General features: G+C 42.0%; 1 long non-coding RNA gene across 1 annotated transcript; it reads left to right on the top strand.

Annotated features, from left to right (window-relative positions):
- The first annotated feature begins 30,671 nt into the window (after window positions 1-30,671).
- On the top strand, window positions 30,672-60,567 carry LOC311233117. The gene is made up of 3 exons (XR_014620005.1): window positions 30,672-30,775; window positions 55,505-55,572; window positions 59,028-60,567. It is a non-coding gene; the product is annotated as an uncharacterized lncRNA (long non-coding RNA).
- Window positions 60,568-72,089: the final 11,522 nt, after the last annotated feature.

Consider the following 72,089-nt stretch of genomic DNA (forward strand, 5'->3'; position numbering starts at 1 on the left):
TGGCGTTCTTACCTTTAATGCCGATTTTAGATTGGTTAAGTTGACGCACACACACGCTCACACACCCTCATTGCCCCATTCGCACCGAAGATAGCAAGCGTGCAGGTCCTCTTTTAACATCACTGAAGCAACAATTAAACAATGGCCCAGTAAACTGTTAATTTTAGTTTAATACACGAGGCGATGTCTAATGTTATCTAGCTGGCTAGCTACTGATAGCTCATAACATAATTGAAATTTGTTTTGCAGCTGTGGCTAACGTTAGCTAGCTACCGTTATTCAGGTGGCTAACGGTAGCTACCTAGCAACTGTAGCTTGCTAATACGGGCTGTGCTGGCTGGCTAGTGGCTACCTTTTAATTCGCAATGGAGTGGAGTTAACTAACTGTAGAAATCGATGTGATTGGCTGAGACTGTATTTTGTACGGTTGGCTGCCTGGCTGTTGTGGATTCGGGTAGCCAGCTAGCAGCTAACATCAACTCAACATCAACACTCTGTTGACACTGAGCTTGTTTGCCGACAGCAATGTAACAAACAATGTGATCCGTGCGGAACCCTTATCACCAACACATAGTTCCGTGTGTGAATTATGTTGAGCCACCACAAAAGATGAATCCAAAGTTTAATCCATTCCAGTAAGAATAGTACTAGGCTATATAACACATCTTTGCAATTAGATTACATTAGCAAAATGCCCTTTTGACATGTAGCCTACATATTCATAATCATGAAAGTTTATTTGGAAGTATACTTAGTTTTAAAGTGGTCAGACAGTTCCCTCTGTGTGTAATACAGGTAGCACAGGAGATACGATATACATATAAATTTTTTAATCAACATCTTCCCTTTGAATAAAATGGGCTCAGGAATCACGATTGTTAAAGCGAGAGAAAGGGAGAATAGCTTATAGCAGACTTAATGATTTTACTATATTTATTATATAATTTATTATTAACTATCCAGTTTGATTTTATAGTGCAACATTTGGTTACTTTATTGAATGAAGAGAGAGAGGGAGAGAGAGAGAGAGAGACAGACTCAGCCCCCCGCCCCCTCCCCTTTCCTCACTATTGAAATAATTTCTCCTGTGTCTGTGAGCTATTATCTTAGCTTAGTTAGCAGCTAATGTTTTAAGGTTTTTACCGCAACGTTGGCATACAGGAATGGAATGGCAAGGATGTAAAGCATGTTGGACGTATTTATTGGACCCGTTGCTCGCGGAGTTGACATAGAAACAGTGCGACTCGCAGGAGGAGTTGTCACAGGCTGTCATAGCTTTTAAGATTAGAACATTACATAGAAGATTACATAGAAACTAAATCACCAATTATCGTTCTCTCCTTCCTCTGACACTCTTCTCAATCACTATCTCCCTCCAGATAGCTGTCCTGTCAGGCCTGGGAAGAAAACAAGAGTTAATTAAGCATTACACCACGCGCAGGAGTGTGTTATAAGAATTATATCATGCCTAGGGGTGGTCGTTAGGCCTGAGGCGCAGCCGATGGTCGTTAGACCCCCTAGGCATGATCTAATTCTTATAACACACGACTACAAGTGGTGTAATGTCTTTTATACAATGGCCGAATTGATCCAACCTTATTGCTATACAATAAGCACACAGTAATTGAAGCATAATGGAGATTTATTCACAAAACCATCCGCAGAAAAAGTAGGTCCAACATTTTTTTAAAGAAGTTTCCTCCGTGTCTAGAAGCAGCTGGGAGGTGCGGTGCTTCAAAGCATGCCATCTATCGGTTGTTGATTGATTGAACATTTTATTACCAGATTGCAGAATGGGTACAGTATGGCTCAATACACACAATTGTTAACACTTTCAGTGCCATTCACGTAGAACTACGTTTCTGTCGTCCGATCGTTGAGTGCCGGAAACATAGATCTACGTTTGTCACGGTATTTATTTTAATATCTATATCCATTCATAATTCAGCGGGGCACCTTGTGCATACTGTTCTGAGTGTCTGAGCTGGCAGACTGTATTATACCGCCCTCTAACGCCTTCGGCCAGTAATGCACCCGGTTAGAAACGGGTTCGTTTATTTTCTATACCGAGCTGCGGCGTGGGGGTGGGTCCTAAACACTCCGGCAAAACACACGCTTATAGGGATGGCTTGGACAACTGACCCCGCCCGCCCGTTGAAGAGCAATGCCCAATAACGTCGGAGGCACGCTTGCTGTGGATAACTGGAATGGCGATGAGATTATTGGATTCTTTTTTTTCCATTACTTCAGAGACCAGGTAAGGACACTATATATGAAAGCTTGCGTTGATCTGATATTTATTTCTACTGCGATTGAAGCTATATGTGTTTGTGTCTGGCTGTTCTGCCGTTGGGATGCAGGAGGGGGGGGGGGCGCCGGTCTAAACCACATTGCATGCGTGCACCACAAAAGATAATAGTGATGATCTAGCGTTGATTTCAGGAAGATCCGATAATCAGGTGAAAAATGACGACGTGTTTATTGAATTACACAAAAACGCTGTTTTCGTGTCTTTTCCCTGGAATTGCTCAGAAGCGGCCGGACTATGTTCATATTCAAAACGGTATCAAACGGAAATGTACGGATGAAAAAATAATCTGTTTTTTGCACGTTGACCAGAAGTAGCTCAAATACGACTCGGGGGAGCGTTATTAGACCCATAGCGATACTATAAAATAGGTTTAGTTCTACAAACTACAACTACAACTACGTTTACATGGGGTTAATGGGCGGCACGGAAGTGGTCACTTACCGGAAGGGGCGTGGCGCTAGAGCTGCCGCGGTATTGATGTTTTCCTTACCGCACAAATTTGCGAAATATTTCCTACCGCTGCGGTTATTACACACACACACACACACAAAAATGTGAATGCATTTTATTATTTTTTTGTAGTCTACTCTTTATAGCATATAGCCTGCCTGACTTTGCAGCATGAATATTGTTTGGGATTCGGCAAGCACGCATTCGTTATTGAAAGTGAAACACGGATTCGAAGTCTCCCCTCTGGTCGTGCGCCGTTCACTCTGTGTCGCGGGCAGGGGTGGTAGCGGCGCACTCGGCGGTTACCCCCCCGACCCTTTCTTCTTATTATTATTATTATTATTATTATTATTATTATTATTATAACGTTACTACTTATGATTACAAAGGCATTTGTTTTGTGGCATTAATGTTATATAGTTACACGTTCAATAACATCAGCGTATTTACCGGACCATAGCAAGGCAAGCATTACTCAATTCATATCTCAGTTCCTTTCTTTGCTCGGAGCGTGCCGAATTGTGCCCATTCTGCGGTCTGTTAATAAAGTTTTCAATCAGACAAGTGTATAGAACGAAGGGCTTTTATTATAACATTCGTTGCAGTAAAATCATTATGCCTCGTTTAGTACTCCTGAGGAGCGACGGTAATCCACACCGGCGGGAGCTAACGTATTAGCCGTGTTGTGAGCTCTGATCAATGGCTGACATTCAGGAAGTAAAAACCTAATACGCGCTTGCCGATTGGTGGTAACACACTGCAGGATGCTCCAACGTGTGACGCGTCTCTCTTCTGACCAATCAGTGGTCTGCAGTGTTTCACGTGACTTTTCTGGTACCCAATAGGGTCGCTTGGAACCTCGACAGAGGAGTAGGGAATATCTGCAGAGCCGCAAGCCCAACGAGAGCAGGGTACTTTATTATTATTATAAAAAACAGCAGTGATGCGGTATTCAGCCTAACTCTGCGGTGGGCGTGATGTAACAGCGATACCGTGGCAGCTCTATGTGGCACTCAATGTGTTAACACTTTGAGTGCCGGCCTCCGTGTCCTATTTACCCTGTTGAATGCCACCACCCACTTCAATGACAGAGCTCTCATATTTGCGAACGCATAAACTTTATCTTAAATTATGTGTCTAATATGGCCGTCGCTTATCAATGACTTGTTTGCAGTCAACATTGTCGAAACTGAAATTTGTTTTTTAATCGGTTCATTTCCGTTTTATACCATTTTGAAAAACGCTCGTTTTTTTGAAAGTTTCAGAAAAAAATTAAGATTCTGTGATAAACGCCCCTTTACTGGAATGCACAAAACACGTTGTCATTTTTCGGCCTATTTATGAATCGTTTTCAAATAAACGCTAGATTATCGATAGTATATGTGTACTTATGCACGCTATAGGAGCGGGCTGAAAAATCTATCTTATTTCCTGATTGCACACACACACACATACACACATATGGCACACGCTGATATATAGGTGAAAATAGCTCTGATTATCCCAAGACTGGTCAAATAGATTCCTTACCTCAGATCAGATGTTCTCCAAAAAGATTATTCCAATTCCTGATCGCCATTCCAAATATCGATCGCGTTTATTGATCCAACGCTGGGTACTGGAAACACACATTCTCCGCTGTTCTGGTGGTGGGCAATGACTTCGATCGTCTCCGGTTACTTGTCTGACAAGTAAAATGTGGAAGCAGGACTTTTTTTTCTCCATGCGTTCCATTCAATCCAATCCAAAGGGGTGCAGTACCATCCGGAGAGACGATCGGGGGCGGTATTTTCCCTGTTCGAGTTTAGACAGATCCCCACTGGTAAAGTGAGGCTAGATTGATGAAATATGAATGGAAATCGCTAATAAAAAAAATAACTATTAAAAAAAACTGCATATCTTGTTCCTGGCACTGAACGGTTGGCATGAAATAACGAATTATGCCGTGGCTGGCACTCAAAGTGTTAAGGGGATGCAGACCAGAGAAAGACTTGTTTACATCAGGGTCCCCCATTTTCAATGCATCATAACATAATGACATACAGATAGACAGTGCTACATCTATACATAGGTTGCTACAAAGCATGTCATCTAACAGTGAAGTTAGCGGTTGTTATTTGATTGATTGATTGAACATTTTATTAACAGTGAAATGACTGTCCTTTTGAAGGAGAGGGAGGTTCTACAACGAATGGCATCTAACAACACACTTCCCGCGATTTATATTTAGTTTCACAATGAGTCATGACCAACCAATTACATAATCCAACATTGTGTAAGCAACTAACACATTCCACGTGACTTTGTCGTTTTTGAATGAGTCGTTATGCCACTATCAATACATCCATTCATAAAGATTATTGTCCGCCATCTTGGTTTCATTCCTAAAAACACGAACGGCGGAGTGATTCGGAAACAAAGTAATTCGGTTGTGGGCGGGTTCTGGGATCACGTGGAGTGTGTTATGAGAAATAACAACGTCTGAAAGAAGTGTTTCAGCCAATCGGAATCAAGAAATTTGCATTCCATTGTATAATGTACTATAGGCTACTCTTTTTACATGGATTAGGCTAATTAGCTTTAACGATCCTGATTCCTGAGCCTATTTAATTCAAAAGGAAGATTTTATTGATTTAAATATGTTTATAGCTTATATATAAAAAATGTATCGTATCTCCTGTGCTGGCACTACCATAGCGTGGAGTGGAGAGATGACGCACAATACATATAATAACTCATGGAGATAGTAAAAAGCTATTTATAATTTTTGGCCGGTAAAAATATCTCTGGCTGGTAATTTTTTTTATCTAAAGCTAAAAAGTTTATTTTGTTCCTTGAATGAAAAACAGCATTTAGCTACATTATGTATGTAATGATAAATAATGTCATAGTAATGGGCGGTTGTTATATTATTTCAAAATAATAAAGTAGCTATAATGAGTCAATAGATAAAAAGCAGTAATGGCATGTTTCAAGTTTCTTTATTACTTGTCATACAAAAATACAGAATACTTTTATATGAAATGCTTTTTCCTGTTCTGCTCCTGAGAGTGTGCTAGATAAAAATAATATAGATAAGTAAAAAAATAGACGTCAAAAGTACGTAGTGTGTTCAAAGTGTTCAAAACAAAGTGTAGGTTACTCACCCTACTCATGTACAGTAGGAATTAGGGTTGGGTACCGTTCACATTTGAACCGGTACCTGGGAATCGATATCGGTACCATACTGTACTTTTTTTAGGTACTTTCATTATAACTAAATGTTATTTCTGTTGTATAAATGGTAAATTGCTGCATTTATATAGCGCTTTATCCAAAGAGCTTTACAATTTGTTCCTCACATTTTTACCCATTCACTCACACATTCACACACCGATGGCAGAGGCAACCATGCAAGGTGCCATCCTGCTCATCGGGAGCAATTAGGGGTTAAGTGTCTTGCTCAAGGATACTTCGACAAGTTGCCCGGGAGGAGTGGGAATCGAACCAGGAACCTCTGGATTGCCAGACGACTGCTCTACCTACTAAAGTCTAAACTTCTCAATTTCAACATTGTTATCACGCGCACACACACAGAAAGGGAGAATGGCTTATAGCAGACTTAATGATTTTAGAATATTTCAGCTAATGAAATTAAATGTTTATCATCAACTATCCAGTTCGTTTTTATATTTTTATTTTTGTTAGACACATTGGACCCGTTGCTCGCGGTGGTCTGTGTCTGTCTATTATGAAATGACAATTGAGCGTCATTGAAGGTCAGTGCTGGTCTGTGTCTATTATGAAATAAGAATTGTGAGTTATTGAAGATCCACGCTGGTCTGGTCTATTAGGAAATGACAATTGAGCATCATTGAAGGTCCGTGCTGGTCTGTGGCTATTATGAAATGACAATTGAGCGTCATTGAAGGTCGGTGCTGGTCTGTTTATTATGAAATGACAATTGCGCATCATTGGAATTCAGATTATTTTCTAAATGGGCGGGTCTTTGATTGATCTAACGTGAATTGGTACTCGTTAGTACCGACGTAATTTGGTCTGTACCCTTAAAAGTACGGGGTTCGGTACCCATCCCTAGTAGGAATCCACACTACACAGCATTTACAGCCATAAATAAACTTCATGGCTCATCTCCTACTCTGGGTATTCAGTAGGTGGGTGGTGTCAAAGAGGCAACTACCCATGTGACCTGAGGATACTAGTAAATCATTTTGAAATATTAAATTGCAAATAGAATCGATTGTTGTTGTTTTTCTGGTAAAATAATCGTTTAGATTAATCTATAACAAAATAATCTTTAGTTGCATCCCTAGTGTTGGTGCCATGTACAAGAGTTCAGTCGTAGGTGAAGAGGTATTCAGCATATGGTTCTGACATACGTTGCTTCCAAATAAAAGGAAAAATTTTTATAAAAAGATTTACACTCAGGATTATTAAAAAGTAGTCATGGATTATGTGGTTATATTGTAGACTAATGTTTCATCCAATTTACAGAAATTGTACTATTATCGTGATATATATTGTTACTGAGATATTAAATTTCCTATAGCTTGATATAAGGTTTGATCCATAAATTGACACTTAAATCTGTCATAACCTGAGACTAAATGGGCTTTAGTCCCAGACTAACCACTCCTGCTCCAGAAACTGTTGACTAACTGGTGCTTGAAACAAAGTGGTTTAAGTCTAGAACTGTAGACCACTCTGGACTACACTGTGTTCTTAAACTATAAAACAGAACTACATACCATTATAAACCTCTTGCATTGAAATGAAAGCTGAATAAAATCACCAAATCTCTCCTTCATCTGACACTTTTCTCCATCACTATCTCCATCCAGATAGCTGTCCTGTCAGGCCTGGGAAGAAACCAAGAGGCTTTGATGGAAGAAAAGGTCTCTGCTGTGACCAGTGTGGAAAAAGCTTCAGTTCAAAGATGAATCTCAATAAACACCAACGCATTCACACAGGAGAGAAGCCCTACTCATGTGACCAGTGTGAGAAGAGCTTTAGTAAACCGAGTACTCTGCAAACACACCAGAGAATTCACACAGGAGAGAAGCCCTACTCCTGTGACCAGTGTAAGAAGAGCTTTAGTCAACCGAGTTCTCTGCAAACACACCAGAGAATTCACACAGGAGAGAAGCCCTACTCCTGTGACCAGTGTGAGAAGAGCTTTAGTCAACGGAGTAATCTGAAAACACACCAGAAAAGTCACACAGGATGGAAGCCCTACTTTTGTGACCAGTGTGGACAGGGCTTTACTCTGAAACATATTCTGAAAATGCACCAGAGAATTCACACAGGAGAGAAGCCCTACTCCTGTGACCAGTGTGAGAAGAGCTTTAGTCGACTCGATGGTCTGCAAACACACCAGAGAATTCACACAGGAGAGATGCCCTACTCCTGTGACCAGTGTGAGAAGAGCTTTAGTCGACTCGATAGTCTGCAATCACACCAGAAAATTCACACAGGAGAGAAGCCCTACTCCTGTGACCAGTGTGAGAAGAGCTTTAGTCAACTGAGTAATCTGAAAACACACCAGAAAATTCACACAGGATGGAAGCCCTACTTTTGTGACCAGTGTGAGAAGAGCTTTAGTCGACTCGATAGTCTGCAATCACACCAGATAATTCACACAGGAGAGAAGCCACATCATTGTGGTTTGTGTGATAAGAGATTCAGCACATTAGCATATTTCAGAAAACATGAGAAAGTTCACTTGTGAGAGAAGATTCAGGGAAATGTCAACCCTGTCAATTCACCTGTACATTAGAGGAGAGAACCCCTACTGCTGTAACCAGTGTTGGAAGAGTTCCTCTCATAATGAATGTGTGGCCCAGTGTTAAACGCTTCAGTACGTCATTACAGCTATCAGTCCATCAACAATCATAAGAATAATAGTGGTAGTAATATTTGAAATAAGTAGTAGAACACGCTCACCTCACTAGACTTGACACTGGGTGCTGTAACCTCTAATATCATACATAAAAATAGGGAAACAATGTCCAGACACTCACTCCAGGTTTTTCCAAATTTATTGGCAGCCTGTAATCATGACGTTTCGGTGTGAACACACCTTCAGAATGGCTTGCATCAAAGTAATATTTGAAATGAAATGAAAAACTACTACCAAGTAGTGTTGTCAAAAATATAAATATATAAAAAATACATATCAATACTGAATAATTAAAACGGCTTCAATACTCATTTCCCGAAGTACCGATACTTTCTGCAGTATCGGTACCAGCTGGCTTGCTCCCGCAAGTTGTTGACAGACAGACGCGCTGCCAGAGCCTTGCCCTTCCGCCTCCTCCTCCTCCTCCTCCTCCTCCTCGCTCAGAGCAACAGACACAAGCTGCTGCTGCAGCCTCCTCCCCTCACAGCCGGGCAGCGCAGCCCTGTCTTCAGTTTGTAAACAACGCTATTATTAGCTAACGTTAGCTGTCGTTCCTCCGTTAGCTTAATGCTAGCTAGCTGGCCACCTATTACTTCATGGAAACGGAGTAACGTCAAGCCGAGCCCACTACACCAGTACACGGTACGCATGAACTCGACACAACTACCCCGTTTCCAACGTTAGGTCTAGCGGAGCCGGAGCCCATCCTACACCAGTACACACATGAACCCGACACAACGTTACCCCGCCTCCATGAAGTGTCTAATTAGCAGCAATGTTGTTGAAAATGTAACGTTAATAAATGCTCCGAGCATAGCTCCGGAGAACTCTCTCTCTCTCTCTCTCTCTCGTACCCTTGTTTTCCGGTCATAACTAGAAAGGTGCGCTCAGTAGACCTAAAATCTCCAGCAGCCACTCTCTCTTTCTCTCTCTGATCTAAAGATAAACAAAGGGTTTTAAAAGTGTATTTATCTTCTCGTATAGTACCAGAGAGAAGCTGAGGAGAATCAACCAGCAACAAAAGCAAAATTTGTAAAAAAAATATATATATATATTATAAAAAAAAAATTATTATAATATTTTTTTTTTTTGGTATTGAAAGTATCGATACTTTTCAAGGTATCGTATCGAAGTCGAAATTCCAGTATCGTGACAACACTACTACCAAGAACTACTACTTTTGACCTGCACAGAAGCCTCTGTGAGAGAGTAGCAGTACTAGCATAGACACAGTTTTCATTGACGACAACAGTTGTTTCTGTCGCTCTGAGGACTGAGACAGATGGTGTGGATGTTCCTGGGACAACATGTCATTGGTATAAGAGTGAACACGCATTGTTCTAGTGTTTTAAATACTGGGATCATAGGAACTTTCTGACCTCAGTATGGGGTGACCAGCCAAAAGCCAAGCTAGTTAACAAACATGTGGTGTACTGTACACTGGAGGGGAAAACTGCTTCTGGTATGGACTTTTTTTTTTTTGATTTTTTTTTTTTTAAGTGTTTATCGCTTTTCTGGTCAAGCATGACCGACAGATACAGGGTGAAACGGGATATAGATCAGGGGAAGACATTCTGGTAAATGACGGCGGGTCCGGGAATCGAACTCGGAGTCCACCAGATCCGTGACGCAGCACGGTTTTCCCCGACGCAGAAATAGCGCCGAGATATGCGGTGAGCTACTGGAGCTCTCCCTCTGGTATGGACTTTTATGTGAACACTAGTGATGTATTGAACTAATGTCACACATATTGTCAACATTCCTAGTAGTTTTTTTTATATAGAGTAATGTTCCGTGTATTGTCTTTTTCTAGATGTTTTTTCTACCATAACTGCTTGTGGGTTTATGGGAATTGCAGAGCAACCTGTTGCTAACTAACTATTCTGTCATCATTGTGTGTATATTGACTAGAGTAATGGCTGTAGTATTGATGAAACTATAAAACATTATAGGGTTGGAATCAATTCACTTTCAATTCAATCAATTAACATCTAAACAAATAGTCTACTTTCTGATAATAGAACATCCATTCATATTTACCTGTCATTCGGTTGGATAGTAAAAACCTTTTCATGACAGAACTAGGGGTGGGAATCACCAGTTTCATCATGATACGATACGATATCGATTCTTTGGACAACGATACGATATTTGCCGATATCACAAAGTCTCTCACGATACGATACGATTAGATTCAGGTGCCTGCGATCGATACGAGATGATATCATATGCCCATTTAACACAATCAGTAACATTTAGATCAACAAAAAAAAGGTAATGAAAATATCATTTGACATTTGTATTTTTGAGCTCTTCCAGACATTTAAAGGAAAATCAATCTATTGTTTTTAATACAAATAGACCTCCTGTTCACTGTAAAGTGCCACGTTTTTATATATTGAGCTTTAAACTTTAAGCTACATTTTTTGGAACTCAAAACTCACAACCTCCCTCTCGCAAACCGTTCCTACAACAATTAGTTGATGTTGCATGATCATGTATAGGCCTACATTTATTATGTATTATATTGTTTATGTTTAAATAACATTTAAACATCAAACTCCTCTGACCTCATCTGGTCTTTCCAAAGACGCGCGCACACACACACACAGAAAGGGAGAATGCTATGCTGTAACGTCTACACACACGGAGCTACTGCTGTTGTTCTTGGGCGGATATGAGACTCACCACAGGATTTTCAAAATAAGAGTATCGATATGAATCGATCTTATTACATCGCATCGATCCGATTCGATTGTTGATAATTACATCGATGTATCGATCTGGATCGATGTATCGTCCCACCCCTAGACAGAACGTGTACAATATTTAAAATAAAATCTACATATTCAATTAAAAAGTGAATTGATCCCAACTTTGAAACATTCTCATTAGAATGTATGATTAGCTAATAATATGAATGAATTGTAACCGTCAAGATAAGTGGGAAGGTGTGAATTGATGTCTTAGAAGAAGTAACTAACTCAGAAGTATGAAAATTAAATATTACATTTGAACCTACTTTGCATGAAAAGGCTTCATCTTCTGAGTGCAACAATGATACTTTTTAGAAAATGTTCTGCCGTTGACTAGAAACACATCTTTAAACAATATCTGAAATAAAGAAATAAAATCTTATACTACTACCCATCTTGCTAATATGTCTATATTACTATGCACTTGATGAACAATGTCACTGACCCTTAGCTGCCACAGATGTACCTCCTGGTCACATGCTGTTCACACAATCTAACTCGTTTTGGATAAAAGCCTCAGCTAAATCACTAAATTGTAAAATGTGAGAATTCAAAACTCCATTGTCATTGTTTATTTATCCTGATGAGTCACTGAGAAATAAATCGAATTCCTTCCTGCCCTTACAAGGTCAAATGTTTTTGGATGTCTTTTTATGTATTATTATTATTGTGTTGTGAGATGTTTTGTTTCATGTTTGAAAAACTAAATAAAAAATATTTGATAAAAAAAAACATTATATTGTTTTGTCAATCTGAAGAAGCAATTAAAAAACTAAAAATCTTTAGTCTATTAATAATGTGAGAGTGGTCTGGGACCCCCATGCCAACCCTAAATGCCTTCCAGCGCGACACCTAAACATACGCAGTATCACTCCTAAAAGTGAACAGATTACACAACTACTCTTAGCATCAAATTTGGATTATTTATTTTTCTATAACTCCCCAGATGCTGCTATGACTGTACCTGGCTATAATATATTTAGAGCCACCTGAAGGGAGATGGGGAGGTGTGATGTTTTATGTTAAAGATAACATCCACTGTACCCAGATCCACTTTTCAGATAAGGAATTAGAGTGTCTCCCCAAATGTCCTTTACCCTCCTAGGGCTGTACCGACCACCAGACTCCAAAGCTATATTTTCTGATCAGCTGAACAATATACCTAGAGAGTGCAACTTTTAAAAAGAAGTACTTTTGATGGGAGATTTCAACATAAACTGGGAAGATTAAGGTAGAAAAGTCCTCAAACTATTTACAACGAAATTAGATTTTGTTCAGATGATTAAAGGGACAACTAGGATACGACCCAAATGGACCTAGTGTTTAGTAACAAGCCAGAGAGGATTACTAAATCATTACATTTAGTCACTGGCCTATCTGACCTTAACGCTTGTATCTAGAAAACTGTCTTAAGAATTGATTTAATCTGACTACCACCAAAAAGCAGACCTACCTCAGAATCCCTAAGGCTGACCAAGGTCACTTTGAAGCAAGTCAAGTCAAGAGTTTTAATTGTCACGGCATACAGGTATACAATGAAATGCGGCTGGTCTTGCCCGCGACGATGTGCAATACAGTGGTACAACATATAATAGAATCCAATAAAAATACAGTGGTACAACATATTAATAGAATCCAATAAAAACAACAGTGCAATAAACAGGTACATGGTGTGCCATCTCGGTATCTGTACATAGTATTTACAGAGCATATAGGACATGCTAGGTAGCTTTAGTAGTGCAATACACTGTTCCTGATGTTATACTAATTTAAAGTGGCCTTTCCTCTGGCCATAAGTGTGCGTGTGTGCGGCATGAGTGTTAAAGTGGCTGCTAGTGTGTGTGCGTGCTCAGCGTGCGTGTCGTGTATGTGCTTGTGTGTGCTTGTGTGTGGATAGTTCAGTTTCTGTGTCTCTCAATGTTCATTGTTCAAGGCTCTGATGGCCTGGGGGAAGAAGCTTAGCCTAAGCCTCTCCGTCCTAGTGGCTGGGGTTCGCAGGCATCTGCCTGACCTCAGCAGCTGGAACAGGCTGTTATTGGGGTGGTGGGGGTCTTTCATTATCCTGCAGGCTCTGGATTTGCACCTCTTGTTATATAGAGCCTGCAGGGGAGGTAGCGCAATACCCGTGGTACGCTCGGCTGAGCGCACCACTCTCTGTAGGGCCTTCTTGTCCTGTGCCGTGCTGTTCCCATACCAGGCAGTGATGTTTCCGGTCAAGATGCTCTCTACAGCTCCTGAGTAGAAGGACTGGAGTATCTTCCCCGATACTCTGAACTTCCTTAACTGTCTCAGGTGGTAGAGGCGCTGCTTCGCTTTCTTTACTACTGTGTCTATGTGTGTTGACCATGTCAGATCCTCTGAGATGTGGACCCCCAGGTACTTGAAGCTGCTCACCCTGTCCACGGTAGCCCCGTTAATCATCAGTGGTGTGTGTGTCTCCTGCTGTCCTCTCCTATAATCCACGATCAGCTCCTTGGTTTTACCAATGTTCAGGAGCAGGCTGTTGTCCTGGCACCAACGTTCCAGTACCTCAACCTCCTCTCGGTAGGCCTTCTCGTCGTTGTCCGAGATCAGCCCCACCACCACCGTGTCGTCGGCGAACTTCACTATGGAGTTGGAGCTGAACTTGGCCACACAATCGTGTGTGTAGAGTGAGTACAGCAGGGGGCTTAGAACACAGCCCTGGGGGGACCCGATGCTCAGGGTGATGGTGTTGGAGGTCTGACCCCCCACCCTGACCGCCTGGGGTCTTTCACTCAGAAAGTCCAGTACCCAGGCGCTCAGGGCGGAGCTCAGACCTAGCTCGATCAGCTTGTCCACCAGTCTGGTGGGGACTATGGTGTTGAACGCTGAGCTGTAGTCAATGAACAACAGTCTCACATAGCCCCCCTTCTGACGATCAAGGTGGGAGAGAGTGCTGTGCAGTACCTGGGAGACCGCGTCGTCAGTGGACCTGTTTGTCCTGTATGCAAATTGCATAGGGTCCATATCACTGGGGAGAGAGGCACAAATGTGGTCCTTGACCAGCCTCTCGAAACATTTCATGACCACAGAGGTGAGTGCCACAGAGGTGAGTGCCACCACAAGCAGCAATACATGGAGTGACTGGAGTGATATACTATCAGGGACTGATGTCGAAACTGACAGTCACCTGTTCCTCTCCACTATCAAATCTACATTGGACAGCTTTCTTAGAGAAATAAAATCCAAATGTGTCCAAAAGAGCACCCTGCCTTGGATAAACGAAAATATAAGAAAGTCAATGAAAGAAAGAGATCATGCCCTAAAAGTAGCCCAACATGGAACACAACAAACGTAGGTTTACAACCTCTAAGAAATAAGGTGACCAAAGAACTGAGACAGGCAAAGGCATCTGTTTTTATTGGTATAATCAATGAGGCAAATGGAAACGGTAAGCTGATTTGGGATAATATTGTAATAAAAAGTGACTAGAAACTGCTAGTTAGCAGGGGAAGCTGCCGTTTGTCAAAGCTCTTAAATAATCAAATGCACAACCGGGGTACAAAAGGTAACAATCTTTATTGGATGAACATTTTAACTTTACGTTTGGGGTTAGACCAGTGACACTACAGAACATTTAAACTTCACGTTTGGGGTTAGACCAGTGATACTACAGAACATTTAAACTTCACGTTTGAACTGCTGCGGTCAGGCAAGCGATACCGGAGTCTCAAGGCGAGCACAGAAAGACTCAGAAGAAGCTTCTATCCCCAGGCCATCAGGCTGCTAAACGAACAATGAACACTACACAACAACAACCATCAAACGCACATAGCACACACATCCACACGCACACACTCACTTTAAACAAACACACTGTAGCACCCACTCCACACACTTTATAGCACACACCCACTTTAAACAAACACACTGTAGCACCCACTCCCCACACTTTATATTTATTGATGAAGGATTGCACTACAACTCGTACACCTTACTGTAAATTGTACCTCATCCCATTTCTGCTTTGCACTATATAGTACTGTACATTAGTACACTGCATAGTATTGTATATTATATGGTAACTCAGTTACGTCTATTCTGCATCGAACATTGTACATATGTCTATACTGAACACTGTGACCTCATTTCTACTTCTAAATTACATGCTATACTATGTTATTTGATACTATCTTGTCTAGCACAGTCTCTGGAGCGTAACAGTAAGAAGCATTTTGTATGAAAGTATTCTGTACTTCTGTATGACAACTATTAAAGAAACTTGAAACTTGAACTTGGAGTTAGACCAGTGACACTACAGAACATTTAAACTTCACGGTTGGAGTTAGACCAGTGACTACAGAACATTTAAACTTCACGTTTGGGGTTAGACCAGTGACTACAGAACATTTAAACTTCACGTTTGAGGTTAGACCAGTGACACTACAGAACATTTAAACTTCACGTTTGGAGTTAGACCAGTGATCACTACAGAACATTTAAACTCATTCACAATACTATTCACACCAAAGATACAATATACTGTGCATTTATCATTGATTGAAATATTTTTTTTTTTCAAAGTATCCAGCATAATCAGAATAAACAGTATAATCCGAGTACGCCTCATAAACAACCCAGGGGAGGACAAATTATAACTTTTTTTAAAGACATACAGTAGGATAAGAAATGAAAAAATAAATTGATTTTTTTTAACAAAACAATTTATTTTTACAAAAATAAAAAGAGGGAGGGAGGAGGGTCAGACTCATGTTAGTGTGTATCCAGGTACAAGGTTACAAGTGACCATCTCTGCATAAATATATCTTTTTTCAGTTGCAATTGTGCAGTCATTTCTTCCATTGTATACGTCTCAATCTCTTGGTCCATTGTTTGATTGTCGGTGGTTGATTTTGTAACCATGCCATAGTTATAATTTTCCTTGCTATTAACAGTATCACTCTCAAGATGTATAACGTATCTCCATAGTATGTGCCTTTCGGTATACATCCCAAGATATAGTACGATGGATTCAGAGGTAAGTCAAGATCTAGAATGGTTTTAATCTCATTTTTGATATTCACCCAAAATGTCTGCACTTTTGGACAGTCCCAGAAAATATGTGTATGATCTCCGATCATTCCACATCCTCTCCAACATAGTGGTGAGGGCCCACCAGCAAATCCGGAGAGAACTTGAGGAGTCCTAAAGTACCTGACCTTGACCTTCCAGTCAAACTCCTTCCACATTGGGCTATTTGTGATTTTATGATTGCTTGAATGGCTGTCCTCCCATTCTTCATTTTCTATGATCACATTAGCTTCCAACTCCCATTTTTCTTTAATATAGGTGGTGTCTCCTGGATCATCTAGTTGTAACATGTTGTAAATATTGGATATCTGCTTTCTTTCCATCAAGTTTTTTTCTATTGTGTTAATAAAATACCGCTCCACGTTTGTTGGCGGTCTCTTAATTGCTTCCCACTCACTGTGAGTCATTACATAGTGTCTTATTTGAAAGTATCTAAACATGTCTTTCGAAGGTAGATCAAAACATTGCTGTAGCTGTGCAAACGATTTCAAACAGTCTCCTTCCATTAATTGATTGATAGTAACCACGCCCAAATCCGCACACTTTTTAAAACCTCCATCCTCCATAGCTGGCCGGAACTCTGTATTGTCTGCTATTGGCATGGCCCTAGATATTGATCGTGGACCTCCCCCCTTTTTCCTTACACTTTCCCACACCTTTAATGTATTTGTAATCCATTTGTTACCAATCTTAATTTTTTTCCAGTATGCTTTCCCCAGGAATATTATGGATCTGGAATTGAGTTTTGTCAATCTGTACCCATCCGGAATCTAGGTCCTTTTGTATCCAATGCACAAGTATGCGTAATTGAGCTGCCCAGTAGTAGTTTCTTAGGTTTGAAAACAAATTGAATAAGATGGAAGAGCCTGAGTAACAAATGTCATTGACTATGTGAATCAAGTATATACTGTATGATCAATGCAACGTGATGTTCAGTATGACACAAAATAAAAGAAAGTTCAAAAAAAATATATATATATACATTTTTAATGAGTTAGTAGCTTACTTACCCTTAAAGAAAATGCTTCTGATAAAATAGGCCTACTTCACATTAATTTAATTAAGTAGGATGGTTGCTTCTTGCTTGACATCATCACAATGCGTCACCTGTAGCTGGCCTTCTTATCCAGCTCTGCAAGGTTGCAGTCCCTTTTGCTGCCTTGAGGTCTTGACATGGACCACACACATAGACAATGTAGTAGTAAAGAACTTCTACTCATGCACAATAGAGAGCATTCTGACTGGTAACATCACCTCCTGGTTTAGGAAAAGCACCGCACAAGACCACAGCAGACTGCAGAGAGTGGCCCGATCAGCCAAACTCACAATTATTGGAGGTTGGCTTCCCACTCTCCAGCACATTTACAACAGGCGTTGCAAGGACAAGGCTAAGAGAATAGTCAAAGACTAGCCACCCAAACAACTGCCTCTTTGCACTGCTGCGGTCAGGCAAGTGCTACCGGAGTCTCATGGCCAGTACAGAGAGACTCAAAAGGAGCTTCTATCCCCAAGCCGTCATGATGCTCAATGACTCTATGCAACACTAACCCATCTAGTCAGTGGGGTTGAGGTTCTGGCTTATTCACCTAAATCCTTGGGCCTAAGGGGTCAAGGATCAATGAGCCAGTCTTGTTGTGAATTTTTTGTTTTGCTGTTTTTAGTGTGTGCCAGTTATGTGTCTGTTTGTCCTGTCTCTGTGTGCTCTTGTGTTTTATAACCTTCTATGGATCTGTTTTACTCTACTATATCTGGTCAGGTTTGAAGATTATTCATTTGAATATCAGAAGCCTTTGTCTCAAAATGACTCTACTTCGTGCATGGGTTGAACTTGAACTGTATAAACCTATATAACTTTGTCTGAAACTTTGCTCTCCAATAGAATATGTCATAATGAAATTAAACTCACAAATGATGTGTTATATAGAACTGACAGGGGAACTAAGGGAGGTGGTTTAGCCACTTTTGTGTCGTCCAATCTGGCTTCTGAACTAATTACACCTGATGTTGAGCTGTCTCACTCTTGCCCCTTTTCCACTGCATGGTACCTACTCGACTCTGCTCTACTCTACTCGGCCTTTTCGGTTTTCCATTGCCAAAATTTGCGGATAGTACCTGGTACCGGGTACTTTTTTAGTACCTGCTTTGTCGAGGTTCCAAGCGAGTAGAAGCGATGCCAGAAAAGTGACGTGAAACACTGCAGACCACTGATTGGTCAGAAGAGAGAATCATCACTACGTTATCATTGCGCTACAAGGAAGACGTCCTGCACAAAACACAACACCGCCATCTTTATATAGCCTCGCGTAGCATTCATTATTTGTTTGCAGCAGGAACAAAGTGCAATAAACAAAAAAAATTACATTCACTGTGTATTCTGCCTCATTTATTGATGAAACAAAGCCAACATCAACACAATTTACCACCAAGAGCGGAGAGTTTAGTCTCACAAAAAGATCGCTGATTTTGTTAGCTTACGTGCTAATGTGATTGGGTTTTAACATTATAATAGTTAGCATTGCGGCTAGCGTACATAGCGTGCAAAGATCAATATCGCTCACTATTGATTGTACTAGTAACTTTAATGCTAGTAGAATAGACACAACGTGAGGTAATCATCATCCATTTTAAACCGGTTATTACCTAACGTTAACGCTAGTAGAATAGACACGAGAGGTAACGTTAACGTTAGCAGAATAGACACAACGAGAGTCTGGTTAACGTTGTTATTGATTGATTGAAAACTGTGTTTACTCTGGCTTGCTCCAAGCCCTCACGGACATAGCTATGCTCACGGAGCTCTCATGCTGTACGCCAGTGGCTCCGCCTCCCCACACAGAGACAAACGGAGTACTACCTGCAGTGGAAAACGAACGAAGTACCAGGTACCTAAAGCGAGTAGAGTAGAGTAGAGTCGAGTAGGTAGTACTATGCAATGGAAAAGAGGCATCTGAGAGTATCTTTGTAAAGGTAACTCTTCATGATGTTGAGTCGTCTCACTCTGAGAGGATCTTTGTGAAGGTAACTCTTCATGATGTTGAGCCGTCTCACTCTGAGAGGATCTTTGTAAAGGTAACTCTTCATGATGTTGAGCCGTCTCACTCTGAGAGGATCTTTGTAAAGGTAACTCTTCATGATGTTGAGCCGTCTCACTCTGAGAGGATCTTTGTAAAGGTAACTCTTCATGATGTTGAGCCGTCTCACTCTGAGAGGATCTTTGTAAAGGTAACTTTCATGATGTTGAGCCGTCTCACTCTGAGAGGATCTTTGTAAAGGTAACTCTTCATGATGTTGAGCCGTCTCACTCTGAGAGGATCTTTGTAAAGGTAACTCTTCATGATGTTGAGCCGTCTCACTCTGAGAGGATCTTTGTAAAGGTAACTCTTCATGATGTTGAGCCGTCTCACTCTGAGAGGATCTTTGTAAAGGTAACTCTTCATGATGTTGAGCCGTCTCACTCTGAGAGGATCTTTGTAAAGGTAACTCTTCATGATGTTGAGCCGTCTCACTCTGAGAGGATCTTTGTGAAGGTAACTTCATGATGTTGAGCCGTCTCACTCTGAGAGGATCTTTGTAAAGGTAACTCTTCATGATGTTGAGCCGTCTCACTCTGAGAGGATCTTTGTAAAGGTAACTCTTCATGATGTTGAGCCGTCTCACTCTGAGAGGATCTTTGTAAAGGTAACTTCATGATGTTGAGCCGTCTCACTCTGAGAGGATCTTTGTGAAGGTAACTCTTCATGATGTTGAGTCGTCTCACTCTGAGAGGATCTTTGTAAAGGTAACTCTTCATGATGTTGAGCCGTCTCACTCTGAGAGGATCTTTGTAAAGGTAACTTCATGATGTTGAGCCGTCTCACTCTGAGAGGATCTTTGTGAAGGTAACTTCATGATGTTGAGCCGTCTCACTTTGAGAGGATCTTTGTAAAGGTAACTCTTCATGATGTTGAGCCGTCTCACTCTGAGAGGATCTTTGTAAAGGTAACTCTTCATGATGTTGAGCCGTCTCACTCTGAGAGGATCTTTGTAAAGGTAACTCTTCATGATGTTGAGCCGTCTCACTCTGAGAGGATCTTTGTAAAGGTAACTCTTCATGATGTTGAGCCGTCTCACTCTGAGAGGATCTTTGTAAAGGTAACTCTTCATGATGTTGAGCCGTCTCACTCTGAGAGGATCTTTGTAAAGGTAACTTCATGATGTTGAGTCGTCTCACTCTGAGAGGATCTTTGTGAAGGTAACTCTTCATGATGTTGAGCCGTCTCACTCTGAGAGGATCTTTGTAAAGGTAACTTCATGATGTTGAGCCGTCTCACTCTGAGAGGATCTTTGTGAAGGTAACTCTTCATGATGTTGAGCCGTCTCACTCTGAGAGGATCTTTGTAAAGGTAACTCTTCATGATGTTGAGCCGTCTCACTCTGAGAGGATCTTTGTAAAGGTAACTCTTCATGAAAACAAGTATATTACTATAGGAAATATTTATAGACCTCCTTCATCACCTGCTGTATCTGTTAATTGTATAGCCTCTACCATAAACTCTATCAGAAATAAAAACAAACATATTATTCTGGGAGACTTTAATAAAAATTGGACTGATAAATCATCTAACAAACAAAAAAGCATATTTGGTCATCTGAATTTAAGTCAGCTAATTAATGAGCCCACTCATGTGACACCTACATCTACTCAATCTCTAATTGACTGGATACTGGTCTCACATCCAGATAGTTTTAAAATCAGGGGTAATGTCTGATTGTTTCAGTCACCACTTGTGTATTTGGAAAATTAAACGTCCTAAATTACCACCCAAACTGATTAAAATCAGGCAATATTAAAAAATTAACATTGGCCAATTTATTAATGCCCTGATTTCTATCAACTGGGATAGGTATCAATTAATACCAAATGTTCACTGCGCTTGGGACTTCGTTCTCTCTGAATTTACTAAAACTATTGACAAGCATGCTCCTTATAAAAATATTAACCCTTTAATAGTCTGCTCGACCATTTGGAATAGCACATTTTGAGTCACTATCTCTCATTGAAAAATGTGTTGAATTTAACTCTGCCTTATTGAGCCATCTCTACCATTCGGTTCGGATATGCTATGCTAGATAAATCCACTAGAGGTCACTTTGCTTTTTGACAGTACAGCCTTCTCACTCAGTCTGCTACCAGCAAGTTAGAAACTGAAAGATCTCTCCTGACATGTGAACTATTTTTGGCTGTATTTTCAAAGGTAAGCTTAGTTTTTTCAACATATTATAGTCGACTCTAACACATTACTTAACATAATTATGTAACTTGATGCAACACAAAAACATCTTATAAGGGTAAAACAAATTATAATTTAAAGATGCTTTACCAGACGGCTGAGTGGACACTTTATGGTAAAACTTAGCATGGAGTAACAACTCAACTGTTTGGTAACAGTTTGGTGAAGTTATGCTAATCTCATTAAAATTGACTATTTTATATGGAATAAACACACTTCTGTGCATTATTGGTAATATGTTACATTTATATTGTTATTATACTGAATATGTATGATTTTTTTTAACAAAAATGCTGACATATACGTATATATAATTCTGTTTCTGTGTTTTACAAATAATATATTATTATAAATTATTTTATGGTTCAAGGCCACAGGATTTTCTGGCCCTTTTACCAGAACATCCTCAAGACTCTGGAAGCATGTCGATTTTGAGGAATTCCAGGTTCCTAACCCCTGATGCCGTCAAGACACCCTTCCCGTACTTCAACACGCTCTTCACTGATGAGATGATTCATCATATTGCTCACCACACCAATCTGTACTTTGCCCAGGAGTTGGGGGATCCAGTCAAGACTAAACCTGGTGAGATTGAAGATTTCCTGGCTATGCTACTTTTGATGGGTGTGTTCCACTTCCCGGCCATGGAGGACTACTGGCATCCCCAATCACGTATCAATGTGATAGCTGATATCATGCCGAAGAGGCGATTCTGGCTGTTACACCGCTACATTCACTTCAATGATAATCAGCAGTATGATGGCAGAACTGACTGATTTGACAAAATCCTGCCCCTTTTTGAGAGGCTTGGTAAGCAGTGTCTCCTCATCCCATCCACTCTTCAATGTTGATCTGAGTGAGGAAGAGCAGGAGCTCCTCTAGGGAGCAAAGTGGTGACGACGTTATGCAAATCCATAACACAGCCACAGCTTTCAGTTGTCTTCTGTGATTGATTGAAAACTTTATTAACAGATTGCAGAATGGGTACAATACAGTACGGCTCAATACACACAATTGTTAAGGGGATAATGATAATGCAGGACCTGTTCAAAGGTCTTTAATTGGCATGCAATTATCCTCAATGTTAGCGGTTAGCACACACACACACACCGGAACACACACGCATGCATTGTTTTTTGTAGGATCGTTGATGCGATTCGTCTCTGCGCTTAACCCATCCTGTCGTCCTTCCCCCCAAGGGCAGCCGGGAGCAGACAGGCGTCGGCGAGGGCCGCACCCGGGGACCAATCCAAGTGCTCCTGCCCGTCTTCGTCAAGGACGCCACAGCGTTAGCGATCTGTTGTTGTGCATGTTTTTCCATTGGGTTTATCTTATCGGGGGGGAAACCCTTGCGAGCACGGGGAGAACATGCAAACTCCACACAGAAAGGCCTGGGAGATACCCCACCTGGGTAACTGGAATCGCGGAAACCTGGTCCCCAAGCGGGAATCGAACCCTGGACCTTCTTGCTGTGAGGCGACAGTGTTAACCACTACACCACCGTGCCGTGTTTTCAGGCAGAGAGACAAAGCTTGGGCAGCATCTCGTAAGTCCAGGATCCTGCAGACCAGAGAAAGACTTTCGTCTTGTTTACATCAGGGTCCCCCATTTTCAATTCATAATGACATTAATGACATACGCAACATACAGATATTATCATGACATTTCTGACATACATGACATACAGGTATACAGTACTGTTACATTTGTGACATACAAGATATGCAAATATATTGTACTGTGACAACTACTTCACTAGTTCTGGGTATCAAGTGCATCGGCACTGTCCGACTAAACCGCATCGGTGGAGCTCGCTTGATAGAAGACAAGGAGCTGATGAAGAGAGGACGTGGAGGACAAAGCGAAGATGGCCGTCCCATGCCCATCACTCATTCCTGCCTACAATCAGCATATGCATTGATCTTTCTGATATGCTGGTCAGAGCCTAGCCAAGTCACGACGGTCGTACTTCCCCCTGTTTGGATACGCCCTTGACTTGTGCATCTCCAATTCCTGACTGGTCTACAAGAGAGACTGTGGCCTACTGAAGGAAAAACCAATGCATTTTCTTTACTTGACTTGTTTGATTTGTTTGTATTTGTAGGTATTAAATGATCATATAATTGTTATTATACATGTATCATTTTGTATTAGGTACTTTTACCATCAAGCAACATCTCAACCATTTGGTAGAGGCCTATATTTAAAAGACTGGGGGGTCTATAAAATAAATAAAATGGATTATTGTTATTAGTGCACCAATAACATAAAAAGTACAAAATAATTATTTTTACATAGTTGTTTTCTTGGAGTGAACAGGGTTCAAAGGAAGGCATCTTCCCTGGATTACTTCTGAAGTTATAGGTGTTTTCAGGCAGAGAGACAAAGCTTGGGCAGCATCTCGTAAGTCCAGGATCCTGCTGACTGGGGAACGTACATGCAGTTGAGAAATGTGTGCAAAACTATGACCAGAAATGCAGAAGCCAATTACTATAGAGAATCTTTTACTCACGATTTAAAAAATACCCAAAACTCCTGGAAGAAAATAAAAGATTTAACTGGTTCGGAAAAAGATATATCTTCTAACCAAATAAGAGTCAACAATGGTATCTTACACAATACAAATTTAGTTGTGGATGCATTCAACCAACATTTCTCTTCCGTCTCTTCCCCCACAATGCATGATCCTTATATTGCTCATAACAACATGCAGCCCTGTAACAGCTCCTTCTCTTGTAGGAAAATAACACCTGTTGAGGTCCATTCTGCAATTAATGATCTGAAGTAGGCAGTGGTCCCGGGTTAGATGGCATTGAGAACACATTTATAATTCTAGCATCACACATTATCATGTATCCACTCTGTGATATTTTCAATATGTCATTATTATGAAATACCTGCTATATCTGGAAGTGGTCTCGTATCACTCCTTTGCATAAAGGGGGTGATTTTCTAGAACTCAATAATTACCGGCCAATCTCAATTATCTGCTCTACTGTAAAAAATATTTGAAAAGTTAATTTACAACCAATTATCACATTATCTAGATGAACACAATATATTATCACCCATTTTAAGTCCTTACAACATTGGCTAGCTGCTAATAAATTACTACTCAATAAAAGCAAATCATATACAATGATCTTTGGTACTCGCCAGATGGGGTGTAAAAAGTACCCAGAAATTAGTGAAAGTACGGGTACTGTCTCAAAATCGTACTCAAGTCAAAGTCAGAGTATCTGGCTAAAAACACACTTGAGTAAAAGTTTAAAAGTTTCTACTTTGAAATGTACTTAAGTACTAAAAAGTAAAATCTTTTTTTTATTGCAAGGAATAGACCAAGTCTCAAACTCATTCCATCGTGGGCCAAGTTTTCATTTGAACTATACATTGCACCAGGTGAGTTAGTTGAAGAGGTGAGCCAATTAGTGAAATCATCAGCTGGTGTTTACGCAAGGAATACAACCATACACTCACACAAGGACCAATCAGCATGGGTATGGGCATGTTAAATTTCCATTGATGGGGATTTTTGTCTGTTTTTAAATAAAGTGCGACTGCAGGATTAATAAGTTAATAACGTTAACGTTAGTTCGGCCAGAGAAACAAATACTAATTAAAATAGTTGGACCTGCGAGATTTGTACTTTGTACTTTATAGGTCTGCATTTTAAATGTAAGGAGTAAAAAGTATGTTTTTTTTCTCTGAAATGTAATTGAGTGAAAGTACAAGTATACAAACCTAATAATACTCGAGTAAAGTACAAATCCTGAAAAACAGTACTTATATTGTAATGAAGTACAATTACTCAAGTACTTTACACCCCTGCTCGCCAGTGCATCAAATCAAAAGCTAAATCTCTATACATAGCTTTGATGGCACACCTCTGCAAAGAGTTGAACACACAAAATACTTGTGTGTTTGGTTGGACTTAGAATTATCATTTAAGTGTCACATAGATAATATTGTGAGGAAAATGTATCTTAGTGTGAGTATTCTCTACCGTTCCAGAAACTGTCTTACTTTTTCTGAAAGAAGCTTGTACTTCAACTCATTTGACCAATGATGGATTATGCAGATGTTGTTTATCAGGTTGCATCCTAAACTAATCTCATTCCTCGCAATACAGTTTACAACAAACTATGCATATTTGTTCTTGGATGCCCTTTTACAACTCATCTGTCTAATGTACGAAACTCTGAATTTGCCCTCTCCCACTGTAAGAAGACAGCGCCATTGGTTAAAATTTATTTTTAAATGTATTCCTTTTAATTATTCGCAATATCTAAAACAATAGACTTGGTTCCATATTATTCCAATTATTATTTAAGGCATTCTAGCCAACTCTATTTGTCTATACACTTTCAACACTCTCAAAAGCAACAGCCAATAAAGCCTTTTGTTCAAAGCTCCTTCTGATTGGAATAACCTACCTGCAAATACTCGTTCCATTTCATCTTTTAATTTATAAAAAAAAATCGCTGTCTTCTTATTATGAGAGTACATGTACATGTTTATAGTTTATCATTTATAAATAATGACTAACATTTAACTAATGAATGACTTTGTATTTTTTTCTTCTTCAATTTAACAGTTTAATTTAACAGTCTCTGTAGCCAAGTGGCTACACAACCCTGACTATTTAAATAATGAGATTGACCAATACTAAATGATTAATTAACCAATATTAAATGTACACAAAATGGTGGACACTATTAAATTGGAGGGGAGAGGGGTAGCAAGTTGAATAATCACATTTAACACATTCACGGCCAGCGGTCGCTGTTTACATTCTGGGTAGAATGCTAGCGCTTTGTTCAATGGGGCGCTTTGTTCACTTGCGAGTGCTTAAAATATATGAAATATTATAGCTATGGATCTAATACATCTGTCAATTGTCAGTGAGTTGCTTCCAGTCAACATGCACGAAACAGATAGTTTTTTCATCTGTACATTTCCATTTTATACCGTTTTGAATATGAGTATCGTTTGGGTGCTTCTGAGTAATCCCAGGAAAAGACGTGATAATAGCGTTTTAGTGAAATCCACTTATCACGTTGTCATTTTTCGCCTGATTATCTAATCATCCTGAAATCAACGCTAGATTATCGTTATTATCCTTCCTCATGCAAGAATGAAATGTGGTTTAGACCGGCGCCCCCCCCCCTCTTGCCACCAACGGCACAGACACACAGCTTCAATCGCGCGAGAAAAAAATATCAGGTCAACGCAAGATTTGATTATAGTGTTCTTACCTTGTCTCTGATGTAATGCAAAAAAAAGAATCCAATTATCTGATCGCCATTCGAAGTACTGGGAGCGGAGGTCCGTGCCATGTTCTCCAGCATTGCATATGAACGAGGGGGGGCAGCCTCGTAGATGTATGGTGGTGACCGATTGGCTTGCCGGAGTATTTAAACCCCGCCCACACGGCTCAGCTCGGCCCAGAAAAAATAATACATGGTTTCTAATGGAGTGCAATAGCGGCCACAATGCGTTAGGGGGCGGTATTGACCGTCTGCAATCGCAGACACACTCAGAACAGCATGCAGAAGGTGCCTTGGTGAATTATGAATGGCAATAGCGAATAAAATGAATAACGAGCTAAAAACGTATATATACGTGATTGGCCATCAAGCGCTGGCTCCCAATCACGTATATATACGTGAATGGCCCCGGATGTGTTAATGTGTAACATAAACACAAATGTAACTAAATATAAACAACAACGAATATCAAATGTAACTAAATATAAACAACAACAAATATCATGGGGTTAATACAATTTTCATATAACCATTATACTAATTATTATACAATTTATATATATAACAATTTCCGAATTATTATGATTCCTAAATTAATGGTACCAGGCCGTTGGAGCTCTGAATGGAGGTGGATGATTAATTGTCCGGAGGAGAATGGCGAGGATGGAGACGATGATCTCTGGAGTCCTGGTCTAAATATACTGCATACTATCATGACTTTTATGACATTCATGACTGATCTTTATTTTCTTTGGAAAATGTGCATACATTGTGTGTAGGAGCCCCTAGAAAACGAAATGCTATCTCAAGGGGTTATTCCTAATAAGGAATTTAAATCATCATCCATCTACATTGCACACACATCCACATGCACACACTCACTTTAAACAAACACTCACCTTTAACTCATTGGACGCCATCGCGTAAGTGCGCAAGAGGGCGCTAGAGCGCCACCGCTTTAATCAATGGGAGGACTGGGAGATTTGCGAGTGCTTAAAATATATCTTAAATTATGGCTATGGGTCTAATACACCCCGTCGATTATCAGTGAGTTGCTTGCAGTCAACATGTACAAAACGGATTGTTTTTTCATCAGTACATTTCCGTTTTATACCGTTTTGAATACGAGTATAGTTTTGGTGATTTCTAGTAATTCCAGAGAAAGACGCGATAATAGCCCTTTAGTGGAATTCACAAAACACCTTGTAATTTTTCCGGCTGATTATCGAATCTTCCTGAAATGAACGCTAGATCATCATTATTATCCTTCCTCGTGCATACATGAAATGGCCCTCGTAGCGCGGCGCCCGCAAGGCGTAGGGGGCGGTATTTGCCCTTTTGCGAGCTCAGACCCATTCCCAACGATAACATCAGGCTGGATGGATGAAAATGAATGGATATCGCTAATAAAAAGAATAACGATTAAAACTCGACTATACTCGTGATTGGCACTCAAGCGATGGCGAGTTAACCCGACTATATGCGTGATTGGTGCTGAATGAGTTAACATTCACTTTAGACACTTAAAACACTTTTTAACACTACACCATATTTTTTCAATCTATTTATTACAAAAATATTTGCACTACATCCCTATCTAATTTTAGCATTTTTTAAAAGTTAGCATTTTGCACTTCATAGCTTGCATTTTGTACTTTAATTTGTATAATATATTTTGGATATAGTGTTTGAAATTGATTCTTTTTACTTTTTTTACTGTATGAAGCACTTTTTCAGGGGGCTCATACTACAGAACCAAGCATTTCACTGTAATGTACTTTAAATGTGACAAATAAAACAAAACTTGAACTTGAACAAAGGTTTGTGGCGAACACAAATCTAACGTTTGAAATTGTTTGCAAACGCTTGCCTTGGTCATTAAACTTCTACGCACCTCAGAATGGTTGTTAACGAATACAACTTCAAATTCACATTCAAGGTACTCAAACACTCTGATTGTTATCCAATACGGTAGGTGGCGCTGTCGCGAAAAAACGATGGTCTCCGGGGCTGCAGCTGCCTGTGACATGTGCGCCCAATCGCGTGACGCCTGTGTCTTTGCCCATTTCCGCCTCGAACAGCAGGCAAACTACCTAACGCCTAGTTTATCACTGGTTAAGCTTAGGCGACTCTTTCGAAGTTGGTTAAGGTTAGAGTTTGGAATCAGGGCTGGTGTTCTATCGCCCTGCTCTAAGACAAACTCTAACCTTGTCCTTAACCAACTTCGAAAGAGTGCCTAAGCTGCGTTATTTTCTTTCCTAGCCGCATTTCTCGGAGACGCTCTCTGATTGGCCACTGACTGACGCTCTCTGATTGGCCACTGACATGTTTGCCCAATCGCGTGACGAGCTGTGTCTTTGCCCATTTCCACGTCGAACAGCCTGCAAACTACCTGGCGTTCTGGCTTGTTCAAGATGGGATAGGCGGACGCAGATCTGCGCAGGTTTTACTACGGCCTCGCCAAGCGCGTTGCATGACGGTTAGAATGTTGTCCGATTTGCTCTGAAAGTCTGACGAGGCGAGGCGCGGAACTCCCGCGGGAGCGAGCCGCACGCAGCCTTCAGAGCGAGGCTCCACAGTACCGCCGGCCGGCTGCTCCCGGCTGGGAAGCGACTTGCTACGGTCGCGCAAAGCGCCTATTGGTTCAGAAAAGTTGTCAGTCACCAGCCATGTGACAGCCAGGGAGTTATGAGACATTTGATTGATTGAAAACTTTATTATGTTATGCGTTATCAATTTATCATCCATCATGATAAACTTCAAGCTGTCAGACACACACACACACACACATACAGCAGTGTGTTGTGTGTGCGTGCGGCCAGGAGCGCGCAACAAGATGGTATACATTATGGTATATGAATAGTATATTCCACTGTAGCAGTATATGGTGTGCTGTACATTTGAATCTGATCTAATTTTGCACACGGCCATCGCATTATAATGAGCTGGACAGGTGTGTAATGTGTGTGTGGTGACGTGAAAGCGTATCTGCCGCGCGAGACTAGGCGAGAGGCTCTCGTGAAATCGGCAGTGTCCGCCCTCTTAACTCCTCCCCCGGCTTCACTCGGCTACTCTCGTCTACTAGTCGAGGCAAACCGAAATCCATCTTGAACAAGCCTATTGCCATGCTCTAAGACAAACTCTAACCTTAACCAACTTCGAAAGAGTGCCTAAGCTTAACCGGTGAAAGAAACAGGCGTCACACGATTGGCCGCACATGTCACACGACCAGAAACGTCAGTGGCCAATCAGAGAGCGTCTCCGCAAACTGCGGCTACGAAAAAAAAGCACGCTTCCTAAACGGCGCATCAAATACTGCGGCAAAGATTGAGGGTAGAACAGATAGAACAAAAATGATTGTTAGGATAGCGGTTCAACATTTGGGTATGGAAGGTCTGACATTGGAGGAGGTGGTTAGGGAATTGAATAAGCAGCGGGTGACCAAGGAGTACAGAGTCAGGCAGCAGGGGGCAAGGAGTGTCTCGCAGAGGGGTTGCACTCCATGAAGGTGAGGGGAATTGGATTTTGTAGGTCGGAGATAAAGGATACCAGTAGATGGCGGCACATACCCTAACAAGTGGTCGGCCGCCGTTAAACATCAATTAGAAGAAGAAGAAGAAACGGCGCATCATCACGTATCCTGCTTGCGTGTTGCTTCCTCCAGTGAGTGTGGTCCTGCTGCTGCTGCTGCTGCTCCTCCTCTGTGCTGCTCGTGTCTCTAGTGGGACCGACATCTGAGCCCCGTCCTCCTGGTGATGGAGGCTCATCAGGTAGTGACTGAAATGTGTTTTCTAGCTGCATGTAGAGAGTGTTTGAGGGGAGTTCTCCTCTTACTGTGTTGTTAGCAGCGTCCACAGCTGCTGCTTATCGTCCTGGTGGTTGATGTTGGCCTAGTTAGCATAGCCAGCCATTAGCTCTCTCTCTCTCGTTTGGTTTATTTGTTTTCGGTCTTGCTCCACGTTCATTCCAATGGCTATTTTTGTTACTGTTAGTCGTTTTCCTTCTGTAGCTGGAGCTAGTATCTTCTTAGCTGGTACCTCTGTATCTGGGGCTAGTGCTACTGTGTTAGCTTAGCTGGGGGTAGTGTCGTCGGTAGATGTCCACAATAGGAAAACTTTTTTAAAGGGGAATTATTTGACTATTTCTTTCACTATTTGGGCACTTTTACACAATTCCTGTGAGTCTATGGAACACATAGGTTTTAAAAAAAAAAAAATCATTGTTTTGTATTTCTAATCAAGTACTCAAAAAACGTATTTTTCTACCTCAAGATCTTAAGCCGTTTTGAGGCTGGGCTCCAACCACTGTGTGGCCTGGTGCAAACTGCCACATTATTATGCAGCTGAGAAATCTCTGACATCACAGATATGCACACAGCACATTTTCAGATGACTCAGTTCAGTGAGGGTGAATATTGTGAGAGGAGAATTGGAAGAATGCGCCAATATGAGAATTAGAGACATAGATCCTATTTATATAAGTCCACATAGCTAAGAAACGATGGTAAACACTGAAAAAGGCCATTTATAAGATAGTTCCCCTTTAAAGGTCAACCTCCACGTTGTATTTTTGTTCAATAAACAATGTGGACTAGGCCAACAGTGACTTTCATGAAGAATTGGGAAAAAAAGTATTGAAATTGACCCAGTTTTAGCGTTTTTATCAAAACATTTTGTCTGCCCAACACAATCACCACGCACGTGCATATTTTAATCAATGGTTCATAACGTGCGCGTGTAATGTCGTCACAACAGGTGTTGGTCACCAGGGGGCTCTGTGAGTCACAGGAAGTAGCAAGGAGGCAGAGCATTATTTCCAGCGTTGGGTGCATGATGCGCATGCGCTGTGATCACACCAGGCAGCCAACGCCGGAAATAATGCCGTTTTGAGCAGTTTATAAAAAATATTTAAAATGTTTATTAGCAACGCAGAGCTTTCAAACCATCCCGTATCTCTGTCCGAAACCCTCGTGCAACTGTGAGTACATTTGAAATGTCTCTGTGATACTTGTATAACGAACGGTTCGGCCAGAACCAGTCCTTCATGGTAAATCTAGGTTGGTTTCCTATTAAGGAGCAAGTGACTGTGGATTCACTCGGTGCATCAGTCACGAAAGGGGCTATGATGAGCTTGGCAAGCCAGAGTAAACACAGTTTTCATTCAATCAATAACGTTAGGTTATGACTATAACCAAGTTCTGTTAGTATAGCGACGCTCGGCATCGCTCTCTGCACTATCTCGCATATGTGCACGTGCACTGAATAAAGACCACAAATGTACCTTTAATCCCAATATTCGTCTGACCACACCCCTATCAGCTTACCCATATAAGCAGGGGTGGGGCCACCCACTCGCCTCCTTCCCAAGCTTTCGCCACAAGGCGAGGTCAAAGGCTGCAGCGGCGTCGGATGCCGAGCGTCGCTATACTAACAGAACTTGGTTATAGTCATAACCTAACGTTCTGTTTCGTATACGCTCTCGCTCGGCATCGCTCTCTGCACAAGGGAGGCCGAGCGAGAGCCAACGGCCGACAAATACACCCCGCTGACAGCCCCCCACAACCATCAGAACAGGGAGGGCTGAGCCCCCCCGACCCACCCTAATGGAGGGCACCCCCCCTATTAGGGGCTTCACGGGAGGGCGACAAACCCGACCGTGCGAAGAGGCACTCAAGCAACTCAACGCACAGGGTGAGCAGACCGTGGCTTGACCCCACGACTACACACACGCACAACCCGCATGCCACCCGGGAACGAACGGAGGAACAACCTCGTTACTGCCCCCAGAATCACGGGGTCAAGGGCAAACCCAACCCCGTGGCAAGGCCGTAGCAGCGGAGCGCGAAGGAAGACCCAGACCCACCAAAAGGACTGGACTCCCTGGAATGGGGGCCCGGAGAAGTCCATGATGCCAGCATCAAGACCCCACCAGGTCGGCACGTAGTGCCCCGCCCCCCACATCGCCAGCGTATTCGGACAAAGGCCCCTCAGCCGACAGGGCTGTACACTGCGATGAGATTATCGCGAATTGCCCCTTTAATTGGCCGTTGCGATTAGTAAATAATATTTGGGGGCGGGCTTGCGAGTAGTGATTTCAAGCCTTGCATTCGCATTTCACTCCTAAATTATCCAAGGCTGAGCACTCACTCTGATAGACTGGCTGACTGTCTGATTTAGCTATGACGAAAAGTAAAGTTTCTTCATAGCTCATTTCTTCATAGAAAGTCACAGGCACCTGGAATCGCGTGCCTGTGACTTTCAATTCCCTTATCGCTGCCAGGTTTTCCCGACCGTTATAACGTTAGCATGTTAGCATGTAGCTAATGGCAGACTATTTGATTCCTTAAGGCAAGCCAAGGGCTCGAAATTGCCTGGGTTTTGGTTATATACTCCCGAAATGCTCCCGCTGTTTGGCTACTTCTATGTGCAGTGAAAACTACTCGAAATGCTTTAGAACCTAGTCATTGATTTAGTTCAGGGTTAGCCGCGGAGCTAACGCTAGCTAACGCTAGCTAATCAAGCTCACAGAGGGAGATAAACAGCTGACAGCAGGTAGTACAGGTACAAATACAATAAAACAAGGGGTGGGGGCTGTTGTGTAAACCTTGTACTCTTTAGTTCACATATAATGAGAGACGTGAGTGCTTGTTTACTAGTCTCTGTAAGCCAGGAAGAGTGGTGCAACATACAAATGTGTCCGTGTAGCAACACAAGCCAATACTTTAAAGGACAGGGGCCCGGGGAGGGAGCTCTCTCTCTCTCTGTGTGTGTGTGTGTGTGTGTGTGTGTGTGTGTGTGTGTGTGTGTGTGAGAGAGAGAGAGTGTGAGTGAGAGACAGAAGTCAGAGGAATAACAACCTGTTATTCAATAGATTAAATTCGTAATAATAATAATAATAATAAAAAAATAAATACATTTTAAGAGAATCTCAAATACATTATTTTATTTAAGTGTAGGCTATAGTTAATGTTTTATTTTTTACAGTTTTTGTATTTTTCTGACATGGGGGCTCAACAATAAATGACAATCAGAAATGTCAAGTTGCATGTTGTTATTCTAACCAGCTTAGACCCCGACGCTCTGCATCTTCTGGCCGCCTCAGACCTACTCCTATCCGAGCTCCGGGAGGGTCATCAAAGAGAAGTCGCCTATTCTCAGTCCTTGCCCCACAATGGTGGAATGAACTACCCACCCCAGTTAGGACAGCCGAATCACGTCCAATCTTTCGCCGTCGACTAAAGACGCACTTCTTCAACCATTATCTGAATAAAAAAATATATATCTAACCCTAACTAACCGTACTGTCATGCACTTGTCCTAATAAACTAACCTACACTGTAGCACTCAACACTTTGATGAACATTGTTGCTCAGCTGATAGAGTTGTGCCCTTCCTGATGGCTTGTCGTACAGAACTTGTAAGTCGCTTTGGATAAAAGCGTCAGCTAAATGACTAAATGTAGTTCTGTTGCATTTCCAATTTATTTATTTAAATTATAAATTGATCAGGTATCGGTAAGGGAATCGATAAAGAATCGAATCGATAAGCAGAATCGATAATGGAATCGTATCGATAAAATCCTATCAATTCCCATCCCTAGTGGTAATATGAAGTTCAGTTGGTTCATTATAAAAGATACAAACCTGACAACAAAAGCACTTAAATGTTAAATAAAAGGACCACAGTAATGAGGCAGGAGGAACATATTTTTTTTCACTATAATGGTAAAATTGTTATAAAAAAATTTGCCCCTAAAAAATATTTTTTGCCCCTAAATTTCTCATTTAGGGGCAAGTGTGCCCCTAGTGAAAAAGCTTAGCGTACAGCCCTGGCCGAGCGGGCCCCGTCCCCCCAATAGTACACCGCCTGGCACACTGACCCTGCAACAGGCAGTCAGCATGGCCGTAAGCACACAAAAAAGGTTAACCAACGGAAGCAGGCAGCGCACCGGGGAAAAACCAGGCAACAGGCTATTAACCCTAGCCTGGAGACTGCGGACGAGACAGGCGCCAGAGGGGACAGCTGAACACAGCCGCCCCGGCGGAAGGAGCGTAAGCTGGCGGTGTTGCATGACCAAGCCTCCATTTAAAAACCCCCACCCAGAGGGGTCGAGGCAGAGAAGGCTGACACGATTGGCAGACGTCATGAACGTGCAGGGGCACCCTCAACCGGTGAACCCGGGAGTTGACACTGCACCAACACACCAGGGAATCAACCACCTTGGTGTTACCCAATGCGGTGGTTGTTCCTATAACCCCTCAAGAAAAAACTCCAAAACACACCTGCGGGTATACACCGGCTATACCGCAGTACAAGTGTTTCAGTTTCCAAAAAAGGGTTAACCCAGGCCTACGGGTCGACGAAACATTACTTCGGACCGGGCCTGGCGGTACGGGAAGCACAGGGTCACCAGAGGAGGTCAAAAACCACCCCCCACAGGCCCCTCTTCGCCATGCGTGAGAGAGGAGCGAAAAAGAATGGAGAACCAGCCCCTAAGCACACCGTACTTGGTATTCCCAGGCGGTCTCCCAACCAAGTACTAACCAGGACCAACCTGTGTAGCGGCCGAGATCCGACGAGATCGAGCGTGTACAGAATGGCATGGCCGTAAGCCATTACGACAGTGCTGAGTAAAAACGTACCCAACCAGGGTCTCCATAGCGCTTAACCCTGTGACACCCGGACCGACCTGGCATTTTTCCCCCTGAAAAAAAGCCCAAGTCCCTCAGGGTACCAGAACAGCAGATCTGCATCCCCGGCGGACAACGGGTTCAACTGATCCGGACCAGCGTGACCAGAACCAGTCCCGTGCCCTAACCACGCCGACATGCCTACTGCAGGAGAAAGGGCAGATATGCGTGTCGATCTTAACATGAAAAGAAGGCGCCACCCAGACGTTCGGGCGAACCGTGCCTGGTGGCCCACCCCAAGGGCGTGAGACCCCTCTACATATGTTCAGATCCATTCCGTCATCATCCCCCAGACATGAACGAGAATCCGTCGAAAACCAACCCAGGTCGTGGGATTTGGTCGTCGGAAGAGGAAAAACCCCCATCTCAGTTGCTTTATAAAAACGCCGTTTTAACCACAAGCAACCAAGGCGCGCCAGTCAGTCGCCTGTTTACAACGAGCTAGCACTATACGTGCGTCGGGACACACCCCCATCAATGAACAGGCTATTTAGACCTGTCATTGAATCCCCAAGGCGCCCAGGGGAACGACAAGAGGGGTGTGACACTTCCTAACTCCAACACTTTTTGAATAGAAAAGAAGGAAGCATCAACAGTATGTATCCCAGTCTACACAGCCGGGGGTAAACATTTTTCACATTTTTACATCCCACCACCCTCCCATAGGAAGGAGACGGGGATCCCCAGAGAGACTTCCCACGCGAGCTGTACAGATTGAAAAGAATATATTGCACCTTGAGCCATGTAAAAAATTGGTTATAGGGCTCTCCGGGGAAGAGGCACTGAACCCATACACACTCAATAATCGAATTGAATCGAATACATATACAATCGAATTATAGGACACCTTCCAGAGGGTCCACTCACTTTGACAATCTGAGGAGGAAGGCTCTGTACTCTGATGGAGGCTCCCTCACATGGAAGAAGGAGTCCGAACTCACAGAAGGCCCGAATAGGCGCTTGGTGAGGAGGAGCCCTGACCACCCCCCTGAAACAGATCCATCACATGGACCTGAACAGCACACGGAAGTCCTACCAACAGAGACGCGCACGGTGACGTACTCTACGGCGGGGGAATTCCTGCGGTGCACACGCCCAATATACCAGGCCGTGGGACCAGGAAACCCCCCCCCCCCCCCCCCCCCCCGTAACGTGCCGAACCGCCACGTGACGGGAACCTTGAAGGACAGGGGGTGTACCCCTGACCGACAGAAACAAGGAGGAGAGGAAAGGTTACCAGTTCACCCCTTTACGACCCCACACCCATGATACGATGTAATGACAAAAAGAGAATATGACACAGTCATAGTCAGCTCTATGAAGCGTTTGACAGCTCCACACAGCGCATGAGCTAACCTGCTATCTGATTTTTACTAAGGAAAAAACACAGAATAGAGAGGGCTCTAAGAGCCCCGGTCCAACATACACATGTGCTTCTGTGGCCAGTCCAACCCAGTTGTAGGTCACATGACACACACAACCCATCATCACCTACAAAAAATGGCAAAAACACTCTACAGAGGAACGCCGTTTTTCATAATGAGAGAATACATAATTCTCGATTAGTATCGGCCACAGGCCTTGCTAAGCACACACGACAGCGACCAAACAATCTTTTCGTTTAGGAAAATAAAGTTTCTCCAGCAGTTTTAGCACAACCTCAGCAATCAAGCTAAGGGTTACATCGCATCCCTACCACACAAAAGACACAATTTAGTGCACAACATGTCTGATAGAAGGATGAAAAAGTCTCCAGGGAACCGGGGGGAAAACACAATCCTCTTATTTTACCCTTAATACGGCCAGTTAAAACAGGAAAACCTGTTAATATGTGAACACACTGTTCATTGTCATCACAGGCTGAGAAAAGAACATTCTTTTACTCACTTGTCACTAAGCATAGCTTCATAGGTTAGTTACCTTAGTTGTGAGTACACGGTACATATAAACACCATGATGTTTCTCACACAACAACCAGATCATTTTCACATCTGTAACAACAACCCGATTTGCACGGAGAAGCTAACTGCCAGTGACAAAAACAGCTCACACATAACTCGTGTCGTATCCTAAATGCATTGCAGCAACACACGTTTTGGGAAAAACATCGTTATTCACAAAACATTTAGAAAAGTAAAACCAGAAGACGTGTTATAAGGTCTGGTCAAACCTTGTCCTACCCGGAACGTAGATCAGCGAAGTGCAGACTCGAGACCCCGTAGACAACACAGCCGATCCTGTGTTGCTCGAACTGGGCAGCGTCGTCGCTCCAACCAGTCGCTACAGTCCTCTTTGTTGACGCAATCCCCGTCCAGGCTCAGGGCAGGGTCGACGAACATCCCCTGTCAAGGATGACGTCGTAGTCAAGAGTGTAAAACATGTTAAAATCAAAGCACGTTCAACAGAGTAGCATTAAGCTAACGGCCGCTCCAACCGTTCGGGCGCTACTGCCCCTGCTCGCGAGACGCCGAGCTAACGGCGCACGCGACCAGAAGCGAGCTCGCGGCGGCGCGCGAGGAGCTAAAGCTACCCCGCGCCAGGCCTTGGCCTATAGCAGCAAGCTAACGTTACCTAGTGATCACGACATGCTAGCGCCGCAGCTAACAGCTGACTGGCTAACAGTAGGCCCAACCTAAGTAGGCCATGCAGCGATCCCAGCAGGCTAACGCAGCAGCTAACAGCTGACTGGCTAACCGTAAGCTAAGCAGCTATCACCTGAACATGTATACAATGACATAACACTCACCCAGACAGGCCGCCGTTCTGAACCTCTCCTCACTTTTTAAGAGAAAAGAGAAACAAGATGTAAACACTGCTTTACAACGTGATTTTACCAACACCCGACGGAATCAGCACAATACCAAACTGGCCTGTGTAGCTGACTTGAACATGGATCTGCCGCTATCGCACATCCATGCACATATCTCCTCGTGAAGGAATATTCTCATTTGGATATGAAAGAAGGGGCTTAACACGGGACAGAGAGAATCCACTCGTCCAGAACACACAGGGATCACCAGTGTTAATGGTCGCGGCCCACTAGTTAAAACTACAATGGTCTTCAGACTAGGGATGTCCCGATCCGATCACGTGATCGGGATCGGCGCCGATCACGTGCTTTTCAGAGGATCGGGATCGGGAAAGGAAATTAAATAAAAATCGGCAGTCAATAAAAGATTTTTTATTTTTTTTTCAACAAACATGACCATGTTCACGTCTTAAACTCATACGGAGGCCTTAGTTTTGGTTTTAAATTACATATAATATATCATTAATGTATTTATTGTCACACAGAGCAGAATAATTGTCCACAACAAATAGAGCTGCCGCGGTATTGATGTTTTCCTTACCGCACGGATTTGCAAAATATTTCCTACCGCCACGGTTATTACCGCACGCACAAAAAAAAATAAAAATCTGAATGCATTTTTTTTTTAGTAGTAGTCTACTTTTTATAGCATATAGCCTGCCTCTAGTCTAAATGTCGATCTTTAGAGGATGACTTTGCAGCATGAATATTGTTTGGGATTCGGCAAGCACGCATTAGTTATTGAAAGTGAAACACGGATTCGAAGTTTCCCCTCTGGTCGTGCGCCGTTCACTCGGTGTCGCGGGCACGGGTGGTTACCCCCCCGACCCTTTCTTATTATTATTACTATAAAGTTACTACTTTATAATAAAGGCATTCGTTTTGTGGCATTACCATTATATAGTTATACGTTCAATAACATCAGCGTATTTACCGGACCATCTCAGTTCCTTTCTTTGCTCAGAGCGTGCTGAGTTGTCCCATTCTGCGGTCTGTTAACACTTTGGTTGCCTAAGGTTAAATTCATGATATACCATAGATTGCCAGCGCTATTTGTCTATGGAGAAAGTCCCCTTCTTTGCAGGGCTATAACTTTTTAAATTCTATTGCTACATTGCCATTATTAGGGCCCATTCAAAGTCCTATATGTATTGTTCATTGTGTAGCAACGTTAAACTTTTTCATTCACATATTCATAGTAAAGTATGGTCTAATGTATAAGTATGTTTTCATCTCTTTCTGCAGCTTTCTCCAGAACGTGATATATAGCCCCAAATGCATTATATTGATGATGAAATACAGTTTGATGGCAATCAGCGCGATATAAAAAATTCCAACTAGACATACTTCTAGAAGTTACTACACGTCATCTGATGTTGACCGGATGGGCGAGGGGGCGTTTATAATTCCGTGGGCAGCGTTATACCAATCATCTAATGTGGGTCAAATGTTGATAATAGCAGTTAGTATCGAAGACGGTAACGTTACACGCTGAAACTCACCCCAGTCTCCGCGCGCCGTTGGGCGATCATCGTCGAGTAGAAATCTTATCATTATGGGATATATTTTTACCCGGTCCATCTCCAGCTTGTATAATGGTATATACGTCCAAATCATGTTGTTTATCGAGTTATTGCCAATCGATCACCGTGTAGCGTGACGAGCCAGAGTCCCATGAACTATAGCGAGCGCCCGGAAGTACTACGGTCGTCATGACAACCTCTATTCAACATCCTGTTTGGCGATTGCGCCGATCGGCCACCAGATGGCGCTCCTGAACCGCCAGAGAGCTCAGTGGGTCCTGCTGGTGGATCTCAGGCCAGCGGAGGGGACATAATGAATCCGATCGCAGATTTTTGAAATATTGATATAAGGACGCTGTACAGCGTCCCCCGGCAACTTGAGCATGGCCAGCAATGACGTGAAAAGACGTTTCATGGCAGTCAAAGTGTTAATAAAGTTTTCAATCAGACAAGTGTATAGAACGAAGGGATTTTATTATAACATTCGTTGCAGACAGTAAAATCATTATGTCTCGTTTACTACTCCTGAGGAGCGATGGTAGTCCACTCCGGCGGGGAGCTAAAGCTAATGTTATTAGCCGTATTGTGATGAGCTCTGATCAATGGCTGACATTCAGGATGTAAAAAACTGCAGGACGCTCCCAACGTGTGACGCGTCTCTCTTCTGACCAATCAGTGGTCTGCAATGTTTCACGTGACTTTTCTGGTACCCAATAGGGTCGCTTGGAACCTCGATAGAGGAGTAGGGTATATCTGCAGAGCCGCAAGCCCAACGAGAGGAGGGTACTTCATTATTATTATTATAAAAAACAGCGGTGATGCGGTATTCAGCCTACTCTGCGGTGGCCGTGATGTAACAGCGATACCGCGGTAATGCGGTAATCGCGGCAGCTCTAACAACAAACACATTCCCTTTAATTTACACCGTTGCAACAAACACTTTCCCTTTAATTTAGACCGGTGTTCTGGCTACACGCTCACATCACAACAACAGTACAACACGTCGCTCCCGAAACACTGTTATCCACTCACTTGAGCAGCTAGAGGTTTGGAAGTTGGAACTAAGCATTTTAAAATAGAAAGTGAAGCCAGTCCAACAGCAATTGCAATGTTTGCAAGGACGACATTCCGTGTGGAGGAACAACTCATGAAGCAGCAGACTGGAGCCTGGAGGCAGACTTTTCAGACTAACTTTTCACCTGGATAACGTCATTTATTTGCTGTGACTAAGGATTATCGTCGGCGTTTCAGACCGTAAGTCGAACACTGAATGTATACTAATGTGCAAACATATATTGAAACTTTTAATATTTCTCATGAAGCACATTTCTCAGGGTGAATGTAATAACAAGAGCCGCCGCGCTCGCGCCCCTCCAGGGACTATAGCCAACAGAGGGACTTGTCTTGCTCCACCAGTTTCTGACAAAAATGCGTCAATGTATTACTAATGTGAAAGATCGGATCGGGAACGATCGGAATCGGTAGATATTTAAAATCACATGATCGGAATCGGATCGGGAGCAAAAAAAGGCGATCCCTACTTCAGACCAAGGCCTTCTGTCGCCTAGGTGGCTGAACAAAGGACCCTAGCCTGGGGCCGGTTTCCATAAACATTGTCAAGTAGCCCCCATAGCACTAACAGACAAGTGAAGCCCGCCAGCAACAGTACTCACCCAACCTGAAACCCACCGCTTCTCACAACAGCGGCGCGTCCGACAGTTCAACTGTGGCCTGACAGGTTTCACCTCAACAAACACAGCAAGGAACTGCAGTTGAGAAGCATGCAGCGGCGTGCTCCCAATACGAAAACCGGTGGAGGGTTTTTAGAATGATCATCATCTTCCAGACACTCCAGTACGAAGACAATATCGCCGTATTTTCTCGAAAATAGTGAGAGAGAAAATAAAGATATGATGTCAACTTTGTTTCCCAAAGCTGCTCCTAATCCTTTCCATCATGGTGTCAAGTGTGGGGATCTACCGAGGCACTTCTTCCTTGTGGTGAAAGCGAGAAGGAGGCGAGTGGGTGGCCCCACCCCTGCTTATATGGGTAAGCTGATAGGGGTGTGGTCAGGGACCGAAACTAAAGCCCGCCGCCCGCCAGGGGCGGGCTGTTTTTACCTTTGGCGCATGACACTTAGAGGGCTGCCCGCCGTGTGGCGTGTAGACGTGTAGTTCATAACTTCATAACGATACTCTTGTGCGAGTACAGATTATAGCCGCTCGTCTTTTTTTTCTCCGCCGCGAGATCGTTAAAAAACTACAAGTCCCACATCGCACTAGGTCCAATCACAGTAGAGTGACGTGACTGGTTTCACGAGAAAAAAAGCAAATGACCAATCGGAAGCTATTTGGCTTGTTTACTTCCATCTGCTCTAGTCTATATCGGACCTCCAAGAGTCTAACGTTACTGTTTAAACAATGACCCAGTCAACTATTCACTTTTAGTTTAATACATGACGAGGCATTGTCTAACGGTATCTAGCTGGCTAGCTACTGATAGCTGCTGATATCAACAAATGCTCCAGCAATAGTCTACTCGAGTGCATAATACCTCCGGTCCCTCGTTAGCTAGCTTAGCTAGCTCACGTTGATCCATATGTCCCAGTAAACTAAATTGTCTTAACGTTATCTACCGGGCTAGCAGTAGCTACAGATAGCTCCTGATATCAATGTCTTATAACATTGATTGAATGCGTATTCTAGCTGAGGGCATGTTGAATGTGATTTGACAAAAGAACGGTAACGTTATAAATAGGTCCAGCTGCATCGCCGGAGAATCCTTGCATGCTGAATGTAGGGTCTAGCTGAATATAGGGTCTAGCTGCAGGGCCGGAGAATCCTTGCTGGAGCTGGAGGCTACTCAAGTATACACACAGACAGTGGAGCTGTTTGCAGATAGCAAGCATTTTGACTTATTGCGTGGTGGCGATGTCTCGCAGATAATACAACTACAAGTATGATTATATAATATATATTTTATTTTAAAAAAAAATGTTTATATAAAATATATATATATATATATATTTTTAATCAAAAAAATGTTGGCAGGTAAGAAATATGCTTGGCGGGTAGACTCTTCCCATCTACCCGCCACTGGCCGGTGAGTCAAAAAGTTAATTTCGCTCCCTGGGTGTGGTCAGACGAATATTGGGATTAAAGGTACATTTGTGGTTAGGCCTGCCGCGATAAGCAATAAATCGATTAATTGCTGCGATAATTAAAATGAATGCAATGATTTTGACGGGCGCGATTAATTGCTATTTGCGCGTTTGTTTTAATGAGGCGGAACCAGTTCCCCTCAGTCACTGTCCGTGTTGGGAGGCGGGCCGCTGACGTTACTAGAGTACAGCACGGGAGCTCCGTGGGGCAACGCCACATAGACATTTCTCAATAGTGTTGCTCCTTTTAACCAAGTAGCATTATTTGTAGTGTAACGTTAGCTATTTTTAGACCCAAGTAGTTACTCGCTACTGCCCGGAGAAACTGGACTGCTAAATAAAGATTAAAGATCTAGCGTTCGTTGATGCTCATTCAATGCTAACAACATTAGCTACAAACGAAATACAACTTATAGCATAGCTACAAGTACAACACAGAATAACGTTAATACAATTACATGCATCATTGTTTACAATTAACGGGTGGGGCTAGTCAAAGGACTGGACACGGGGACAAGTTAAACATGAATTAATTTATTATAACACTCCGGTAGTTTCGAGTCGTGCTGCAGTGCTTACGCACCACAGCTATTATATTATATACTGCTTTGACGCTTCCTCCTCATCGTTGATTGCCTGTAGTAGCTGCATCTAACGTTAGTAGCTAATGTTAAAACTAACCTAAAGTTAGTTGTTCACCAACAATTTGTTTTATCATTAGCTCAAAAACATCATATCATTAGCCCAAGTTGTCGGCTCATAGTTTCTGCTTAGGATAATCACAACAATACTTCCGGTCCGGTCGGTGGGCTTCAAAATAAAAGTCTAAACACCGGAAAAGACGGAGCGGTGGGCTTCAAAATAAAAGTTTGGGGAAATAAATTTCAAAAAAAAAATTCTCTAACCGGTCGCAATAATATCGCTTATCGCGATATTTTCGGGGGCAATTAATCGCCCAGCAAAATGTGTTATCGTGGCAGGCCTATTTGTGGTCTTTATTCAGTGCGCGTGCACATATGCGAGATAGTGCAGAGAGCGATGCCGAGCGAGAGCGTATACGAAACAGAACAACATTAACCAGACTCTCGTTGTCTATTATGCTAACGCTAACGTTACCTCATTGTGTCTATTCTACAAGCTTTAACGTTACCTAGCCTCTCGTGTCTATCTGCTAACGTTAGCATTAGGCTAACTAACGTTACCACTCGTCCCTAACCCCAACAACAAGCGTAACTAATCAGCGATCTTTTTGTCAGACTAAACTCTCCGCTCGGTGGCAAATTGTGTTGATGTCGGTTTTGTTTCATCAATAAATGAGGCAGAATACACAGTGACTGTATCCTTTTTTATTGCACTTGTTTCGTGCTGCAAACATACATAAGACATCCTACGCGAGACATTAAAGATGGCGGCGTTCTGTTTTCGTTCAGACTCTCCAGACAGTGACGCGTCTCTCTTCTGACCAATCAGTGGTCTGCAGTTTTTCACGTGACATTTCTGGAGCTCTCATGCTGATCACCAGCAGCCCCGCCTCCCCACACGGAGACAAACTGAGTACTTTATTTTAGTGGAAAAGCAACATTAGATTCGGCTCATTAATATGCACCTGTGTCCTTTTATGACGTCGGAGTTTGATAAGCTTTTTTGATTCGCGCCTGCATGTTATTCGTGCATGGACCTTTTTAACTCTTTCAGAGTGGCATTTCCGGTGTCAAATGGAAAAAAATAAATAATGAAATGATATACCAATGATGTAAACTACCCATAATTGATGAGTAGGGTTTAAGCTGGAGGTTGGCCTAACAGATTGCAGAATGGGTACAATATAGTATGGCTCAATACACACAATTGTTAAGGGGATGCAGACCAGGGAAAGACTTTCGTCTTGTTTACATCAGGGTCCCCCATTTTCAATTCATCATCATAACATATATGACATACATGACATACAGATAGTCAAGTCAAGTCAGTTTTATTTATATAGCACATTTACAAATGGCTAACGGCCAAACCAAAGTGCTTCACAACATGGTAAAAAACACATACAATGCAATAAAATACACTAGAATTACAAAAAAGGTAGAGTACAGTACATATAAGAAAGCAAGGGCAAAGTGCAAGAAAAGAGACAAGAAAATTAGATAAAAAGTGTGACAGCGGACGTCATGTATAGATGCTGGGCTAGCTCTGGTCAGTACTGCTACATCTATACATTTATGACATACCAGATTTACAAATACAGTACTGTTTGTGATACAAAAATAGTCTAAAAAAAGATAGTACATTTGATGTAGAAACTGTACATTGGAGGACGTTGGGTAGGTGGGTGGGGGGGGACTACATAGGAGGTGGGGGGGTAACTACATTGGATTCTCGACGAAACCTTACTTGGTCCCAAGAAGAGGGTCTTGTGTATTATTGGGTTAGGACATTTACTGTACATTGAAGGGGGTTGGGTTAGGACATTTACAGGGCCAGTTTTGAATTGCAGTCTCCCGTGGGTGCTCTTTGAGAGTGGTTTTGAAAGTGGGTAGTGATTCACATTCCTTTACAGCTGTGGGTAGGGCGTTCCACATTGATGTGGCATAATTGCGAAACGTGTTTAGTCCCTTGTTTGAGCCAAATCTGGGTTTAACATGATTTGTGGAGCTCCCTCTGGTGTTGTGGTCGTGGTATTCACTGACCTTTGGGAAGTAATTTGACATGTACATGGGTACCTTAGTGGTGTAGTGTATCTTGTAGACCAGGCCCATTTCAAGTTGCTGTACTCTGTCGTCTACTCTAAGCCATCCTAGGTAGTCAAAGTGGGCAGGGGTGAGGTGGGTTCTAGGAGTAAGGTCAAGCAGTAGTCTGACCAGTTTGTTTTGTGATGTTTGTAATTTTGTTTTTAGCGCCTTTGAGGTGCTTTGGTACCATGAGGTGCAAGCATAGTCGTAGTACCCACTTAAAAAAGGAAACTAAAATATCATTTGGCATTTTAGTTTTTGAGCTCTTCCAAACAATCTATTGTTTTTAATACAAATCGACCTCATGTTCACTGTAAAGTGCCACGTTTTGATATATTGAGCTTTAAAATGTTCACATCCTATTGTAACCGAGAGATTTGAACTTGTGATCTTGCCACGGGATTTTCTAAATAAGAGTATTGATATGAACCGATCTTGACGTTGCATTGATCCTATTGGATCATTGATAATTAGATCGATGTATCCATCTGGATCCTGGATCTGGATCCCCACTAGGGATGGGAACCGGTTCCTAATGGTCCGGTTTCTGGAATCGTATGCCTCCGTGACTATCTATTCCTCTTATCATCAATGCCATGTTTTTCTGACAGTTGCTCATTTTAAAACATAACGTTAGCGCTACGCATGCAGCCATAGCAGACTATTTGATTCCTTGACTAGGAAAACCTAAATGAAAACGAATGCTTTCACTGTATAAATATTCTCCCATTTCATCCATTTTAGAGGATCACAATAGACTGAGGCTGCAGCTAGTGGTTCTCGCGCACCTCAGGAAAATCCTTTCACGCTAGCACAGCGGGGTCAACTGACTCAGGAAAAGGTGAACGAGTGTCACGAGCAGTCACTAAATTTAAAGGGCTCGAAATTGCGACCATTTTGGTGGGGGCTCAACAATAAATGACAATCAGAAATGTCAAGTTGCATGTTGTTATTCTAACCAGCTTAGTTCTGTTGCATTTCCAATTTATTTATTTAAATTATACATTTATCAGGAATCGATAAGGGAATCGATAAAGAATCTGATCGATAAGCAGAATCTATAATGGAATCGTATAGATAAAATCATATCAATTCCCATCCCTAGACTAGCCACTCTGCCGGAGTAAGAAGGGAGGGGTTTTAGTTTGTGTGAGATAATGTTGAAATTTTATTTAGATTTTTAGACTTTAGTTTTACAACTGAAATAACATTTTTGTTATTACAGAGGGAGTAAAGTACAGAAAAAAAGGTACCGATATTGATTCCCAGGTACTGGTACCGGTATCGGTTCAAATGTGAACGGTCCCCAACCCTAGTTGTAGGTGAAGAGGTATTCAGTATGGTTCTGACACTGGGTCTGTAGTAAACAGATGAGCATCACGTTCTGTTCAAGTAATGTAATGAATGTAACGTGACATGAGTAATGTAACGTTATTATTTGAAATAATGTAATCTTATTGAGCTCAATAGGGCGCAATAAATTACTTTGCTCTTTTGATGTCGTACATCACTCTCCCAGCAGCTGTGGGGGGTAGGTGTGGAAGTAAGTAGTAGGCTGATTATGGTGATTTGTGTGTCGCCCTCCCTGCCACAGGTGATTTTATTTACATTTTTTGCATACATTTTTAACAAAATAATGATTATGTAGGATAAATATAATTATTTAAAAAAAATTATATCATATCATAGTCCAATCAGCAGCAGTATCTAATTTTGTTCTAGAATGAATCTCAGAATCATTGTCTGACACTCCATGGGCGACTTCTCTCTGGCTGCTGATTGCCCCTCAGTCCTCTTGTGTTGGCATTTTCTTTTTCAAACACCACAACCTCCAATGCATTTCTATGGGTTGTTTTAGTGCAAGCCCTTACGTGTTTTCGTCAAACGTAACGTAAGTCATACTAGGCTGAGCCTGTGGCATTCATTTGACATCACGTCCGTAATCACGATGGGAGAAAAACGGAGGAAAAAGGAGGGGGGAAAAGATTACACAAAAATAAAGGAAATGGTGGTTTGCTACGACGAGAGAGAGAACCATTGGATTAAAGAGATGAGAAGAGATGGTGGAGGAGAGTGAATTAAGACTGAACAAGGACAATACAGAATGGTGTTTCCATCTGGTACAGAGGCTTTGTTTATGGAATAAACAACGTTTTCCAAGAAGGGTACCACGTCTGCCATTGTCAAATTCTTATGATTACGGATTGCATTAAGGGGGATGACAAAGTTGTACAGCCAGTATGAGAAGGTCGACTTCAGAGAGAGAAATAAACACAATGCAGAAACTTCACGAACACAGATGACGAGGTGATACTGGCTGATTACAGAAACATGGATGGATGGATGCAATACTATGGCCCATTTGACATCGAGTATCTATCGTTCAAGATGTGAAAAAGGAATATTCAATGCGATCGGGTAAAGCCCTCGGTCCAGGCTACTTTTGCGATCTTAGACTCATTCCCTATGGTTACACAGGCTCCCTGGATGGATAACGATTGGAAATAACGTATATATATATATACGTGGTTGGCGTTCAACGATTGGCGGACAAACATGTATAAAATCGTTGTTGGCAGGAAATGAGTTAATCTGGATATAAAATATATACATTAGTACTAAGTAATAGTGCTAATCAGATGGATGTGTACAGAGTTGTAGTATTAATAATGTGTACACAGTATGGTGGTGGTAGTAGTCACACTGGCCAGCAGCGTAATTAGTAGGTAAGCGATATGTAAAGATATAGATGGTATATACAGATATGTAAAAAGGATTATATGTACAGACAAAATGTGGATACATATGTAATACAGTAAGAATATATATGGTATACAGCATTATTGTACATGCTACCATACAGAGTTATGGGTTATATGCAGGTGTGTGAGTAGATATATAGAAGGATTATATGCAGGTATATTCAGACGGATATGTATTATATATATACAGTAAATATAAATGTATATATATATACGGTATATACAGCACTATTGATGCTATCATACAGTTATATGGGTAGACTAGTTTTTTGAGGTAGGTAGTTAACCCATTCATTGCCGGAGCTTATATCCATCCTTGTAGCCTCTTTTTTTTTTTTTACTTTTTTTTTTAACTTTTTTCTTTTCATGTCAACGTTCACACGCACAATATATGCTTACCTAGGATTTGACTTGATTCAACAACAAAGCAGTCGGAGCAATGACAAGCCGAAAACTGTCGAAATTGTAGTTTTTTGAAGTTTGGATTTTTTTTTACGACTGAGGTAGGTAAATAAAATTTCTTGAGACTAAAGTACAGAAAAAAGGTACCGTTGGGTACCGGTATCGATTCACAGGTACCGGTATCGGTTCAAATGTGAAAGGTACCCATCCCTAAGTATGGGTGATATAGATCAGAGCAGTTTGTATCGAAAATGGTAAAGAAAAACGCTGAAACTCACCCCAGTCTCCTCTTACCGTTGGGTGATGAGCGTGGAGCAAAAAGATCGCTATTATGGGATGTTGATCTAGGAGGTGATCCAGTTCCGGTTTGTATAATACTAATACACGTCCAATCATGTTGTTTATTGAGTTATGGCAACGGATCGATATGCACGGTGTCTGGATAGAGTCCCGCGAGCGATAGCGAGTGGCCGGACAGAATAGCACTTCCGGCCACTTCCGGTTTTGGCAACTCGCCGATCGGCCACCAGGTGGCGGTATTGAAGCGTTACAGAGTTGAGCGGAGTCCTACAACACCACATCTGAAGGCGTGTTTTTGCGGACCTCCCAAACTTTCAAACTTTAGACTGTTTTCTTTATACGTTTTTCTTTTTCTTTCTTTCTACCACAATACACGGCCACTGATGGATCCATGGGACTTGGTAAAGCACTATGGACCCAACTATGACCACTGATAAAAACGTAACTACACTAGCGTTATAAGAGCTAAACATTGCTACCATACAAGTGCATTGGTTTAGTGCACTTCCGGTTGCCACTGAGCGGAAATGTTTGTGCGGACCTGTTCTCCCAAACTGGTAAGCAAATGACTGTTTTTACGTTATTTTCATTTTTACGTTACTATTATTATTATTATTTTTTTTTATTTTGATCTTAACTGATCACTATGACTTTATTGCTTTTATCGTTATATATGCCTATAATTGTGTACAGCACTTTGAGCTACATGACATGTATGAAAGGTGCTTTATAAATACTTACTTACTTACTTACTACTTACCAGCAAAGACTCCGTGGGTGAAATGTGAATACCATGACGAAAATATGAAATATTGATCTCAAAGACGCCGTAACCCGTCATTGGCAGATTACGCATGGCGAGGAAAGACGTGTAAACACGTCATCGGCGGAGAAAGGGTTAAGATTGTATGATTACTATGATTACAGTGTAGGGCAGTCGTAGAAAGCAGTAGGCAGGCAGTGTTTCCCATTAATGACCTAGACTGTGGCGGCCCGCCACAGTTGTATAAAAAATTGTATAAAAAATAAATTATAAAAAAATAAAAATAAATAAATTTAATTTTTTTTTTATAAATATAAAGTTTGCCAATAGGGATGTATCAGTAGTATTGGCAGTGGTAGTAGTCATAATAGTAATCCGCTATATTGTTTTATTTTCTAAAAAATAAACCAGTTCAACACGGGTAACCACTTTTGCTTCATTTCTTTGATGGCTCAAATGTATGCTCTAGTAGTCCAGTGGTTCCCAAACCTCTCCTCGAGACACCCCAGCCGTTCCATGTATTTGTTAAATTCCACTACCAGCACACCTTGATTCAACTAATAAAGGGCTAGTTAAGTTGAATCAGGTGTGCTGGTGGTGGATTTAACAAATACATTGAACGGCTGGGGTGCTTCGAGGAGAGGATTGGGAAACACTAGTCTAGTCGATTTTGTGTTTTGAGCACAAAGTTCATCATAGATCTAGCCTCTTTATTTTGCTCTCAAAGTGCACCAGATTGATGCATTTAACTTTAAAATGTACAAGAGGGTCGGAGGCAGGGCACGAAATTAACTTTTTGACTCACCGGCCAGTGGCGGGTAGATGGGAAGAATCTACCCGCCAAGCATATTTCTTACCTGCCAACTTTTTTTTGATTAAATTTTTTTTTAATAAAATATATATATTATATAATCATACTTGTAGTTGTATTATCTGCGAGACATCGCCACTCGCTGTCTGCAAACAGCTCCACTGTCTGTGTGTATACTCGAGTGGCCTCCAGCTCCAGCAAGGATTCTCCGGCGCAGCAGCCAGGCCCTAAACTCTACATTCAGCATGAAAGGATTCTCCTGCGCTGCAGCTGGACCTATTCAGCAGCCCTCATGCGATGTAAGCCAGGGGCTCGAATACGCATGTTGTAGGACATTGATGTCAGGAGCTATCTGTAGCTACTGCTGGATGGCGTTGGGACAACGCCTCTGAACTATTTAGTTTACTGGGACATTTCGTAGTGACTAGTGAGCTAACGTGGGCTAACATGAGCTACCTAGCCAACGGAGGTATTATGCACTGGACACTTGCTGGAGCAGTTGTTGATGTCGGGAGCTATCAGTAGCTAGCCGGCTGGATAACGTTACACAATGCCTCATGTATTAAACTAAAAGTGAATAGTTGACTGGGTCATTTTGTAACAGTAGCTAACATTAGCTCACGGAGGTCCCTCTGACTAGACTAACATCACGGTGACTGTCCGAGGCAATAGCCTCTGTTTACATGCAGCATACAGAAACCGGTGCGGGAGGGGTAGGAGCAGCAGTGTGCGGTGTGCTGCATGTCTGTGCTGAGACAGCGAGTGAGAACTGCGCTAAGAATTGTAATTGGACTAGTGTATTCTAGTCTAGTGTATTCTAGTTTAGTGTATTCTAGTCTAGTGTATTCTAGTGTATTCTAGTCTAGTGTATTCTAGTGTAGTGTATTCTAGTCTAGTGTATTCTAGTCTAGTGTATCCTGGTCTAGTGTATTCTAGTCTAGTGTATTCTAGTCTAGTGTATTCTAGTCTAGTGTATTCTAGTTTAGTGTATTCTAGTTTAGTGTATTCTAGTGTATTCTAGTCTAGTGTATTCTAGTGTAGTGTATTCTAGTTTAGTGTATTCTAGTCTAGTGTATTCTAGTCTAGTGTATCCTGGTCTAGTGTATTCTAGTCTAGTGTATTCTAGTTTAGTGTATTCTAGTTTAGTGTATCATGGTCTAGTGTATTCTAGTCTAGTGTATTCTAGTCTAGTGTATCGTGGTCTAGTGTATTCTAGTCTAGTGTATTCTAGTCTAGTGTATTCTAGTTTAGTGTATTCTGGTCTAAGTGTATTCTAGTCTAGTGTATTCTAGTCTAGTGTATTCTAGTTTAGTGTATTCTGGTCTAAGTGTATTCTAGTGTATTCTAGTCTAGTCTAGTTTAGTGTATTATAGTCTAGTGTATTCTAGTTTGGTGTATTATAGTCTACTCTAGTGTATTCTAGTTTAGTGTATTCTAGTCTAGTGTATTCTAGTTTGGTGTATTATATAGTCTACACTAGTGTATTCTAGTCTAGTGTATTCTAGTTTAGTGTATTCTAGTCTAGTGTATTCTAGTGTAGTGTATTCTAGTCTAGTGTATTCTAGTGTAGTGTATTCTAGTTTAGTGTATTCTAGTGTCTAGTGTATCTAGTGTAAACGATGGAGTTCTTGCAATCTGCCTTTGACATTGTTTAGTCACATCTTACCCGGGCTTAAAAGAAAAAATGGTTTGTTTCCGGTTGCCGACCGACCCTGCCGATTTAGGTGCGACCCAATTTATTTAAATTTTTTTTTTTTTTTTTAATTATTATTATTATTATTATTTTTCTTTTTTACAATAAAGTTTCATAGAAATCTTAGTCAAACCTTTAGTATTATGGATATTAAACATGCTGGCAGAGTATATGCATCCATGTTGTTTAATTAAATAAAGAAATTCCCTATCCATAGTCGCCGTGGGAAAGAATAAAATAAAAAATTAAATAAAATAAATTCACTACCTACCCATGGCCTTAACTGACAACCAACAGGAAACAAACAATATTTTCTTTTATGCCCAACCAGGAAATAACTAACGCTAATAGTTGTTGACTTGTCGCCATCGTAAATTGATAACAATCACCAGATACATTCAGTGCTGGATCTAACTAAATGGATTTATAGAGACACATTTATGGAAAGTTCATGCCCAGACCACAAAGCTTCTGGAAGAGTTAGCGTGACACGCGACGGCTCTTCCAATTCGTACAAAATGTTCTACTGGCAGCAAAAAAAAGTGAGTCTCAGCCTCTGCGTTATGGGTTGTCTTTTCCCTTTATTTTCTTCTGAGTGCTTTGTTTAGATTAGATTCACTTTATTGTAGGGCTGGGCGATATGACGATATTATATAAATATCGGGTACAGTTAATTAACGATACACTTTTTTAACGTATCGTGGATATCGTGATGTTTTGCCCAAGAGGATTGTGTCGCGGTCCACACCCGTTCAAACTTTTGAACAACGCTGCCCCCACACACACACTACTGCATCAAAGTTACTACTTATTATTAACAAAGGCATTCGTTTTGTGGCATTAACGTTATATAGTTACACGTTCAATAACATCAGCGTATTTACCCAAACATAGCAACGTCCGATGACGACATAGATAGCAAGAATTATACTGTTCATATCTCAGCCCATGCTGAGTTGTGCGTGCCCATTCTGCGGTCTGTTAATAAAGTTTTCAATCAGACAGATGTATGGAAAGGCTTTTATTATAACATTCGTTGCAGTAAAATCGTTATGCTTCGTTTAGTCATGCTGCGGTGCGCTGGTAATCACTCGTCGGCCGCGGGGAGCTGTTGTTGTTGTCGTTTAGCTGAGCTCTCGTCAAAATCAATGGAGGACATTCAGGAATGTAAAAAAAGAATAGCGCTTGCCGATTGGTGCTAAGAACAGCAGGGCGGGTGCAAGCGGTGTGACGTAATTGGCAGACTCGACTGTTGATCAAAATTATTCTGTTGCCGGCTGAATGATTGAATGAATGAAAACGTTATTAACGATTGCAGAATGGGTACACTACAGTACAGCTCAATACAACAACAGTGGACTGGAGGATGAAGACCAGAAAAAGACTTTCAGCTTTTTTACATAAGGGTCCTCTATTTTCAATTCATCAAAACATTTAGAGACATACAAATATACAGTAGTTTCATAAAAATGCTATTGATTGATTGATTGATTGATTGATTTAAAACTTTATTAACATATTGCAGAATGGGTACAGTACAGCTCAATACATACAATTGTTAAGGGGATGCAGACCAGAGAAAGACTTTCGTCTCGTTTACATCAGGGTCCCCCATTTTCAATTAATCATATTTCATATCTAAATCATATAATATCTCATTGCTAAATATATGCAATATATAATCTAATAATCCAATAATCTAAATCTAATATATAATATAAAAATGCTAAATGCATGGGTATTTTATTTTGTCTTTAATGTTAGCTTGCAAACTCAAATACTGTCTTGGTAAGCCTCATAATGAATTGTTTGGGGAAAAAAAGAAAAACATCGTGATGTGTATCGTGTATCGCCGAAAGGTCCGAAAATATCGTGATATCATATTTAGGCCATATCGCCCAGCCCTACTTTATTGTCATTACACAGTACAAGACAGTGCAACGAAATTGTGTACGTCCAACCAGGATGTGACAATCAACAATCAGTTGCAATAAAACACATGTTAATAAATCTGTAAACTAAAGTGCAATGGTTAGCACAATGTGCGATGGTGAGGATAAAATAAATAATCATTTGAAATAAAAATCTACATAAACTATGGGCTATATATACAGTGAGGTGCAGTGGGCTAAGTAGTGTTTTGATTCAGTAGTCTGACAGCTGAGGGGAAGAAACTATTTGTGGTCCTGTTGGTTCTGCCTGGGAGGCTGCGAGTACCCCGGGTGAACAGTCCATGGTTGGGGTGAGAAGCATCTCTGATGATGTTCCGTGCTCTCCGTGAGAACCGCTTCTCGTAGACTGATGAGATGGGGGTGGGGGGGGGAGTGGGGTCTTGTGACGTGAATGCATAGGGGAATAGGAGCGAGTGTTTTAATGCAACTGATCTCCATTTTGATGCAAATACATCAGAATCGTCATTTTAAAATGAGATCGCATAGATGTATGAATCGAGATCGCGTTTTTTCGTGCAACCCTATTTGCAATTGAATATTTCAAAATGCTTTACTAGTATCCTCAGGTCACATGGGTAGTTGCCTCTTTGACACCACAGAGGCACCGACACCTACTGAATAGCCAGAATAGGAGATGAGCCATGAAGTTTATTTATGTCTATAAATGCTGTGTAGTGTGGATGCCCACTGCCCACTGAATAGGGTGAGTAACCTACATGCCATTACTGCTTTTTATCTATTGATTCATTATAGCTACTTTATTATCTTGAAATAATATAACTGCGAACGGGTGCTATTTGCAGATTTTAGCTCTGTGTTTGATACTGTTCGCCCTCACCTGCTTGTCCAGAAGTTTATGGGGATAAACCCCTCAATAATCAAATGGTTCTATTCTCTTCTTACCAACAGGACACAACAAGTCAAGGTGAATGACACACTCTCTGAGGTCAAATTCTGCAGCACCGGGGTGCCTCAAGGTGCGGTGAGCTCCCCTCCTATTTACACTGTACACCAACGAGTGTAGCAGCAGTCAGCCTAACAATCATGTCCTGAAATGTTCAGACGACGCACTTATTCTAAGCCTATTGAAGGCTGACGACTGCCCCTCTACTTATTTTAAAGAGATCGACTCCTTTCAGGTCTGGTGTGAGAGACATCATCTCATTCTCAATACCACCAAAACCAACGAGATGATCTATGACCCCAGAGAAGTGAGAGTACATGACCCTGTGGTAATTGGTGACTGTGCTATAGAGCAGGTTGCATCATATAAATACCTAGGAATCCACATGGATAATCGACTGAAAGGGGATGTACATGTTGATGTTCTGTGTTCCAAACTAGCCCAACGACTGCACTTCCTCCGTAGACTCGACTGTTTGGTGTGAGCACAGCGATCATGACGCATGACTAGAGCTGCCGCGATAACCGCATTACCGCGGTATCGCTGTTGCATCACGCTCACCGCAGAGTTAGGCTGAATACCGCGTCACCGCTGTTTTTTATCATAATAATAAAGTTGGCTTGCGGCTTGCGGCTCTGCAGATATACCCTACTCGGTTCCAAGCGACCCTATTGGGTAGAAGTGGTATGTGAAACATTGCAGACCACTGACTGGTCAGAAGAGAGACGCGTCACACTTTGTAGCCTCTGAACGAAAACAGAACGCTGCCATCTTTACTGCCTCGCTAAGGAATCGGATGCATTTCATTCAGGATTTGTTTGCGACAGAACCAAGTGTAATAAACAAAAAAGAATGGATTCACTGTGTATTCTGCCTTATTTATTGATGAAACAAAACCGACATCAACCCAATTTACCACCGAGCGGAGAGTTTAGTGTCACAACAAGATCGCTGATGTGTTAAGTTTGTTGTTGTTATTAGCCTAATAATACTACCGTCAGCCGATATACACGAGAGGTAACGTTAAACCCGGGTTTGCTTGTTAGAATACACAATGAGAGGTAACGTTAGCTTTGGCAGAATAGACGCAACGAGAGTCTGGTTAATGTTGTTATTGATTGATTGATTGAAACTGTGTTAAACTCTGGCTTGCTGCAAGCCCTCGGACATCTATGCCCACGGAGCTTTCAGGTACACAAGCGAGCGGCCCCGCCTGCGTCCCCACACGGAGACAAACGGAGTAGTACCTGGCTGCAGTGGAAAAGGAACGAAGGACCAGGTGCCTAAAGCGGGTCGAGTCGAGTAGGTACTATGCAGTGGAAAAGCGCCATTAGACTAGAGGCAGGCTATAAGAGTAGACTACTAAAAAAAAAAAAAAATGCATTCAAACTTTTTTTTTTTTTTGTGCGCACTGTGCGGTAATAACCGCGCGGTAGGAAATATTTCGCAAATTCGTGCGGTAAGGAAAATATCAATACCGCGGCAGCTCTAGGCATGACCACATTTTATAAAGCTGTCCTAGAAAGCCTGAGGAGATATGGGATGGCAGCGTGGTTTGGTACGCTCACAGTGAGTACAGTGTAAGTCGAAGCTTGAAAGGCTAGTGAAAGCAGCGATGAAGGTGACCGGAAACACCAAGTATCCGTCACTCCAATCTATCTTGGAGAAAGTAGTGGTCAGCCAGGCACAGAGAATCTTACAGGACCCTTCTCATAAACTTTATCCCAAATATGAAGTTCTTCCCTCAGGGAGACGGTTCAGAGCAAGTAGATATAAGAGCAACCGCTACAAGCTCTCCTTCCTTCCTACATCCATCGCTCTCCTAAATAATACTAGAGGTCTATTCCTTTGAGGTGCCACCTAACAGTGGGCTGTCACCTCTTTCTTTCTTGTCCAAGTCTTAATCTGTTATAATTTAATTAGGGCAGGGTGCAATATGAAGCTTTTTGAAATGAGTTGACTTACTTATGTATTACTTACTTAGGCCCATCGCTCCCAATGGAGCATAGGCCATCTACGACTTTTCTCCATCCAACACGGCTTTGGGCTGTCCTTTCTGCCTCCCCCCAGGTAGTTCCTTTCTGCCTCCCCCCAGCTAGTTCCTTGTCTCTTGAGCTCCGCCTCAGTGTCCCGCCTCCAGGTGTTCTTAGGCCGCCCTCTCTTCCGCTTCCCCTGGGGATTCCAAGTCGGGGCCTGTCGTGTAGTACTGGTAGCCGGTTTCCTCAGTGTGGCCTATCCATCCCCACTTTCGTCTCAGGATCTGCTTCTCCACTGGTTCCTGTCTTCCTTTCAGCCATAATACAATAATACCTAATTCGTGTGCGAGTACTTTTTCTCCCTTTCTTCTCTCTGTGTGGTTAACGTTACAGTAACGTTAATGTTTTTTTTTAGGAGCAGCAGTACTGTTAGGCTACTGCTGGCCATTCATCAAGCGAGACATTGCTGATTGTTTATTTTATAAGACAAGACTATGACTACAATCTTGGATGTAATGATAACATTACCACATTGGCTGTGTCGATGGCTCATTGATTTAACTACTGTAGCTAGCAAGCCAAGTTACTTACCGTTCTATGTGCAGCTTCAAATGTCAAACGAAGTTGGAAGTTGTTGCGTCTCCGTCTGTGATTTTCGACCTGCACGTTTTCCATACTGCAAATTTTTTGTTGACCACCACATCGTTTTTATAAGCAAACGAAGCAATCTTTGGTATCATTTTCCACTGGATCCGTCGTTCTGAATTGTAACGTTACTTCTTCTTCGTGTGTTCCTCTCGCGCAACTTGATTGGATGCTGTCTGATTGTTTCAAACAAAGTGGATCTGGGAAATGAAGTGTCTATTCACTGGAAATTAGTTAATTCATGGCACATTTAATAACATCGTTTTTAATCATTGGGCATGGGGGAATGTATCAAGTCTTCTCAAGTCAAAAGGCTCAAGTCCAAGTGAAGTCAAGAGTCATTGGTGTTAAAGTCAAAGTCGAGTTGCAAGTCTTTTTTTGATTTTGTCAAGTCTAAAGTCATCAAATTCGTGACTTGAGTCTGACTCTAGTCCAAGTCATGTGACTCGAGTCCACACCTCTGCTAAAAAGCAATTTATCGTTTTTGGCTGGTAAAAAATCTGCCTGGCTGGTATTTTTATTTTATTTTTTATAAGCCAAAAAGTAAAATTTGTTCCCTGTATATATCGTTACTGATATATGAAATTTTACATAGCGTGATAAGGTTCGATCCATAAGGTGACACTTAAATCTGTCATAACCTGAGACTAAAGGGGCTTTAGTCCCGGACTAAATTTAAACCGACCTTAACCATAGCCATGATGTAACCACTCCTGCTCAAGAAACTGTTGACTAACTGGTGCTTGAAACAAAGTGGTTTAAGTCTAGAACTGTAGACCACTCTGGACTACACTGTGTTCTTAAACGATAAAACCCAGCTACATACCATTATAAACCTCTTACATGGAAATTAAACCTGAATAAAACCACCAAATCTCTCCTTCCTCTGACACTCTTCTCCATCCAGATAGCTGTCCTGTCAGGCCTGGGAAGAAACCAAGAGACTTGGATGGAAGAAAAGGTCTCTGCTGTGACCAGTGTGGAAAAAGCTTCAGTTCAAAGATGAATCTCAATAAACACCAACGCATTCACACAGGAGAGAAACTCTATTCCTGTGACCAGTGTGGGAAGAGCTTTAGTCTTCAACAGCATCTGCAATCACACCAGAGAATTCACACAGGAGAGAAGCCCTACTCCTGTGACCAGTGTGGGAAGAGCTTTAGTCTTCAACATCATCTGAAAACACACCAGAGAATTCACACAGGAGTGAAGCCCTACTCTTGTGACCAGTGTGAGAAGAGCTTTAGTCAACTGTCTAATCTGAAAACACACCAGAATATTCACACAGGATGGAAGCCCTACTCTTGTGACCAGTGTGAGAAGAGCTTTAGTCAACTGTCTAATCTGAAAACACACCAGAGAATTCACACAGGAGAGAAGCCCTACTCTTGTGACCAGTGTGGGATGAGCTTTAGTCATCAACACAATCTGCAAACACACCAGAGAATTCACACAGGATGGAAGCCCTGCTTTTGTGATCAGTGTGAGAAGAGCTTTAGCCGACTGGATAATCTGAAAACGCATCAGAGAATTCACACAGGAGAGAAGCCCTACTCCTGTGACGAGTGTGGGAAGAGCTTTAGTAAGGGCGATAATCTGAAAACACACCAGAGAATTCACACAGGATGGAAGCCCTACTTTTGTGACCAGTGTGAGAAGAGCTTTAGTCATTTGTCTAGTCTTAAATTACACCAGATAATTCACACAGGAGAGAAGCCACATCATTGTGGTTTGTGTGATAAGCGATTCAGTACATTAGCATATTTCAGAAAACATGAGAAAATTCACTTGGGAGAGAAGATTCAGGGAAATGTCAATTCACCGGCACATTCTTAGAGGAGTTAACCCTACTGCTGTAGCCAGTGTTGGAAGAGTTCCACTCATAATGCATGTGTGGCCCAGTGTTGAAAACACTTCAGTACGTCATTACAGCTATCAGTCCATCAACAAGACTAATAGTGGTAGTAATATTTGACCATTCTTTTGAAGTGGTAAAACTACTACCAAGAGCTTTTGACCTGCACAGAAGCCTCTGTGAGAGAGAAGCAGTACTAGCATAGACACGGTTTTCATTGACAACAACAGTTGTGTTTCTGTCGCTCTGAGGAGTGAGACAGACTGTGTGGATGTTCCTGGGACAATATGTCATGGTATAAGAGTAAACACACATTGTTCTAGTTTTTTTTTTTAAATACTGGGATCATAGGAACTTTCTGACCTCACTATGGGGTGACCAGCCAAAAGCCAAGATGGTTAACATCATTATTAGATAGGTATGGACTTTTATGTGGACACACTAGTGATGTATTGAACTAATGTCACACATAATTGTCAACATTCCTAGTAGGACATATTTTTCTCAAGAAGTGTTTATTTTAGTATTCCTTGTATTGTCTTTTTCTAGATGGTTTTTCTACCATCTAACTGCTTGTGGGTTTATGGGAATTGCAGAGCAACCTGTTGCACAAGTAACTAACTATTTTGTCATTATTGTGTGTATATTGACGAGTAATGGCTGTAGTATTGATGCAACTTATCAAAATGTTATAGGGTTGGAATCAATTCACTTTAAATTAAATCAATTAAAATCGACAAATTGTTTACTTTGATGATGGAACATCTATTCACATTTACTTGTCATTAGGTTGGATAGTAAAACCTTTTCATGACAGAATTTAAAAATATTTAAAATAAAATCTACATCTTGATTCTTGAATTAAAAAGTGAATTGATCCCTACTTTGAAACATTCTCATTAGAATGTATGATATGCTAATAATATGGATGAATTGTAACCGTCAAGATAGGTGTGAATTGATGTCTTAGAAGTAACTAACTCAGAAGTATGAAAATGAAATATTACATTTGAACCTACTTTGTATGAAAGGCTTCATCTTCTGAGTGCAACAATGGGTAGCACTTATTATAACACCCTGTTATAATACATTTATAAGGTATTTGTAGATAATGAACTAATCATGAACAAACTATTTATATACATTCATAAATGATTATTAAATCATTTATAACTATATTTGTATACCATTTACAAAGTATTTATAACGCATTAGTGGATAATGAACTAATCATGAACAAACCATTTATATACATTCATAAATTATTATTAAATCATTTATAACTATATTTGTATAACATTTACAGATTAGTTCTACATTATTTATAACTCATTATCAACATTGTTTGTACTTGATTTGTTCATCATTAAATAATGTTGTTTAATGTGTAGTAACACATTTGTAGATGCTTTGAAAAATGGATATGAAAAAACGACTATACTGTATCTCCATTTATTTTTCATGTTCAACAAATGATTTGTTAAGACATTCATAAAACATCTATAAATCATTTGCAGATGCTATCATGTGCCCTAATCTAAAGTGAAGCCTATTCATCATTAATAAGTGTCTAATACAGTTAATTATTTGTTTACTTTTTCATCACATGTTACAAATGTTGTAGGCAGCTTTCGGATACACCCTTCTTTGTGACATCAAACAGTGACAGAATTAGGACTAAAGATAAATGCAATTTTATATACATGTGCATGACATATAGTGTAACATGGAGGGGCACTAGGACCCAGGAGTACCCTGGCCAGGTATTGAAGAGTATCTAGAGAGAAAGTCTCACGCGAGCGAGACTTGACGTCACGTGTGTTGCCGTCTGTTTCAATGGAAGCACGATACATGCAGAACCAAGTTATCCGTGCTGCTCCTGCCCCACGCTTTTAATAAGGTATGAGCAGGTTAAACACCCTTTTTGTTGGTAAATCTATTCCATAATTTCCGACCTACAAACAACTCTTATATGTTGTGTAGACGTTCGTGTAGATGTGGTGGGCGCTAACGTTACATTTGTTCCTAATGTGTGCTCGGTATATTGTGGTATGTGATGATGACACGACACACGAGTAATAATTATTTGTATTTGGCTGTATCGGTGCCTATACAGTCTGGAAATACAAATAATTATTTGTGTCGTGTCATCATCACATACCGCAATATACTGAGCACTGAGCACACATTATGTTTTAAGAATATTTCACTCTGTCCCCAAACGCCACTTGCTGCTCTACTAATGATGGTGAGCACCTTATTTTTGTCAGTTCAGTTTGTCAGTGAATTCAGAAGTGTTGAATAAATGGAGACTTTTCAAAGATATAGAATAGAAATGTATTATCCTGAGGGAAATTTGACACTGCAAATCACTCAACATTAAACATTTAGACAGAACAAGTCACGAATAAGAATAACAAAACAAATGGCCTAAGAATAGATTATACAACGGCATGCAAATTTCTCGATTCTGATTGGCCATTCACACGTCTTTATTGACAACAATCCACGGTCCTGGGCTCAGGACCCGCCCACAACCAAATCACATAACCCTCCCCGGCTCACTCCGGGAGAAAACAGGATCGCGGAAAAACAAATGGTTATGTTGAAAGCACCATAACGACTAAATATGAAGCGATTCTGTCAAGGGGAATGTGTTAGTATTTTAAACAATGTTGGATGATGTAATTGATGGGTCTTGACTCAATCTAGAACAAAAGAAAAATCGCGGATTGATTGATAGATTAATTGATTGATTTAAATTTCTTCCTTCCTACTTTCTACTGCGTTCTCTCTCACACTGTCCGACGCTGGCGTACCCACAAACACACACACACACATACACACACACACACACGCACACACACACGCACACACACACTGTGACACACACACACACACACACGCACACACACACACACACACTCCTGTCTGCAACAGCGGGGGAGTCAGACTGAGAGAGAAGCAGCGCTGTTTTAAGTGAGCATGGTCTATTGAATTGATTGATTGGTTGATTGCTAATTTTATTACTGTACCCCTGGTTTCCAACTGGTTAAGTTTAGGCTAAAAGAAATAAATAAAAAAATAGGGCGAAGAAAACGTTTTTTTCCTATAGGGCAAAGAAAACGTTTTAATAAATTTTCAATCAATCATTCCAATAATACACAGTTGGATGTGTTAGTTGGTTGGATGCACTTCAAGCTGCTTCCACATGAGGCAACTTCTCTCAAGCATTCCAATAATACACAGTTGGATGTGTTAGTTTGGTTGGATGCACTTCAAGCTGCTTCCACATGGAGTTGTGGGAACTACTTTTTCTGGCGGATGGTTTTTTCAATAAATCTTCGATTAATGTGTGTTTATTGTATAGAAATAAGGTTGGATGAATCTGGCAGTTGTATAAAAGCTTTACACCACGTGCAGGAGTGATTTGTGACCAATAAACCATGCCTAGGGGGGTCTAACGACCCTCGGCTGCGCCTCGGGCCTAACAACCACCCCTAGGCATGGTTTATTGGTCACAAACCACTCCTGCGTGTGATGTAATGCTTAAATAAAAGATACAGTAAATAAATACAGTAAAAATATACTGAAGTCTACAGTAGGTGTAATATTGCACAGTGGGTGCTGTTTAAAAAGTAAGAGTCCAGGAAGATGGTAACTGTCACTCTGTGCTCAGTGAAGCACAGTGATGCATTGTATAGTCTGATGGCTGTCGGAATGAAGGACTTCCTGTGCCATTCAGTGCTGCATTTAGGTAGTGTGAGCCTATAACATGCTCCTCCTGTCAGCCAAGTCTGTGTATAGTGGGTGGGAGGGGTTTTCCCTGATGGCCTGGAGCTTAGCAAGGTTCCTCCTCTCCGCCACCCTCGCTAGAGTCCAGCTCCACCCCAACCACGCTACTGGCCTTCCTGACCAGCTTATCCAGCCTGTGTGTGTCCCCTGCTCTCAGTCCGCTGTTTTTGTATAAGTGAATGTTCTTAAGAGAGAGAGAAATTAGATTTTTCAATTGCCTCTCTGCTGTTTAGTTCAGCACCGTGGGCAGCGCCAAGCAAGCCACAGCGCCGCTGTCCCAGCTGAAACGTATAAAAGGGAACCTGTGTTGAAAAACCATTGTGCCCCCCCCCCGAGAACATTTTATGCCCCCCCACTAATTTGTTTCTGCAGCCTGGTCTGAAGCCTATTCTGCTGGGTTCTTCATAGTGAAGCCCTTTAACGAGTCAACTATAGGCCGGCCTTGCTGCACTCTTGACCTTGCCTCAAGGCTCGAGGTGTCATTCCGCGGTGACTGAAGTCGAAGGAGACCCCGAGCAACATGAATGAATGAAAACTTTATTTAACAGATTGCAGAATGGGTACAATACAGTACGGCTCAATACTAAGGGGATGCAGACCAGAGAAAGATGTTTGTACCAAGACACCACGGCGGAGGAGGAGAGCAACATGAACAACCTGGTGTCCGAGTACCAGCAGTACCAAGACGCCACAGCAGAGGAGGAGGAGAGCAACATGAATGACCTGGTGTCCGAGTACCAGCAGTACCAAGACGCCACAGCAGAGGAGGAGGAGGGCAACATGAACGACCTGGTGTCCGAGTACCAGCAGTACCAAGACGCCACAGCAGAGGAGGAGGAGGGCAACATGAACGACCTGGTGTCCGAGTACCAGCAGTACCAAGACGCCACGGCGGAGGAGGGGGAGGAGGAGGGTGACGACGAGGACCTGACCTAGAAAGCGCACCCACCATACAAGCCTCCAGATTATTTGCCCTTCACCACTGTTGGCTGTTCCACGGTTCTTTCACTACTTCCATTAAATTAATTTGAAGCATGACCCCCCTTTTTTTTTTTTTCAAGGACGATTTTGTTTTGTTAACGTCTGTTCGCTAAACACAATTCTTCACTTTCCTGCAAAAGAAAAAATTTGATGTTTGATGTTCCAAGAAAGATTTATTTTCTGTTTGTCTGTTTGCTAAATGACGTTTCTTCACTTTCCTGCAAAAAAACATACCAATTCCATTTATATTACTTTGCTGAAATAGTCTAATGTAAAGATGTCTTCCCAACTTGAAGCAAGCTAAACTGAAAGGATGCATATAAAATATCTCAAAATACGTTGACATGCAACTTGGTTTTTGACTGTTTGGATATGTGATGATTTGCACATGAGGTGATTTTGTTTACATCTAATGTTCCCATTGAAAATAAAACGTTATTCTACTCCAAATATCCGTTCCCTCATTCTGGTGCAACTAGTTTGTTATATAACAGAATGTTAAAAGCGGATTCCCTTTCCCTACATTCTCAAATGGTCATTTGGCTCGTACATCCCATTCATCATAACTGCTGCTAAGCTGTATTTTGAGAGAAGGAGCCACGTAAGGAAGGCTTCACAGGTGGCTTGGAAATAACCCCTTTGATAGGTTCAGCTGGTGTCGATGTGCTCTGCACTACATTGTTTACCGATCGTCTGTGAGCTTGGATCCAGTCACTGGCTCAGCAACAGCTCCAGACATGGTTTCAGACACAGACTGCATGAACATGTTAGAGGAGGCAGACATACGATCAGTATTGTTTGACAAGTTTGTGACAACTCTTTGACAAGTTTTCAGCTGTTTTTGAGCAGCTTCGAGCAGTTGTTGTACAGGTAGGGGGTGCCGTTTTGGCACACACACACAGACACAGACTTCTGCCAAGACCGATTTCTAATTTGGGATGTGAAGATGCTCCTTTTCAGCACTGACTGAACATATTATTCCTGTGAACAATTCCATGCAAAATCCAAATGCAGTGGGTGGACACATTGCAGACTGACTTTAAAGGGGAATGCCGTCCATTTTAAGAATTCACAGGTTCCTGTGAAGCTCAGGCAGTATATATTTGTGACCAAACACCACGCTCTCCTAAAGCTATCAGAGAGGGAACCATCCAATCGGTGATCTCACTGAATGGTGATGATGTCACTGGGATGTACAAATCTGGGCCTGCTCCATAGATACTGAATGGTGATGATGTCACTGGGATGTAAAATCTGGGCCTGCTCCATAGATACTGAATGGTGATGATGTCACTGGGATGTACAAATCTGGGCCTGCTCCATAGATACTGAATGGTGATGATGTCACTGGGATGTAAAATCTGGACCTGCTCCATAGATACTGAATGGTTCAAGTTCAAGTTTCTTTAATAGTTGTCATACAGAAGTACAGAATACTTTTATACAAAATGCTTCTTACTGTTACGCTCCAGAGACTGTGCAAGACAAGATAAGTATGAAATAAAATAACATAGTATAGCATGTAAATTAGAAGTAAAAAAAAATGAGGTCACAGTGTTCAGTATAGACATATGTACAATGTTCGATGCAGAATAGACGTAACTGAGTTACCATATAATATACAATATACTATGCAGTGTACTAATATACAATACTATATAGTGCAAGGCAGAAATGGGATGAGGTGCAATTTAGGTAAAATTTACAGTAGGTGTACGAGTTGTAGTGCAAATCCTTTATCAATAAATATAAAGTGTGTTTGTGTGATCTAAAGTGTGGAGAGTGGGTGCTGCAGTGTGTTGTTTGTTTAAGTGAGTGTGTGGGTGTGTGTGCTGTGTGCATTTGATGGTTGTTGCATAGAATGGTGATGATGTCACTGCGATGTAAAATCTGGGCCTGCTCCATAGACAATGAATGGGGCTCTGCCTTCACGAGGCCATAATGAGGTTTATACTATAGCATCGCTAGAAGGTCTGAACCAGTAATAAAACCTCATTTGGGTGTAAGAGGAAGTCAGAGCCCCATTCATTGTCTATGGAGCACTCCCAGATTTTACATCCCAGTGACATCACTGATTGGACAGTTCTCTCTCTCTTATTTTTATAGCTTCATGAGAGAGCGGATGCGTGTTTGCAAATACTGACTGAACTGTCCTGGGCCACAGGAAGAACATACTGACTGAACTGTCCTGGGGCACAGGAAGAACATACTGACTGAACTGTCCTGGGCCACAGGAAGAACATACTGACTGAACTGTCCTGGGTCACAGGAAGAACATACTGACTGAACTGTCCTGGGTCACAGGAAGAACATACTGACTGAACTGTCCTGGAGCACAGGAGGAACATACTGACTGAACTGTCCTGAGACACAGGAAGAACATACTGACTGAACTGTCCTGGGTCACAGGAAGAACATACTGACTGAACTGTCCTGGGGCACAGGAAGAACATACTGACTGAACTGTCCTGAGACACAGGAAGAACATACTGACTGAACTGTCCTGGGGCACAGGAAGAACATACTGACTGAACTGTCCTGGGCCACAGGAAGAACATACTGACTGAACTGTCCTGGGTCACAGGAAGAACATACTGACTGAACTGTCCTGGGTCACAGGAAGAACATACTGACTGAACTGTCCTGGGGCACAGGAAGAACATACTGACTGAACTGTCCTGGGGCACAGGAAGAACATACTGACTGAACTGTCCTGGAGCACAGGAAGAACATACTGACTGAACTGTCCTGGAGCACAGGAAGAACATACTGACTGAACTGTCCTGGGGCACAGGAAGAACATACTGACTGAACTGTCCTGAGACACAGGAAGAACATACTGACTGAACTGTCCTGGGGCACAGGAAGAACATACTGTCTGAACTGTCCTGGAGCACAGGAAGAACATACTGACTGAACTGTCCTGGGGCACAGGAAGAACATACTGACTGAACTGTCCTGGGCCACAGGGAGAACATAATGTGAATTCTTAAAATGGGTGGCATTCCCCTTTAAGACAAGGCAGCAGTCGTTAAAACCACTCAGCATAGCGTTCTCCCTCTTACATGACTCACCATTATCCTTCCAGATTTAATGCAGGGTTCAATTATTCATGTCGATCCCCATCAATCCAGCAGCCATCCTCCAACCCTGAGCCAGAGAAGTGCCCCATGTGACACGCTGTTAGCTAATCAGCTCTATGGTTGGACTCTCCTCAGATCTCTCCACTCTGCCTCCACCTCGGCTGACAGGCCCTAAAGTAGGCCAGCTCTAGAGAGGCATTGTGGACAATATCTATTATGGATTAATACAATGTCTCTTGGGCACTTTGTCATAATGGAATGGAGGGGAGGAGCTGTGGAATAGACACTGTCTCAAACCCCGCCCACTTTTATTGATCCTCCAATCACAACTGGTGCTTCCTCTGACGAACAGGGTCAAGAAAAGAGGACAGGATTTTGCGAAGAATAAAAAATTACGGGCGGGCTAAGTGGCGCAGTGGGCAAGGCGCTCGCCACTAACGCAGGATACGCTGGGTTCGAACCCAGCTCTCGGCGTTGCTTCCGGCTTGGCTGGTCGTTCATACTAATACATTTGGCAGTATTAGGGGGTGGGAAAGCCGGTGGGTGGGGATCGGACGTTGTGGACAGCGACTCCTACAGGTCGGTTGGTGCGCCTGCGCAGCAGAATCAGGAAGTATCGGGGGCAGTGTGAGCCTTACTCGTCGCCGCTGAGAGATTGCGCTGTACAGGTGAAAAGATGCGACGGCTGCCTCCTCGTGTACCGGAGGGGACACGTGATGCAAGGCTTCGTCCACATTGCAGCCGGCCAGTGGGAGGCATGGCCTAACAACGTTTGACACAGGGGAGGGTAGAATTGGATAATACGAAATTGGGATGGGAGAAAAATTTGGGAGGATTTGAGATAGGTCCATTTGATTTTTATCAGTTGCTGAGTAAAAATGGCTATCAGCTGTTTCTTATCCAATCCACCCTGCCATAAAAGACTGGTCACAACTCACACTCTTCCACTTTGCCAGATCGTAGACTTACATCCTGTTAGTCGAGTCCTATGCCTCTTCCATTGAGATACCAGTTGATATTCTGTGCTCTGTTTTGGTTTGAGTTGTAACTTCTTTTTCTCTCTTGTACCACCCGACTACCCCGCGTGGTGAACGTCCTGCCTGCTCCTGCTGTTTTCAGGCAATTGGAATTATTCTTGTGGTTTTCTTTTGACACTTTGTTTGATTCGGTTGTTTGACAACGCTCGCCGTTGCTTTTGCTTGGCTTTCCGTTTTGTTTTCTTGTTTAGTTTACGCCGATTCTGTATAAATAAAATGTACCCGCATTTGTGTCTTCCTCTATTCCTCCACTCTGCTTGTGCTGTGCCAGCCACTAACCGTCAGTAGTGTGGCAGTGAAAGGGTTAACCTTCTGTATTGTCACAGTGAAAGGGTTAACCATTTGGTAGTGAAAGGGTTAACCATTTGGTAGTGTGGTAGTGAAAGGGTTAACCATTTGGTAGTGTGGTAGTGAAAGGGTTAACCATTTGGTAGTGTGGTAGTGAAAGGGTTAACCATTTGGTAGTGTGGTAGTGAAAGGGTTATGGAATCCATCAAAATTATTTCAGAAATGGCCACTTCATCATCAATGCTATTGTTGAACAGTTTTTTCACGATTGATTGGTTCGGGGTGGATTTTTCGTGTGAAATTGTCTCATTGGACTCTCAGCTAAAGCAGACAGTCTGATCTTCATACGAGCATTTAAAAGGAACGTGCCAACATTATTGGAAATGTGCTTCATGTGCTCTTTTCTTCAGAGTCAAAGATGGATACCGATTTCCTCTCTGTTCAGTAAAAAGCTATCGGGCTGCAAACTAGCCTAGCTTAAATGAATGGAAGCAGAAGAGTGTCTGACTCTTGAAGACGGTAAGCACACTTCCCATAATGTTGGTGTGTTCTTTTAAGCAAACATGGAAGGCCAACATTCCCCTCTCAATTAGCCTTTGCTCTGTCAGTATCTTCTGGTAGAATGCACCTCAGAGGCACACTGACACCTGCATGTACCTTTCTACCCCTAGCAACAGCTCCGGATTGGTCAGTGTGGACACCTGAGTCTGCTACTATTGGCCAACCCTTTTTTAGTGTGATCTTGTTTGATTTTATTTTTATCTCAAGAGACTGGTCTGTCTGCGGTCACAGACGGTCGTTTTTGAGAAACTAGCATGGCAATATTTTGGCTGTGATATTCCATAAATGCTCCAACCCATGCTCTGGTCACTAGTCTAGTCCTTTTGGCAGGATCAATAGCGATCAATAGCAATAACGTACTAAAGCGACGGCTATACCATCGGCACTGGTGTGCTGCGGTCCTAGCAGCAAGGAGTTCTGTCGGGTCGGTGCTCCAGTGCCGATAACCATGATATAGCACAACCTCAAGTATGTTATATTGCTTTTATACAATATCAAAGACAAAAGGGGGATAAAGAGGGGGGTGATGTCAAATAATTTATAGTCAAACTTCTCCATGAACCCAACAGTTGTATTGATACATACCGGTGTTGCATTGTTTTGTTGTGAGGTTTTAGTTCAAGTGCTTTCTTGAAGTGAACATTTTCAATCCCTTAAATGGTTGCTTTTACTTTCTGTTTGTACCAATGCCATGGCTGTCGCAACACGAGTCGACCCATAGTTTACCTCATTTAATTTCTCAATACTTCTAGCTGTCACATTCCCCCCCCAGCTCGCAAGCAGCACATTTGAGGAGTACTGTGAGACTCTTAAATCCATCAGTTTGAATGAATGAATGAATGAATGAATGAAAACTTTATTTAACAGATTGCAGAATGGGTACAATACAGTACGGCTCAATACATACAATTGTTAAGGGGATGCAGACCTGAGAAAGACGTTTGTCTTGTTTCCATCAGGGTCCCCCATTTTCAATTCATATAGACATTTATGACATACATAACATTTATGGCATAGGGACATATAGGTATTTAGTACTGATACATTTGTGACATAGGCGGTATTCAAATATACAGTACTGTTACCCCTAGATCCTGACAGAGTATATACATATGATGGGGAGGGGACTGTACATTAGGAGGGGGTGGGTGGGTGGGAGGGGAATATACATACGGCGGGGAGGGAATATATACATGCGGTGGGGAGGAGACTGTCTATTAGGAGGTGGTGGGGGTTTTGGGCATTTACGGTGGCCAGTTTCGAATTGCAGCCTCCCGTAGGTGCTCTTTAAGGGCGGTTTTGAATGTGGGCAGGGATTCACATTCCTTTACAGCTTTGGGTAGGGCGTTCCACATTGTTGTGGCATAATTGCGAAACGTGTTTAGTCCCTTGTTTGAGCCGAATCTGGGTTTAACATGATTTGTTGAGCTTCCTCTGGTGTAGTGGTTGTGGTATTCACTGACCTTTGGGAAGTATTTTGACATGTACATGGGCACCCCTGTTCATGTTCAGCATCCAGCTTCCATGGCAAGTAATGGAATAATATACAAAAGAAAGAGATAATGGAAGAATGGAGCTGACTTTGAAAATGATCCAGTAAGTGAAATGTAAAATGAGAAATAATTTACACAAATACATATATAAATAGGCTACATATGATGCAACAGAATACAACAGAGGTATTTCCCTGTTGGCAAAGCAGTCTTCCATTTGTTGACCATGGTGCTGCAGAGATGGTTACCTTTCGATATCTGAAATGTACCCGTAGGTGTTAATTCTACAATTCTTTTGAGTTGGATTGATAAACACAATTTACATTTACATTTAGTCATTTAGCTGAACGCTTTTATCCAAAGCGACCTACAAGTTCTGTACGACAAGTCATCGGGAAGGGTATACAACTCTATCAGCTGAGTAACAATGTTCATCAAAGTGTCGAGTGCTACAGTGTAGGTTAGTTTATTAGGACAAGTGCATGACAGTAAGGTTAGTTAGGGTTAGATTTTGGTTTGGTGATAATGGTTGAAGAAGTGCCTCTTTAGTCGACGGCGAAAGATTGGACGGGTTTCGGCTGTCCTCACTGGGGTGGGTAGTTCATTCCACCATTGTGGGGCAAGGACTGAGAATAGGCGACTTCTCTTTGATGACCCTCCCGGAGCTCAGATAGGAGTGGGTCTGAGGCGGCCAGAAGATGCAGAGCGTAGGGGTCTTGAGGGTGTGTAGTTAGAGACCATTGACCGGAGGTAGGCGGGAGCGGTTCCCTTTGCCGCACGGTATGCCAGGTCAAGGGCCTTGAAGCGGATTCGTGCAGCAATGGGGAGCCAGTGCAGGTCCCTAAGAAGTGGGGTGACATGGGCCGACTTCGGTAG

Source organism: Notolepis coatsorum (assembly GCF_963971535.1).
Source record: "Notolepis coatsorum genome assembly, chromosome: 8".
NCBI lineage: Eukaryota > Metazoa > Chordata > Actinopteri > Aulopiformes > Paralepididae > Notolepis > Notolepis coatsorum.